This window comes from Nicotiana tabacum, chromosome 1 (genome assembly GCF_000715075.1).
Source record: "Nicotiana tabacum cultivar K326 chromosome 1, ASM71507v2, whole genome shotgun sequence".
NCBI classification, from domain to species: domain Eukaryota; kingdom Viridiplantae; phylum Streptophyta; class Magnoliopsida; order Solanales; family Solanaceae; genus Nicotiana; species Nicotiana tabacum.
This window is the reverse complement of record NC_134080.1, coordinates 39,224,289-39,296,377: the sequence shown is the minus strand read 5'-3', so window position 1 is coordinate 39,296,377 and position 72,089 is coordinate 39,224,289. Positions and strand designations below refer to the sequence as shown.

General features: G+C 35.5%; 1 protein-coding gene across 1 annotated transcript; it reads right to left on the bottom strand.

Moving 5' to 3' along the window:
- Positions 1-39,762: 39,762 nt before the first annotated feature.
- On the bottom strand, positions 39,763-61,732 carry LOC107826465 (uncharacterized). The gene is made up of 31 exons (XM_016653450.2): positions 61,366-61,732; positions 59,928-60,050; positions 59,023-59,180; positions 58,189-58,233; positions 57,527-57,605; positions 57,355-57,428; positions 57,073-57,179; positions 55,362-55,544; positions 54,786-54,989; positions 54,497-54,713; positions 54,338-54,412; positions 53,860-54,191; positions 53,335-53,533; positions 52,990-53,242; positions 52,581-52,920; positions 52,232-52,412; positions 51,985-52,125; positions 51,608-51,869; positions 51,076-51,489; positions 50,032-50,495; positions 48,262-48,398; positions 47,981-48,162; positions 47,541-47,897; positions 47,134-47,259; positions 46,052-46,117; positions 44,157-45,964; positions 43,792-44,071; positions 43,269-43,502; positions 41,038-41,550; positions 40,711-40,873; positions 39,763-40,301 (listed from the first exon to the last, which is right to left on the bottom strand). The coding sequence occupies exons 1-31, from the start codon at positions 61,432-61,434 to the stop codon at positions 40,048-40,050; spliced, it is 8,040 nt and encodes a 2,679-aa protein (XP_016508936.2). The 5' UTR covers positions 61,435-61,732; the 3' UTR covers positions 39,763-40,047.
- Between the last annotated feature and the right edge of the window lie 10,357 nt (positions 61,733-72,089).

The following is a 72,089-nucleotide window of genomic DNA, read 5'->3' as shown; positions in this document are numbered from 1 at the left end:
TATCACAAAAAATTGTGATACCTTTTTGTTCAACACCAAGCTCCTTTAGCAATCCTTGAAGCCAAATTGCCTCTTTCACAGCCTCTGTAATAGCCATGTACTCTACCTCTGTTGTAGACAAAGCAACTGTTGACTGCAAAGTAGACTTCCAACTAACTGGTGTCTTTGCAAAAGTAAACACATAACCAGTAGTTGATCTTCGTTTTTCCAGATCACCCGCAAAATCTGAGTCACAATATCCAACTACAGACTGATTGTCTTCCTGCTCAAAAACTAACCCGACATCTACAGTATTATGAATATACCGTAGAATCCACTTCACAGCTTGCCAATGCTCCTTCCCTGGATTGTGCATATATCTGCTAATAACTCCAACAGCTTGTGAAATGTCAGGCCTTGTGCAAACCATTGCATACATCAAGCTACCAACAGCATTTGCGTCTTTGACATATACTCTCGTTCAGCTTCATCCATTGGTGACATAATAGTACTTAGCTTAAAATGAGATGCAAGTGGAGTACTAACTGGCTTAGTCTTGTCATCTATGCCAAAACGTTGAAGTACTCTCTTCAAATATTCCTTTTGAGATAAACAGAGTTTTTTTGAACGTCTATCTCTAATTATCTCCATGCCAAGAATTTTCTTTGCCTCACCCAAATCCTTCATCTCGAACTCCTTCTTCAGTTGAATCTTCAACTTATCAATTTCTTCCGAATTCTTGGAAGCTATCAACATATCATAACATATAGGAGAAGATATACAAAGGAACCATCTTTAAGCTTGCGCAAATACACACAATGATCGTATTTGCTTCTCTTGTACCCTTGCCGCAACATAAACTCGTCAAATCGCTTGTACCATTGTCTAGAAGATTGTTTCAATCCGTAAAATGATTTTTCAAGTTTGCACACCATATTTTCTTTTCCAGCAACTTTGAATCCTTCTGGCTGAGTCATGTAGATTTCCTCCTCCAAGTTTCCATGTAAAAACGCAGTTTTTACATCCATCTGAACTAGTTCCAAATCCAATTGTGCTACCAAAGCCAACATAATTCTAATAGAGGAATGTTTTACAACTGGAGAAAAAGTTTCATTGTAATCAATTCCCTCCTTTTGAGCATATCCTTTGGCCACCAATCTTGCTTTGTAGCGAACATCTACTTGGTTAGGAAATCCTTCCTTCTTTGCAAATACCCATTTGCACCCAATTGCTTTCTTTCCCTTCGGGAGATTGGCCAATCTCCATGTATGATTCTGATGAAGGGACTGTATTTCATCATTCATGGCAATCCTCCACTTATCTTCTTCTGAACTTTGGACTGCGTCTTTATAAGTGGTAGGAACATCATCAGCTACAATTGAGGTTGCACAAGCAACTGTCTCTATGAGACGAACAGGTTTTGTTATTGTTCTTTTTGGCCTGCTGGTTGCTATTGATTCAAGTTGTTATTGAGGTTCCTGAGTTGGAATCTCCTCTACTGGCTCTCCTTCCAGAGGGTAATCTTCATTTGTTTCCTCCTCTGCTTCTTGTGTAGGAAAAATAAATTTTCCCTCAAACTCCACCTGCTTAGAAGCACCTTTATTTTGTTTGGTATCTTCTGTTACCTTATTTACCATAGCAGATTCATCAAAGGTAACATCCCTGCTGAATATTACTTTCTTTGTCATAGGACACCATAAGCGATATCCTTTGACTCCAGAAGTAATTCCCATAAAAATAGCCTTCTTTGCCCTTGGATCCAATTTTGACTCTGTCACATGATAATATGCAGTTGAGCCAAACACGTGCAAAGAGTCATAATCTACAGCAGGCTTTCCATACCATTTTTCAAATGGTGTCTTGCCATCAATAGCAGCAGATGGTAGACGATTAATGAGGTGGCATGCATATGTAATTGCCTCAGCCCAAAATTCTTTGCCCAAGCCAGCATTGGACAACATACACCGTACCTTCTCCAGCAAGGTCCGGTTCATACGTTCTGCCACTCCATTCTGTTGTGGTGTATGTCTAACAGTGAAGTGTTGAACGATACCATCATTTTCACAGACCTTATTGAAATGATCATTTTTGTATTCATCTCCATTGTCTGTGCGAATACACTTGATCCTCCTGCCTGTTTGATTCTCCACCGTCGTCTTCCATTTGAGAAAAATTCCCAGCACTTCATCTTTGTTTTTCATTGTATACACCCACACTCTTCGAGAAAAATCATCAACAAAGGTTACAAAATAGTGCTTCCCATCCAATGAAGGTGTTTTGGAAGGACCCCAAACATCAGAGTGTACATAATCCAAAATGCCTTTAGTATTATGGATCGCTGTACCAAATTTAACCCTTGTCTATTTCCCTTTGACACAATGCTCATAAAACTCCAAGTTGCAAGCCTTTATTCCTTTTAACAATCCTTGATCTGATAGAGTTTTCAAGGATTTTCCTCCAGCATGTCCCAAGCGCATGTGCCATAGCTTGGTTGCTTGTGCCTCTTTGTCGTCACTGGATGTCACTGTCGTTGTCCCAATAACTGTACTGCCACGATAGCGGTACATATTATTATTCTTCCGATTAGCCTTCATTACCACTAGTGCACCGGAGCATACTCTCATCACTCCATTTTCTGCAATGATTTTGAACCCTTTTGATTCTAGGGCTCCCACAGAGATGAGATTCTTCTTCAAATCTGGTACATATCGAACATCTGTTAATGTTCTGATCATTCTATCATGGTTCCTTAATCATATCGAACCAATGCCATATGAGGTAAGAGGGTTGTTATCCGCTGTGTGGATGACTCCATATTCTCCTTCTTGAAATCCCACAAACCAGTCCCTGTTGGGACACATATGATGGCTACAAGCCGAGTCCATCAACCATATGTCTGATGATGTTGATGACTCTGTTGTAACTAATGAGAAGTCTGAATCATCACAATCAGCTACATTTGAATCCATAATGGCCTTTCCATTGTTATGTTTGGCCTTATTCTTCAACTTCGGACAGTCTTTCTTCCAGTGCCCTTTTTCTCGACAAAAGGCATATTCATCTTTGCTGGGTCTGGATCTTGACTTGGATCTTCCCTTCTTTGTCCTCGTTTGATTTTGAGGACGACCCCTCACAAATAGTGCTTCTCCTTCTCCGCCCTTCTGTTTTTCTCGCTTTCTTTGTTCATAGCTGTACAAAGCCGAACAAACTTCTCTGAGAGAAACTTCGTCATTTCCATGGAGTAGAGTAGTTTCAAGGTGCTCGTACTCATCAGGAAGTGACGCCAACAACATCAAGGTCAAGTCACCATCATCATAAGTTGTATCCATATTTTGCAAATCTGTGACCAACTTATTGAAACTGGTGATATGTTCATTCATCGTGGTACCAGGAACATAGGTGAAGTGAAACAGTCTCTTCTTCATGTACAATTTATTTTGACTGTTTTTCTTCAAAAATTTATCCTCCAGTGCTTTCCATAATTTACTTGCAGAAGTTTCCTTTGTGTATGGATATTTCTGCTCTCTAGTAAGGTAGGATCGAATGGTACCGCAAGCAACACGGTTGAGAATCTTCCAATCTTCTTCTCCAATAACATCTGGTTTCTTTTCTTCAATGGCCAGATCTAGCCCTTGTTGAAAAAGGACATCTAGAACCTCGCCTTGCCACATCCCAAAATGCCCGGACCCGTCAAAAATTTCTACCGCAAATTTCGCATTTGACACAATTCTTGTCATAAGCAAAGATGCCAATGATGACGTATTGTTGACACTTGATGTAGATTCTTCTTGTTTATTGTCTCCCATATTTGACACAAATATTATTTAATAGATGACGACACAAATCAAGATTATTTCCTTTCTGATGTAGAAGATCAGACTAAGCTGCAACCACAGAGCATACTCAGACAGAACCTTGACTCAATTACCAAGATAAATCTTTTCTGATGTGGAAGATCAGACTATGCTGCAACCACAGAGCATACTTAGACAGTACCTTGGCTCTGATACCAATTGTTACGGAAGCCAAATGTATATAGTGTGAATAAGTCACAACTACTATACCAAAAATTATGACAGCCACCAAATAATAAATAAGACAATAAAACAACAATAAAGGAAACACCAGAATTTACGAGGTTCGGCTAATTTTGCCTACTCCTCGGACACAACCAATATTTTATTCCACTCCAAAAATACAAGTGAAATAATACTAAAGAGAGAAGATACAAATGCCTTAAACAGATGAGAAGGCAAATGAGAGGTGTGTTTAAATCCTAAACATTAAGCCTTCTTTTATAGGGGGAAAATCTCCCCAACCCTTCTTTTCCCACCGATGTGGGACAAAAGATTTGCCAAATTCAAAAAATCTCCACCTTGGCAAAATTCCACATCTTCAATTTTCTCTCAATAACAAATTTTGACCACGTCAAGGCTTTGTTATTTCTAAGCATGCCTTTAAACCCACTATATTGATTTCTCACATACGTTAGGAGTGACGTTGTTCAACAACTACCTAAATATGTACTCTCTCTCGAGCATTACACACTAAATAGGCACAGTCAATTGGTGGTCATTCAATCAACAACAACAAACAAGTAGTTGAACAAGTAGAGAAATCCAACGGCTCAATTATATAAAAACATAACAAGAATTTATCCTACAAAAGGTTCTATCAAAACCATAGATAACACATAAGCTATTCATAATAGTATGTAAAACTACAATACTAAAAGTCATAACCACAATGAAAAAATAGGAAGAGGAAAGAAAAACTCGTAGAAGAATTCTCCGCCTTGCTCCTATTGTGTCTCTGCCTCCTTAGGTGGAATCTGTATCAAAAATTGGACTCCTCCCCTCCTTAGGTCTAAATTATGTCAAAAGTATGTCTCCTCCCTCAAAAATACCGTTTTTTCATGTATATATACCAAGTAGGGTCGGACCCAAACAATTATACCTTCTCCTACGCGAAAAAAAACAAGTTTTCAGGCCTGGATGGTCGCGGCCGCGGTCGGGGCGCGGCACGGATGCGGTATTTGGCAAGTATACTGCCTCAGCCCGCCTCAGGTCCGCAGTCGCGGTTCCGACCACGTTTTTCACCCTGTTCCGTTCAGAATTTGGAAAAACATAAAACCCGAAAGTTATAGCCCTTTTAATTATCTTTCCAACTATATTTTGTGGAGCCCAAATGGAATTCGGAGCAAAAGGATATGTTCATTTTAATAGACAATGCGCAATATGCCTACTCGATTCTTCGTTTTGTTGCTCTATCATCTGTCGATCCCCGAATACGATTCCGGCTTAATTCCTTGGGCTTTTACTCAGACTTCAAAGTTCCAAAATCACTTAAATTCATTCCATAACATCTACATAGCTCGGAATCACTCCTACAAGGCATAAAATACACAATTAGTGCAAAACACTAACGATTAAAACGCAAACTCTACTAAAGTGCAGTAAATTTGAGTGTAATAAGCGACTAAAATGCGTAATTATAGACTATCATCAATACCCCAAACTTAAGCCATTGCTCGTCCTCGAGCAATCAAATTACACTTTTTATAGACACGACCTTTTTAAACAATTCTCCTAACTCATCAAACCAAGAGTATTTAAAATAGACTAAGAACAAAAGCGTAACATCTTCACCTCAAGATTTGAATCACAAGTACTTTAACAAATCACTCCTAACTCATCACACCAAGAGTATTTATTCACAACTCACTCACTTACTTTAACATAGAGGTCACTTACAATACCTTTCCTTCATGAATCAAGTGCCCTCTCACAACAAAAGAGAGTAGTTCCACACAATAAAATTTAAGAACACTTAGGAACTCAAGATAGAAAGAATTCACTCACTCTCAGAAATAACATTCATATGCCACAAAAGTTGACCATAAGCTTGCCCGTAATGTACTACTCTACTAATCGAGCTCACGCGGTCTAGGATCAAGTAGGACTTTATTTGGTTGTAATGTAGGCTGCGGGACGGGTAGGATATATTTGGATATAAGAGTGACTACACCTCCCTAAGCACTTTAATACATATATTTTAATATTCAAACCCCATACTTATGTCAAACCAAACTCCACATTCACATCAATGTATATTACCTCATTCTTCTTTAAGCACACTTACATCAAGAGCCACCACTTACCAAGGAATTATTTTTTTCCACAACAATACAACTATTTTTTTTTCCAATTCAAGTGGCTCTTATTTTTTCGAAATAGTGCACCTTTCTCCTTATTTAATTAGTTCCACTCAAAAGCCAAATCAACCACCCCACATTTTAACCTTTACAAAGTTCATAAACAATTCAAGTGCTCATGAGAGGTTACAATGGTTCAAATAGATGGTTAATTCAAACAAATGGGTAAGGCTTGTAATGTGGTTGTCAAAGAAACAATATTACAGGCTCAAAGGGGTTAACTATGATACATACAATTATGTAGGTAAAATATACATATCTGGCTCAACAAAGAAACGCCTATATCACTTCCAAGACTGAACAAAGTTACTATTTCGCTTTGTAAACACACAGGGCAAGTTCTAGGCATCAAATGTAATGCACAGAATAACGCAAAACCTTACACGCATGGCACATAACTCACTCAGGATTGGATTCATAGACACTCTAGTCAAAGCAGTTAAGCAAAGTTAAGATCATAAAATTTAAGGTACTTCTACAAGAGTCAAAAATTGAGCCTAAGCGTCACAACCAAAGTACTCACTATTCTCAAGTCATAACAAAGTCAAGAGATATTGCTTCATTTCAATACACAACACAATGGCTCATATTCCTAAAAAAACTAACTACACCCGGTTCAAATAAAACCCTTGGAAAAGAACTGCGACACAAAGAAAAACCAATGGGGAATTGCTACATTACCTAACAAAAGAAACTCTTTTTTATTTTATTTTTTATTTAGACTTAAATCCCTCAAGAAAATTGTCTAATAGATCTATCGTCGGAAAAAGTCCAACCTTTTCTATTTAAAAAAATATTCAATTAAACTAACACAACTAAAATAGCATAGAAAGTCACCCAGACAATCTCCTCACCCCACACTTAAAATTGTGCATTGTCCCCAATGCACACCATAACTAATAAAAGAGTAAAAGAGACTCCCTGGTAGGCCAAAGGCCGAAGCACTAACAGCTCATGGGGTACTCAGACTTCTCCCAAGCTTGGTCCTTCGTGCGGCTACCTCACACTTAGTTCCAACCATTTAGTTTGATGTTGCATCCTCCAATACCTTTGCTTTCCATGCTCCTAGAACATAAAAATTGATACTACAAAAATAATACAGTTAAAAATATATATAAATAAAAGAAAGCAATAAAGCTGGGTTGCCTCCCAACAAGCGCTTGATTTAACGTCGCGGCACGACGCGAATCACTTTTTGCCTCCACCTCGAGCTTATGAATTGAACCCCCAATTTGGCATCAAGTTTTCGGCTATGCTCCAGGGGTGGAGGAATAAATCTAATTGGCCCAAGGCAACCATTGTACTATTCTACACTTCTTGGCTTTTAGATGAGGTATGTATTTCTATCTTTCTGGCAAGAAAAATTTCAGAATGTAGGCACCTTATTCCTCATTACTTGACTTCTCAATCGGCTCGGATGACTCTATTTCCATATCGTCATTCAAGCACAATGTAGAAAAATGTTTGGAGTGAGGACCAATGCGCTCACACACATGAACTTCAGGACTTTCAGCATCCTCAACATCAATGATACTAGAGTCAACAAAATTTGTATCCTCGATGTCTTTGGCTGACTCTAATCTCACATCTTCAACATTGACATCCTCAAATTATATTTGGCTAGATTGTTGATGTTCTACTCTAACCTCCCCAGTTAACACCTCAAATTCATGCTCTTCTTGGCTACTATCCTCAATATTGGCTTGTTGAGCATTAAAAACTCCAACCACTTGACTCAATTGAGCCTCCAACTTGCGATAGTTTCCTCTTGCCTTTCTATCTGCAATTGTTTTTCATTATTTTGTTTCAGAAGGCACTTTAACATATCATTGATCTCCTTTAGGTCTGCATCCCCAGGTTTTTTATTCCTGTTAATTTCACAAGAAAAGGTATAACCATCATAGTAAGGGGTTGGGGGAAGATAAGAAATATAAGCACAACCATAAAACTGACCATTTTTACCACCACACACATCACACACATTCCACAAATAAGATTGCATTGGTGCATATAACTCGCTCTTAGGAACGTTTTGAAAATTTTGCCACGGGTGGTTTCCTTCACAATATGTATGGAGATCAATAATAGAATTATCTACACCTAAATTCCCATAATTCCAAGATGTCATATTTCGCAAATCAACAGTTAAAAAAAATACAAAAAAAAACAAAAAAAAATTCAAACTTGAACTCTAGCAATATATACAGCTACAACTATATCGTTAGTTACCCGGCAACGGCGCCAAAATTTGATCAAGCCCAAATCTAGTCCTAAAAAGGATAAGCGGTCGCTGCAAATATAATCCGGTCTAAAAGTCCGGAGTCGAATCCCACAGAGAACTAAGGCTTAGCTATATCTGTTTAATATCATTAAAAAGACAAGTTTGAACAATTTTCTAAATTATAAAGATTGAGATTTATATTTCTAACCAATTAACTAGCAAATACTAGAAAACGGTAAAATTATCAACTAACGAGACAAATGGTTGGAAACTAAATTAAGGAGGTTTAGAGTTATGATTTCTGCAATTGTCTGAATCCTTCTATCTATGTTCCCTATAATTTGTCCAATGTATTCTCTACTGATCGTGAGCACTTTAGGTGTCGTAATTCTCTCTCGAGCAACTACAACAATTTACTAGACATATTCTCTCGAACTACGCTAGTTGGCTTTATCTAACCGCTCATTATGACCACGTCAAGGCTTTGTTATTTCTAAACCTGCCTTTAAACCCACTGTATTGATTTCTCACATATGTTAGGAGTGACGTTGTTCAACAACTACCTAAATATGTACTCTCTCACGAGCACTACACACTAAATAGGCACAGTTAATTGATGGTCATTCAATCAACAACAACAAACACGTAGCTGAACAAGTAGAGAAATCTAACGGCTCAATTATATAAAAACATAACAAGAATTTATCCTACAAAAGGTTCTATCAAAACTCTAGATAACACATTAGCTATTCATAATAGTATGTAAAACTACAATACTAAAAGTCATAACCACAATGAAAAAATAGGAAGAGTAAGGAAAAACTCGCAGAAGAATTCTCCACCTTGCTCCTATTGTGTCTCTGCCTCCTTAGGTCGAACTTGTGTTAAAAATTGGTCTCCTCCCCTCCTTAGGTCTAAATTATGTCAAAAGTATGTTTCCTCCCTCAAAAATACTATTTTTCTATGTATATATACCAAGTAGGGTCGAGCTCAAACAATTATACCTTTCTCCTACGCGAAAAAAGACAAGTTTTCAGGCCTAGATGGCCGCGGTCGAGGCGCGGCATGGACGCGGTATTTGGCAAGTATACTGCCTCAACCCGCCTCAGGTCCGCGGTCGCGGTTTCGACCGTATTTGTCACCCTGTTCCATTTGGAATTTGGAAAAACGTAAAACATAAAAATTGTAGCCCTTTGAGTTAGCTTTCCAACCATATATTGTGGAACCAAATGGAGTTCTGAGAAAAAAGTTATGTTCATTTTACTAGACAATGCGCAATATGCCTACTCGATTCTTCGTTTTGTTGCTCTATCATCTGTCGATTCCCGAATACGATTCTGACTTAATTCCTTGGGCTTTTACTCAGACTTCAAAGCTCCAAATCACTTGAATTCATTCTATAATATCTATATAGCTCGGAATCACTCCTACAAGGCATAAAACACACAATTAGTGCAAAACACTAACGATTAAAACGCAAACTCAACTAAAGTGCAGTAAATTTGAGTGTGATAAGCAACTAAAATACGTAATTATAGCATATCATCAACGACTAAGGCTATTTATTGTATATAAATATGATAATTAAAGTTACTTATTCCCGTTCTTCTATAAATTTCGACACCTCTTACAACAGTTCCTGCGTACATCCTATGTCGGACAATTATATTTGTTGTTGAATGTGTGTAGGACTCTTTGGAAAATGACTCTAACACAAGGATTTGAATGATATGACCCACAACCTCCACCCGCACTACGTGTTTAAAAATACTCCAGGCATGGGAGATTGTTCAACTGCAGAGGAGATGAAGCTATTACTATCAAAACATGGGATTTCTTTTGGCCATGTAAAAAAGCCTATGTTGATCATCCAACTAGACTTTGTGTATGTTAAGCATATTTGGTTTTGTTGGACTGATCAAATTTCTCTTTGATTTCTGAATTTGATTTAACATTTTTTGCTAAGCCATTTGAAATACATGAAGGATTGCGTATAGGTGTTCTTAACACGCAGCAGAAGACAATAATAATCCTAGGCAGATCTTTTAAATACGAAAAGATCTGCCTAGAATTGTTATTGTCTTCTGCTGTGTTTTAAGAACACTTATACGCAATCCTTCAATGGTATCATAGCTTAGTTAGTCCTCATGGATTTTTCATAGCTAATCCAATTCATAATTGGATTACTATTTTCCTATAAAAATTTAAATCCAAAAGGGTTGAAGTTGGCGAAGATGTCCTCGTGGACTTTCACGTTAGTTATCCAATTCAAAATTGGATTCTAACTCATAAACCTTTTATATTATTATTATTATTATTATTATTATTATTATTATTATTATTATTATATGTATACATATATATATATACTCATATATAAATAGATATTAAAATATATCACATATATATTTAAACCAAGAGATATAATTTAATTTTCTATTTCAAATAGAAAACTTCAATTTATTCACAATATTAATTATATCCGTTGTGCTAGCAAAGAATATAATAATATTTCATTTGGACTAATAACTAAATATATTTGACTAATTAAATTCCTTAATTTAATTATCAAATAATAAGTTAATTAATCTTTTAGCAAAGATCAGAACACTCGTTAGTGTGCAACCCCATAGGTTCAATACTAAACCGGTAGTAAATTGACCACATCAATATACTAATCAAGGGTGGCGTCTAGCAACACTCCTTAACGACCGGATAGCATGAAGTATACAATTTACTCTCAAGAACCAGTAGAAGAATAATGTAGTAATTCCTTCTGTCCTTATAGCTCTGGATCACCCTAGGATATGGTTCAACTGTCAAATCCTAATAGGCGACCAACTATGTGTTCATGTCAAATATAATCAACCATTGAATGACCTAAGAAACTCATTTCTTCTTTCATTCAATTGCCCTGGCCAAGGTCTTAGTTTGGTCATTTATAATTCATGACAACATGAAATTTAAACTCATTACCAAGAGTTGACAGATTCCATCTTGATCAATCACTAATTCTACAAGTATTTAATCGTACCCAATATCCTTTCAACTATCGCCCTAGGACCATAGGTGTCTAGTATCAAAGCACAATAAATAACTTGTCAATTACTATGACGATCTCAGGTCAAAGGAAACTTTTACATCACATTCTTCAAGAGAATATCCTATTGACAGTTATGGTAATTCTAACCATTAGGAATTATCCAATGAGTCGGTTCAATGATCATATCTCTATATGCATCATCTATCTATGTGATTTAGTTAATGAGATCAACTAATCTTTATCCAATAAAGACGATCACATAAATATTGATCTAACCGGATTACTAATGTTCAAATTAATAATCCTACGATCAAGAACAAATTTAGATTAAATTATAAGAGACGTTGCTCTCATTATCATGATCTCTATCACGATGACAAATCTCAAAATTTAATCAAAGACCTTATCAAATTAATCAAACAATTAATAATAACTATGATAAAAGAATGCCATATGTTTTTATATCAAATAATGTTCACAAAAATATGTTCAAATCATCAAATATGAGATTGGATCTAGGGCATATCTACTATATCTCTAACAATACATTTGCAGAGTGAAGTTGAAATACTGACCGATGAAAACCGGCATCCATGTTTGATGAAGTTAAAGGGGTTCTATTTTCAATATAAATTTGCAGTTGTTTATGATGAAAAACCAGATAATTATTTGTCGGACGTGCTTCGTTCTGGTATTTGATCAGCTATTTGAAGAAATCCTTCACCTGCTATAGTTTGATGGCTACTAAATTTAGTAACTTTGTGTGTTTTGATTTTGACTTGTCAATTGTTTTTTGGGTAGGCAAAGACTTTGGATGGGATGATAGAATGAAGGTAGCAACTCAACTTGCAAGCCTCTTCACATGGTTGCATGAGAGACAATTTGCATTTAATTTGGTGGTATGGAACCTTCGAGCATAATGATTGACAAGGTAACAACTAATCAGAAGCGGATCCAGGATTTAAAGTTTATGAATTCCTACAGAGACCTCATGTTAATATGCAATAATAATTATGTTTACTATTAGATATTACAGATATTTAGTCAACTTTTTAATACAAATACAGAATTTGAGCAAAAGGTAATAAGTTTACGTGAACCCATAACTTATAAGCTAGGTCCACCCTTGCAGTTGAACCCTATAGACGACCTTCTCATTGATGTTTTACAAGTTACTATTTCATTGACTTGTAGGGGCGTAGGTAGGTGGATGCAAGGGGTTCGATTGAATCCTCTTCGCCTGAAAATTATACTGTGAAGTATGTTAAAATGAAAATTTTCTGTATAATGATAAAAATTGTTACTTCCCCTGGCATTACAAAAGCTTATGGTGTTGCGCCACGGGGGTTTTAAAATTGTTTTAGGTTGCAAGATCAAATCATAGGTGTGACATTCTAGTACTTTTTGAATCCCCTTATATGAATTCCTAGCTCCGGTACTATTTGCAGGACTTCAACATAAAAGTATTGGACTTTGGTTTTCTAGTTCGTGTAAAGGATGAGGATAACGGAGTACTTACCATTCCTTATTTGAATCTCCCTGATGCTCCAGAGGCTTATGAGGGTACTCGAACTTTAAAATCTGATGTTTACGTATTTGGTGTGGGGTTGGTTGCCAATAACAAAAACGTCTATACAGCATATTATTGTTGGATTGTGGACGAGCTCCAACGTGGTAAAAGATGATAGTGGATGAATTACTTCTGCGACGTGATTATAATGGCTATCTCGCTTGTAGAATCACGAAACTAGTAGCAGAATGTCTGAAAGTGGATCCAAATGCACGACCAGATATGATGGATGTCTTTGCCAACTTATCCAGTATGGTAAGAAAACAACTCGAATTAAGGAAGAACGAAATTATTTACCTTTTTAAGCAATTGTGAGACTTTATATGCTCAAAATTAATAGCAGCCCGGTGTAGTAAGCTCCTGCTATGCACGGGCTCCAGGGAAGGGCCGGACCACAAGGGTCGCAGCCTTACCCTGCATTTCTGCAAGAGCTTGTTTCCACGGCTCGAACCCGTGAACTCCTGGTCATATGGTAACAACTTTATAAGTTACGCTTAGCTTCTATGCTCAAACAGTTGCTTAATATGAATATACTAAGTCTTTGGGGTTGTCTTAGACCCCCCAAAGAGTGCTGGTTATAAAGACCAAAGGAGATCTCTTGATGTTTCTGTGTACATTGAATTTTTTTGCCTGAATTATGTATCTGCACTTATTAGTTGTTCTCTGACAATTCTTTTTGGATACAGATATCTGATATTCCACGCGGACAGCGTCAAGTTATGCATCATTCGGACAATATTCGCAATGTTCTTGGAATACCTCTCATCTTAACATTAGTAGTTGGTGGCCTGGGAATCCTTTTGTTTAAGAGCCTGCAACACTGAAACTGATTCTTTATCCAAACATTTTCTGTGTAGAGATTGTTCAATTTGTTTGTATGTATATGATTAAGTGCGTATTATCTTCGCATGATTATTAGTTTGTAATGTATTACTTATTGATGGCAGGGGCGTACGCAGAATTTTTTGTAAGTGGTGTCGAAATTTAGAGAGGCGTACAAATGAAGAGATTACTTTAATAAAATCACTAGTATTAGTGTCCACGCAGATGTCAATAACTTAGTCCACGCAGATGTCAAATATTTAAGTTATTTGGATTGTATGTAAATAATCTTAAAATTTACACTTTCTCAGTAAATATAGATAATCATTGGACGTTAACTCCATGAAAACAATTAACCATTTCTTCTATTTTTCTTTTTTGATACCATTCTTGCCGGTGTCATTGGATCCTAAAAATAGTCAGGAAGTAAAATAATAACTCATATTTATAGCAAAACAATCAAATGTTGAGACAATGAATGACTCTTTAGATAAGACTTAATTCTTTTACTACTATTTGAACTCTTATTTGGTGTGTTGATATCTCTTAAAAATATTTCTTTCTTAAAATTTCAGTTTCTAAAACATTATTGTTATAATAATGTATTTGAAATTTTTTTTTTTTAATTCAAAACTCATTTTAGTTGGCTATCTAAAAATATAAAAAAATCTTTAGCTAATGAATTTTTTTTTTACTCTATTTTGATATTTGATATTAACCATGTTAAATATCTGAGTTATTTGAATTATATGTAAATAACATTAACATTTAAACCTTCTAAATAATTATAGATAATTGTCAGATATTAATTAAGAAACACTACATGGAAAAAGACTAACATTTTTTCAATTCTCGTACTGATACTTTTATTTTTGTACTATTCTTATAGGTGTCATTGGAACCTAAAAATAGCCACAAAGTGAAATAATAATTCATATGTATGGCAAAGCACAAAGGTTGACACGATACAAACGATTCTTTGATTACGACGTGGCTCTTATACTACGACTTGAACTCTTACTTGGTATGATTTTATCTTTCAAAAAATATTTCTATTTTGAAATTTCAATTTCTAAAACTTTATATATATTATTATTATTATTATTTTTATAATGATGCAAGTGAAGATATTATCCCTAATTTAAAATTCACTTTAATTGGCTATCTAAAAATTTAAATGATTCTTTGCCGGATTTATTTCAGTATGACTCCACTTTAAGTTTATCGATATCTCTAGCCCCAGAATTTGAATTTTTAATACCCTATATATACAAAATTTTGTTCTTTGAATCATTAAATGTTAAATTAGTTGATTATTATTATAAAACATTGCATATATTGCATTAAAATTGTCAAGCAGTTTATTTTTTGACATCATACTTGGCTTAACCTCAATGCAAACTACTCAAATTGCATACCAATTCAAATTCGAATATCATATCAATTTGTTAGTAATAGTGATTTTTTAAAAACGACCCATAATGTAAATTAAAAAAAATATTCTAAGATATCCTTATTTTATAATCTATGTATTTGAGTTGAAAAAATATATATTTGAAATCGATGAGATTAACTTTCAAACTTTTTATACTCAACAAAAATGAAACATAAGAAGAAATTTGTTGTCATCTTTTATTTCTTGTTTTTAGATTTTTCTAACATTTTTTCAATATATATTTTTTTTTATCTTATTTTTTATGTCATTATTTCTTTTGTTACAAAAAAATAATTTATTTTACTATAAAAGGATGAGTTTTAATAAAAATTGTCTACATATGAACTTTAATTATATTTTTAGTCTTTGGTTGAAATTATTTCATATTTTTCTTTTGGCCTTATCTAATCAGCCTAAATAGGTGCTCACCCGACTACTTAAATTAAAAAATTGAATGATGTATCATTTATATATAATCCATATATAATATATGTATAATCGTGTGTTATCGGTATATCATCTATTTATATTAGATATAAAAAGTAAATAATAAATATGACTGGATATTATGTAAATATTCCATAAGATTTTGGTTTTTTGAGTTTATCCATTATATAATTTTTATTATAAAAATTTAAAAACTCTCTACTAATGTTCAAAAAGTATCTTATCTTTTTATTATCTTTGAATTAAAAGAAATAAAGAATTTTTTCGAAAAAATTTCTTTACATTTTAAAAAAAAAATATTTCACGTCATTCCAATTTTTTCTTTATATATACTCTTTGTTACACTTAAAAGTTGCTATAGAAACTATCAAATAGAAAATCAATTTATCTCTTGTTGAGTTTGAAAAAAAAAACCTTTCACATAATCTAATGATTCAAAACTATTATTATTCAACGAAAAAAATATTATACCCTTGCAATATTGGCTTGACTACAGCTAAATGAAAGGTTTCCGCTTATACCCTTCAATTTCTTGAATGTGCTAAATTGAAATTAATGATAGCAATTGTATAGCCAAAGTTTTGTTATTTGTTTGATGTCCATTTATGCAAATTGACTCTTCAAACAAATATTCTTCTAGAAGAAAAAAGAAATAATTTTTTTTTAATATTGACTGATTTTGTGATGTTTTTTCTCTAACATGTATGTTTACTTTATTATATATGTAAGTAAACTTTTATTTGATTTTGTAAACTCTTTTTTGTTATTTAGATAAACATAGACGTGTAGGCTATATATTACATTTATTTTAAAAGAATTTTATTTTATTCAATTCTAGCTATAGTGTTTCAAAGAACTATACTTATTGGATTTTAAATGTGAAAGAGTTTTATAGTTATATGGAGTAGTTTTTTTTTAGAGGCGAAGTAGTATTTAAATAATTAGAAAAAATAACAAAAGTTCCTAACATGATTGTATATGATCATTAACCAAATTAAGTATGATAACATGATAAAAAAGATAAATTTTATTTGTAATTTAAATTTGAATTTTAGAACTTTATCTACAAATTCAAAATTATCTTTTAATTTATATTTCGTATATATATATAAAATATTTGTATTTAACTAAAATAGTCAAATATAGAATAAAGTTACCATATACTATTGACATTTATTAGCTTGCCACTTGGCTTAAATTCAAATTATCTATAAATTCGCTTTAATATATATAGATAGATACTTTAGAAAAACACAATTCAAGTATAGTAGTACAGTTCTCCCCCACAAACTTTTATTTTTATTAGTTTTAGTATACGTGCCTCGCACGTGCTGCCTAGCGGTTATTGTAAAATTTATATTTAAAATTAATAAAATTAAAATAAGATTAAATACCATAAATGTAAAATTAATCTGAATAATTTATTTCTTAAATATAAGAGTGAACAACAAGAATATTATCATAATTCTATCTTAGAGTGAGTCGAACTAATCTTTTTATTTGACCTCTAACATAAAAAGTCGGAACAACAAAAAAATAGTATTTAACTTGTAAATGCAGCAAAAAAATTCCTATAATTGAAAATCTTACTAATACAATTTAGTGTCTAAAATATATCATTAATGTTGTCCATTTAGATCAAAGTTTATTGGAGAAAAGAAGAAGAAACTTAAATAATATGTTGAAGGAGTAAATAGAGATTGAAGTTAGAGTATACTTAAGCATTGATAATTGTAAAAATTCCTCACACTCAAATCTAAAAAAAAAAAACTTAAAAAAAATAGTTGTTCCTTAAGGAAAATCGAACATGGCATACTATTGGCTTATTCATGCAACAAATAGTTATTTATTCTTTGCATCAGAATTAATATGGACTAAATTATAGTTTGGAAAGGCATGATAAAATTGTAAAGTAGCTTCTTTTTTGTCCAATTGAATATAAATAGATACATTATGTTCATTGAAAATATAAACCTCCAATCTACTTGATTATTGTAACTCAAAGATTAAAGAATTACCTTTAGAAAAGAGTTAATCGGCCTAAATGTTCTATTGACAATGGTGACAATCATATTTGCAAATAATATTTATATAATCAATAAACTCTATTAAAGTACAAAAATTCTTAGCGAAATGTTGTTTGCCTTTTTACCGTTTAAAAATAAAGTCACATTAAACAAAAATGTAATTTAGGTTACTTTCCTAAAAATGTGTATAGCTCAAATAAAAACAGAAAAGGACTACCGACTTTATTTCTATGGTTTTCTATGTATTCTCTTTCAATTAATTCTTTTACATAACAAATTAATGGTTATATTTGGATAAAAACTTCTAAACGTAATGGAATTCTAAATGTATGAAATTTTGTTTCCTACTTTGATTTTCCAATTGTTGCGTCACTCTTTTAATATTATATAATTCTATGTCAAAGGTAAAGATTTCTAAACCTAAAAGAACTATAGACGCATATTCCAACTTTAGTTTTTCCTTTTTTGGTGTTAATTACTTTTTTAAATAAGGAAGAAGTTATGAATACCCAAAATTTAATTGATTGCAAATTCCTAAATATAAGGAAAATAACTTAAATTACAATTGTATCTGATCACGCCCAACTATGCCTTATAAAAAGGACAATGCGAACGTTGCAAATATAATCTGAGTATTCTGCCCAGAGTCGAACCCACAGAGAATTAACCTATCAATCACTATCTTTAGAACTACTAAACTCTTGAGAACCAATTTCCCCAAACGTTTGAATCACAATTGATAGTGTCTTCAATAACTAAAATTGCACGTATAAACAACTGTAAACTAAGGATGCTAAAGTTGTAAACAATAATGAGATGACGCTAAGGTAATGACTTCCCCTATTGATGGAATCCCTTCTGTTTATGCTTCATAAAAAATTTCCCAACACATCTCTATCAATCATGAACACTTTTCTTACCGTAAATCTCTCCCGAGTAATCACAGTAATATACTATTGCACTACTCTCCCGAGATACAGTAGCTAGCTTTAATTAACACAGTTCACTTAAGATTGCACCCAAAGCTTCGTTATCCCTAATCCCGCCTTTAAACCCGCAGTTATAGATCTCTCTTATACTTTGAGAGTGGTGTTGTTCAATAATAACCTAAATATGCACTCTCTCCCGAGTTATGCACACTAAATAGGCACAGCTAATTGAGGATCCTGTCAATTAACTACAACATACACAAAGTTGAACAAATAAAGATTGAGACTAGCAATTTGTATTCACATAAACAAGAAGTTCATCCCCAAATAGGTTTCATCAAAACCTTAGACAAAAGATTTAGCTACTCATAACTATGGGTAAATAAACTAAAATAATATTCATCATAAAACTTGCAAGAAACATAAAGAGAAGAAGAAACCAAGATGTTTTGGGTGATCTCTCACACTTGTTCTTCTTCCAAAACTACTCTCCAAAACAATACATCCCTCTATTGGGCGGAGTCTAGTGTTTAAAATAGGGTTTTGGGCTAAAAATCCCGTATTTTGCACTTTAGTCCCTGAAATTTCCGCCTCCTGCCGCGATTCTACCGCGGTCGCGGTCAAACCGCGGCCAAACATGGCCTCTGATTCTTCAATTGTCTGTGTCTGCACTCTGCCGCGGTTCTGCTGCGGTCGCGCCAAAACTGCGATTTTTCATCCTGTTCTGTTTGGAATTTGGAAATACTAAAAACATGAAAGTTGTAGTCCTTTGAGTTATCTTTCCAACCATATATGATGGAGCTAACATGGAGTTCCTAATAAAAAGATATGTTCATTTTACTAGACAGTGCGCAATATGCCTCATCGAGTCTTCGTTTGTTCTCAACTATCAAATTTGACCCCCGAACACGATCCCGGCTTAATTCCTTGAGCTTTTACTCAGACTTCAAAGTTTCAAATCACTTAAATTCATTCCATAACATCTATATAGCTCGGAATCACACCTACAAGTCATAAAACACATAATTAGTGCAAAACACTAGCGATTAAAGCGCAAACTCAACTAAAGTGCAGTAAATTAGAGTGTAATAATCAACTAAAACACGTAATTATAACCTATCATCAACACCCTACACTTAAACCATTGCTCGTCCTCGAGTAATCAAACTACACTTTATATAGACACGACCTTTTTAAAGCAATTTTCCTAACTCATCACACCAAGAATATTTAAAATAGACTAAGCACAAAAGCGTAACATCTTCACCTCAAGTTTTGACTCACAAGTACCACGCATTATTCACAACTCACCCACTTACTCTAATATAGAGGTCACTGACATTACCTTTCCTTCATGAATCAAGTGCCCTTACACAAAAAAAAAGTGGTTCCACACAATAAAATTTAAGAACACTTAGGAACTCAAGATAGAAAGAATTCACTCACTCTCAGAAATAATATTCATATGCCACAAAAGATGCACCATAAGCTTACCCATAGTGTACTACTACACTAATCGAGCTCATTCAATCTAGGATCAATTTGGACTTTATTTGGTTGTAATGTAGGCTACGGGACGGGTAGGATACATTTAGATATAAGAGTGACTACACCTCCCTAAGCACTTTAATACATATAATTTAACATTTTAAACCCCATACTTATGTCAAACCAAACTCCACCTTCACATCAATATACATCAACTCCCAAATTATTTAAGCACAATTATATCAAGAGTCACCACTATCAAAGAATATTTTTTTTTCTTTTCCTTTTTTTTTCCAATTCAAGTGGCTCTTGCTTTTTTAAATCAGTGCACCTTTCTCCTTATTTCATTGGTTCCACTCAAAAGCCAAACCAACCACCCCACACTTTAACTTTTAGAAAGTTCCTAACAATTCAAGTGCTCATGAGAGGTTACAATGGTTCAAATAGATGGTTAATTCAAACAAATGGGTAAGGCTTGTAATGTGGTTGCCAAAGAAACTAGATTACAGGCTCAAAGGGGTTAACTACGATACATAACAATTAGGCGGGTAAAATATACATATCTGGCTCAACAAAGAAACGCCTATATCACTTCCAAGACTGAACAAAACTACTATTTCGCTTTGCAAACACACAGGGCAAGTTCTAGACATCAAATGCAATGCATAGAATACAACAAACCTCACACACGCATGGCACATAACTCACTCAGGATTGGATTCATCAAGACACTCTAGTCAAAGCAGTTGAGCAAAGTTAAGATAATACAATTTAAGGTACTCTACAAGAGTCAAAAACTGAGCCTAAGCGTCACAAACAAAGTACTCACTATTCTCAAGGCATAACAAAGTCAAGAGATATTGCTTCACTTCAAAACACAACACAATGGCTCTTACTCCAAAAAAAACTAACTACACCCGGTTCAAATAGAACCCTTGGAAAAGAACCGTGGTTTAAAGAAAAACCAAGGGGGAATTACTACACTACCTAGAAAAGAATAATAAAATAAAATAAAAAGAAGCTACATGGACTACTTCCCTTAAGAGTACTGTCCAAGTGGTCCGTCCTCAAGAAGAGTCTTGTACCTTTGTTTGTTTTTAGATCCGACTTTGACCCTCAAGAGACCCGTCGACAAGCGTCTGTCGTTGGGCCAAGTCAGTTACTCCTAATGTGAGTACAGTCAACTATACGCAACAACACATATACAATATTACAACATGTTCCATGTCTATGTACACTACAATACAGTATCAAGGCAAGTCTCCCACCCCACACTTAAAATTATGCATTATCCCCAATGCACACCATACTAATAAGAGGGTAAAAGAAACTCCCTGGTAGGCCAAAGGCCGAAGCACTAGCAGCTCATGGGGTACTCAGACTTCTCCCAATCTTGGTCCTTCGTGCGGGTACCTCACACTTAGTTCCAACCAATGGTTTGTTGTTACATCCTTCCAATGGCTTTGTGTTCCATGTTCCTAAAAATAAAAAATCTACACTACAAGAATAATACAATAATAAATAAAAATAAAATACAATAAAATAAAATAGGGTTGCCTCCCAACAAGCGCTTGATTTAAAGTCGCGGCACGACGCAAATAATTTTACCACTTTTCTCGCCACTTGGACGATATGAACTATGCACCTATCTTGGAATCAAGCTTGTGACCACGAGCGATAGGGGGTGGTAAGTTGATTATCGAGCCGAGCCTTAAATTCTTCATTTTGCACTTCTTGGCTCTCATGTGAGGAATGTCATTTTGGTTTTTTGTTTCCTCAAATTGTATAATGTATGGTTGTTGCCTTTCCTCCTCGCAATCCCTCACGGACTCATGTAGTTCAATTTTTATATCACTACACAATTCTAATGTTGAAAAATGCTTGGAATGTGACTTCAAACCTTCATTTTGCAATTTTTCTATTCTGACATCATCTTCTTCCCCCGGACTAGAGTCATTCTAAACCAGATTTTTATTTACACCGGTTGATTCTAAGTCCATATTTTTCTCGGCATAATTGGTACTCATGGGGTCGGTTGGCGAAGGTTCAATTCTTGACTCTTCAAATTTTAGCTCACATTCTTCCTCATTTTCAAGAATGGTTTCCAACATGAGCATTATTTTCTCATTTTGAGCATTTGAGAGTTCTTGGTTTTGATTAAGTGCCAAGGAATTTTGGAGACTATTTTCCAAAAGCTCCTCCAAGGTACTTTGTTCTTTGTGTCCTCCTTCAAGTAAGCACTCCAACATGAGCTTGAACTCTCCCTTTCGGCCATGCTCAACTTCTTCCAATTCGTTAGCCCTATCATTTTCATCAAAAACAATAGAATCATCATAGCGGGGGCTTGGGGAAGGGAAGGACCAATCAACACAATCATCCCAATGACCATTTTGAAAACCACACTTATCACGAATACTCCACTCATGGGTTTGAGATTGTGCGCACAATCCACTCCCGGGAAAATTTAAATAATTTTGCCACGAGTGTGGTCCTCCACAATAAAGACAAGGGTCATCACAGTATGAACAACTACCATCCCACCAATTTTTATTATATGATGCCATTTTTCAAAACTAAGAAAATAAACAAGACCCAAACAATAAAAATAGACTAAGGTAAGAAAAATTAATTACACAAATATTCACAAGTTGGGTATAGAGAAAACTGACCACACTAAGAATTTTTGTATTTCTATCAATGGTAATTGATAATTCCGTTAACTCCCCGACAACGGCGCCAAATGATCACGCCCAACTATGCCTTATAAAAAGGACAATGCGGACGTTGCAAATATAACCTGAGTATTCTGCCCAGAGTCGAATCCACAGAGAATTAACCTATCAATCATTATCTTTAGAACTACTAAACTCTTGAGAACCAATTTCCCCAAACGTTTGAATCACAGTTGATGGTGTCTTCAATAACTAAAATTGCACGTAAATAAACAACTGTAAACTAAGGATGCTAGGGTTGTAAACAATAATGAGAGGACGCTAAGGTAATGACTTCCCCTATTGATGGAATCCCTTCTGTTTATGCTTCATACAAATTTCCCAACACACCTCTATCAATCATGAACAATTTTCTTACCGTAAATCTCTCCCGAGTAATCACAGTAATATACTATTGCACTCTCCCGAGATACACTAGCTAGCTTTAATTAACACAGTCCACTTAAGATTGCACCCAAGGCTTCGTTATCCCTAATCTCGCCTTTAAACCCGCAGTTATAGATCCCTCTTATACTTTGGGAGTGGTGTTGTTCAACAATAACCTAAATATGCACTCTCTCCCGAGTTATGCACACTAAATAGGCACAGCTAATTGAGGATCCTGTCAATTGACTACAACATACACAAAGTTGAACAAATAAAGATTGAGACTAGCAATTTGTATTCACATAAACAAGAAGTTCATCCCCAAATAGGTTCCATCAAAACCTTAGACAAAAGATTTAGCTACTCATAACTATGGGTAGATAAACTAAAACAATATTCATCATAAAACTTGCAAGAAACATAAAGAGAAGAAGAAACCAAGATGTTTTGGGTGATCTCTCACACTTGTTCTTCTTCCAAAACTACTCTCCAAAACAATACATGCCTCTCTTAGGCGGAGTCTAGTGTTTAAAATAGGGTTTTGGGCTAAAAATCCCGTATTTTGCACTTTAGTCCCTGAAATTTCCACCTCCTGCCGCGGTTCTACCGCGGTCGCGATCAAACCGCGGCCAAACATGGCCTCTGATTCTTCAATTGTCTGTGTCTGCACTCTGCCGCGGTTCTGCCGCGGTCGCGGTGAAACCGCGGTTTTTCATCCTGTTCCGTTTGGAATTTGGAATAACGCAAAACATCAAAGTTGTATCCCTTTGAGTTATCTTTCCAACCATATATTATGGAGCCAAAATGGAGTTCTGAGTAAAAGGTTATGTGCATTTTACTAGACAGTGCGCAATATGCCTCATCGAGTCTTCGTTTGTTCTCAACTATCAAATTTGACCCCCGAACACGATCCCGGCTTAATTCCTTAAGCTTTTAATCAGACTTCAAAGCTTCAAATCACTTAAATTCATTCCATAACATCTATATAGCTCGGAATCATACTTACAATGCATAAAACACATAATTAGTGCAAAACACTAGCGATTAAAGCGCAAACTCAACTAAAGTGCAGTAAATTAGAGTGTAATAATCAACTAAAACACGTAATTATAGCCTATCATCAGTATCCAATGTAAAATATATTTTTAAAGGGTAAAAAAGACAACATTTTGCTAAGGGCCTTCGTGCTTTTAATATAATATAGATAGATAAAATGTACTCATAATAGACTCAGTACAAATATTACCAAAAAAAAATCTATATAAGGCAGCAAACATTTACTCAATAGCTCATTATCCATTCAAATCCATAGGACGCTGCTTCATTCAAAATATTTCCAAAAGAATATTAAAATATTAAGAAAAGAGTTGTTACCACCGTGGGGAGTCGAACGCTTGACCACAAGCAGAAAATGGATCGCTTCACCAACGGGTCAATATAGTTGTTAACGTTAAGTTGTGTCATTTATCATATTTAGACTATATTTCCTTTTGCAAATTATTTACATACATATTAATAAATAAAAATTTCCGGCCAAGCGATGACACCGCTTAGCTCAACGTGCCTCCGCCCCTGATTGATGGTGAAACAGAGAAGTGGTAGTTTTTTGTATGTTGTTAGCCCCTTAAATGGTGTACAGTAGTATGTAGTTGGAGCAATATTATGTGTTTGTGCAGTCTATGGGAACACTACAGCTAAGAACGATAACAAAGAAAGGAAGGAAGAAAAAAAGTGGTGGAGATTTGACAACAGAAATTAAGACTAGAAATTCTCCCAACCATGATAATATCAAAAATAACAACACAATAACAACAAACCCAGTATGATCTCAACAGGTGGGGGTCTGGGGAGGGTCGTCTGTACGCAGACCTTACCCCTACCTAATGCAAGTAGAGAGGCTGTTTCCAATAGACTCTCGGCTCAGGAATGAAAAATATCGGTACGGATACCAATACTATTCGCATCTTAAACCCAGACTAATAAGGTCTAAGACCTCAGTAACCAGGCTCTAATTACATAATCTGTAAACAAAAGAAAGACATTTCCTAGCTCTTCTACCTTCTCACAACATTTTTACCCTCTCCCTAATCTCATTATGTAGTTGTTGTATCACACAATTTCTATTAACATTGATATTTTTATACAATTTCCGTTCCTACCTATCCAAGTATGGTATGTCAGTGCTCCTACTACAACTGCCATAGTCTCCTTTTTTTAATCTTCTCTGGTGCTTTCTCCTTACCTGTTGCAGCCATTGGTTTGGGTGTGTTAGCTGAAATTCTTGCGCTATCCAAGCTCTGATCTCCTCTCCCAATGCGTTGGCCCAATCGCATTCAAAGAATAGATGATCCCTGCTTTCTTCACATCCTTGTTGTTCTGCATTCTCTAGTCTTGCTCTAGGCCCCTTCATTGCTAAGTAGCTACTTGTTATTTAGTATTTGCATTGGTTGTCAGTATATATCAACTGCCGTCAGAGGGTGGTGAATGAGACTAAACATCAACGTTTTTCTTCATATACACTCCAGGAACACACTTCACCAATAGCACGTCATTTTTCCTCACATAAGAGCCAAAATAGTCCCTACTCAAGCCAAATTCCATGATCCACAATCTTTTATGTTTAGACCCTCAAATGTTTTTGGTAGGCATACCCTTTTCAAGGACACTAGTGCTATTTTCCTCCTGTCTTTTGTACTTCCCTGCAAATAGTCCCTACACCTTCTATCCACAACTTTGAGTATGCAGCATGAATACAGCTCCCCAAAAATTATGTAAAGAGAACCAAATAGAGTTTATCACCTGCACTCTCCCTGCATAGGACAAGTATACAGCAGTGATCTTTTCTGTAATTTTTCTTATTAGTAGGTGACAGTCCATTTTGTTCCATTTTTTTGTGAGAGGGGAAGCCTCAAGTATCTCATAGGAAACAAGCCAATAGAGAAGCATGTTATCCTAGGTAATTCAGCTTTAGTATTCTCATCCATCCCTGCAAATGTAGATATTTGATTTTTCTAAGTTTGCTATCAAAATTGTTGTTTCACTTAAGTGTTGTAATGCTTCCATTACCCTGGCTATATTTCCCTTACAAAATATCATTAAATCATCTGCAAAGATAAGAAGAGTTAGTTTCAATTCCTTGCACATAGGATGGAACCTATAGTCAGGCAATTGAGACATCTTATTTAGCACTCAGTTCAGATACTCCATGACTATTACAAATATGAGGGGAGATATTGGATCTCCCTGCCTAAAACCCCTCCTGCTGTCAAATTAGCCATACCCTACTCCATTAACTTTCACATAAAACTTTGTTGATTTGATACTTACCATAACCAACTTCGTAAATTTCCTGGGAAAGCAATACTCATTCAATAAAATCCTATCTCACCCTGTCATATGCTTTCCTCTAATCTATTTTCATCACATATCTTGGGATTGTCTTCCTGTTGTAGTGTCTTAGAAGGTCATGGCACGACAGAACATTATAATGCTGGTAGTATCTCTTTTAGTTTCTTACTCAGTATGAGCACCTAATTTTTGACAATATTTAATTTTTTGTCACTTCTTCTATGTAAATATTTTAGGGGTTTTAACCTATAATTTTTAGCTTTGTTACACTTTTTATTATAGGGTAAAAATACAAATTTTAAAAGGTGAATTATTACTATTACTATTATTTTATTTTTTATTTTTATTTTTAAAATAATAAAAAAAAATCCGAAAAATATTTTAAAAAAAATTTAAATTTCCGGGTGAGATATAAAAAATAAGAAAAAGGGAAGTATGGAATAAAAAAAAAAGTAAAAGTGGGTGGAATTCTCTTTTAAAATATAAAAGAAAGTGAAAAATTAAAAGTAAAGTTTTGTGAAAATTTTAAAAAAATAAAAAGTAAAGAAAGTTGGAATTAAAAAATAAATATAAAGGTAGCTGAAAATTAAAAAAATTAAAGTAAAAAAAAGTAGAATTTTTATAAGAAAAGCAAAAGAAAGTGGATTGTTTTTTTTTAAGAAAAGTAAAATAAGTGGAATCCTCTTTTAAAAGTAAAAAAAAAGTGAGATTTTAAATAAGATAAAAGTAATTAAAGTTGGAATTTAAAAAATAAAAGTAAATAAAGGTGGGATTTCTTTTTATAAAAAAGAAAAGTAAATTGTAAGTGGGATTTCTTTTAATTAAAAAATAATAAAATATTTTTAAAACAAAATCTGAAAAATTTCTAAAATTTTGCTATAAATAGAAGAGAAAATCTGAGAAGAAAAGAAAGAAAGGAGAGAAAAGAGAGGGGAGAATTGAGAGAAACAAATTTTTTTTCTTCTACGCTACGACAATTTCTACTCATGTTATTCTTTCTTCCTCTTTCTTTCGAAAATTTCCAGCAATTCAACACCCCAAAACCCAATAAAAAATACTTCAAAACATCCCCTTTTACATGTCAAAGAGTGGTGTTAACAGTCGAGGTCGAGGATTCCGTTGGAGCTCTGTTCACCGGCTTTGATGATCATCTTTGCTTATGCTTGTTCGGCGTTCGTCTGAGTTATTGTACATATTCTTGGAGACTCATTTAATTGGAAATCTTGCATTAAAAGGTTTATTCTTCCCTCTCTTTTTTTATCTTATTTTATGTGATTTTATTTATTTATTTTTAAACTTTATAAATAATAATGTAAATCAATCCTTAAATGTTATATGTTTAATCATGTTTCTGAAAATATAGTATTTAAACTTGCTAAAAGTTTGGAAGATTTGGACACTAATAAGTTTAGGCTTCAATTGTTGGGATGTAGGGTATTGGTATATGATAATTTATTTATTCAAATATCTAAAATCATACACTTTTTCCACAAACAATTCCATAACTTTTGGCCTTACAATAATCTTAAATTAGTTTAGGAAAATACTTCAAGTGCGCTAGTTTATTTAGGTGCGCTTTAAATAATTAAATATCATGGCTATGTGTATGGTCTCCGTGGCATAATTGTGATATGTAACAAAATAAGTATTAGAACGCGTAACTTATTTCAAGATAACTTCTTTTTTCATAATTTTAATCAAGCAATAAAGCGGACATAGGTAAAAGATGAGAACCAATAAAACACAAGTTATCCAAAAAAATAGTATAAGCCAAATATAGTCAATAAAGCGACCGTGCTAGAACTACGGGACTCGGGGAATGCCTTACACCTTCTCCCCGGTTAACAGAATTCCTTACCCGGACTTTGTTTTCGCAGATCAATAATAAAAGAGTCAAATTTTCCTTTGAATAGGGATCAAATAAAAGGTGACTTGGAACACCCAAAAATCAATTCTAAGTGGCGACTCTAAATAACAAAATAATCCCTATTTCAAATTTGTCACTTTAATTGGAAAAAACTCTTTAACCCACAATTCATAACACACATTATCTTTTAGAGGGGTAGAAAAGGGGTGTGACACTAAGTATCTTCGAAATGCACTTGTATATAACAAGAAATTGGTCTGAACTGCCCAAATCAGGGAAACACTAATGATAATTTTAAATAAAATATTACAACAAAAAGGGTAGCTTTGTACAAGAATAAAGTTCAGAAAGAAAATTAAATGATTTGAGGCAATTAGCCAGTTTACAATGCAGTTGCGCGTAGAAAAACAAGGAAATTTCATGGTTGCCACTTTACAGTCTTGGTTTCTCTGAATTGTGCACTAACTGCTTCTGCTTAAACACGACTTGCTGGAAAAAAAACATTTTTGACAAATAAAAAAAAAACACTTTTGGCCGAGAAGATGCTTGGCCAAATAGGCTATTAATACAATATCTTTTACGTGTAAAGTAATGCATCTGAAAATCATTACTTTCTCTTCATCTTTTACAGTAAATATTGTGGCATGGGAGGTTAACCCATCTTTATAGCCAAATCAAATGCTTGACCTATGTAAATGGGTAATAAATAGAGGGCTTAAAAAATGGAGGGCTTAATTGCCACTGAATATAGGCAACTCCTATCATCTCTACTTGGAGGGTGTCGCTCGCAGGTATTATCCAACGGCTTGCCATTAGAAATTTGACCCCTATAGACTCACTTTGCATACCTCCGACATTAAAACTAATTGATTATTATATGCAGCGGAAGCAATCCCCTTATCAAAATCACATGTAATTTAGACAACTAGCATAAACGGGATTTCACGGGTTACTTCTTGAAGCGTAAACATATCTCTTCTACCACGTGAGCCTTCAGTTCCATAACTTCTCAATGGAATCTCCATCACCCGCACAATCGTGATCCTCGAACGTTCCACGATCTTCTACTGTGTTACCCAAATAATACCCGAAAATAGCAATTTCGTGTGGGCGAAATTTCTAGGAAAACTTGGCTGAAAATTTCAGCCACCATCTACTCATCCCTCTAGGTGGAAAACCTCATGTATTTATAGCACAAGTTTTAAGGGTTAAGACCCTTTTCCAAAACCTGTTAGGTTTTCTTTTCCACCAGAAAAAGGATTCCTTTATTTCCTATTATTTAGGCACAATAGGGACCACAGAATTTAATTAACAAGGCTTCCAATTATGGAATTAATTTGTAATTTTCGAAATTAATATCCACCATAATTAATTACGAATTATTCCACTAAAAATTCGTAATTACACTCCTTATTCAATTTCGAAATTCATCCATTAAATCTTATTTAACTCCTCATGTTAAGATTCAGATACGAATCAATTAAATTAAATTACTGACGATTTAATTTATTGATTATTTTCTTTAGACTTTCGCTTAACTTATTTCATGTGTCGGATACAAAATCCACCGGCCGGGTTTACACATGAAAATTTATAAGCTTTCATAAAGGTATATCATCAATCTCTAAACCGACACATGGATTCCATCAACTAACTATTACTTCGCCAATGTATATTATTATTATCCAATTTACCAGGCATATTGACCCACGAAAGAATCTCGCCTTTTAATAAATCAAAACAATAATAATATACACAGCTAATAATAATTATATCAAGATTAAGAGTATAAGTACATTTAATGGCTAGAAAGTTTATTTTATTAAGTCAGTATAAAATACTTATCTCTACCTGATCCGTTCAATACATACAAAATGTACTAGCACAAGAAGTTGGAATTAAACCATTCTCATAATCAAGATTAATTATATTTAATCTTGTGCTACAATCATTCCTGATGGTTTGTCCAATTCCATCATTAGATTGTGAACTCAAACTTTATACTTATAAGAACCGATGATTTAATCTTCCGTGTATAAGCTAAACTCTATACACTAAATCATCTACTATATAAGCAAAGGACACAGACTATTATATGATCTATTTAAAACTTTATTAAAACTGAATAAACAATTATTTCATAATAAATACTATATCTAAACCAAACTCATGGTTAATAGTATATATCCCAACAATCTCCCACTTAGACTTTTAACCATGATAATTATTAGAATATACTATATCCAAATGCATGGTTAATAGTATATGCCCCAACAATCTCCCACTTAGACTCATAACCATGCATCTACAACTTTCTCAGGCATTCTTTTACATGACTATTAAAAGTCTTCACCAAATAAGGTTTTGTTAAAGAATCTTGCCAAGTTATATCTGATGCAATATTTGTCCAGTAGTACTTTGTCGTAATTATCTAGTTTGGTATTAAACTCTTCAGAGATCCTGTTACCGAAACTATCCCAAGAATGAACACCGAACTATAATTTTCTTTAGCTTTCTCCCACTAAGACGAAGTACCACTAATATTACCTTTGTTACCTCACGACATTGAAATATTAGTGACTTCTTACTATAGTGTTCAATGTTCAAACATCACTCTCACTCGATAAAGGCATATTATGTCTATTAATGTTCTCCCACTACTTAAATGCAATGGAACGTCAATTCTGACGTGTGGGTTTTGATGTTCTTGAACATCTAGTTATTTCTTTGCCCAGTTCCTGTAAAAATAGTTTACTTCTAGGAACATGTTTTATTAAACAGTCCTTATCTAGAAAAATGCATTTGTTTTAACAATTGCCTTATTTTCTTTAGGACAATAAAATAAAGCTTCATTCGTTTTCTTGGATATTCGATAAACATGCACCTATCCATCCTTAGTTCCAACTTACATATCTGCTTTCCCTTTCAGCACATATGCGGGATAATCCTATATCTGAACATGCCACAGACCAAGCTTACATTCAGTCCACAGTTCTATAGATGTCCCAGGTACTAGCTTAGAAGGAACTAAATTCAGAATGTAATTTGAAGTTTCCAGGAAATATTCCAAAAATAAATAAGGCAAATCTGAATAACACGTCATTAGTCTATCCATATCCAAAAGAGACTTATTTCTTCTTTCTATTACACGACTCTATTATGGAGTTTACGGTATAGTCAATTGAGATGTAATCTCTATTCTGATATGTAACTAAAAAACTCTTTAGAGAGATGCTCGCCACTACAATCAAATTGTAGTAACTTAATATATTTCTTTGGTGCTTCTCTATTTCAAGTCTTAAAAATCTTGAATTACTTAATTCATTAAGACTTACAGTGCATCAAATAAATATATTAATATTTTGAGTAATCATTTATGAACGTCATAAAATACTCAAAATCTATCTCTTACGAGTATGTTCATTTAACCATACAAATCAGAAAGGATTCATTCTAGCTTATCACTAGTTTTATTTCCTTTTAAAGGGAAACATCTTTTAGTCAAATTTCCTTCCAAACAGGATCCACAAGTTGGTAGTGCCTCTACTTTCAATGAACCTTAAGGTCCATACTTGACCAACTTGAAATCTTATCCAGATTAATATGACTTAGATAAAAGTGCACAGATAAGTTTTACTCAATTTTGAAGAACATATTCTCTTATGAGGTAGACTAATATTGTTCTGTTCAGGAGAGACATCAATATATAATAACAACGTCATGCATTCATGTACCACAAGAGATAAAGTGTTTATTAAATAAAACAAATATCCATCTCTTATTTTGCCCAGAAACCGGAATTAAATTCCTTCTAACAAAAGTACATATATTGCATCCTTAAAATTAATGCCTTATCACTAAAAGAAAATTTTAACAAGTAATACGACAAATTGCATAAAATCATTGTGGAGTTGAGATAAAAATATTAAATAGATCATAATAAGCCAAAACACTGAATAGTAAAATTCAGACTGCATTCAATATTTATATACATACATGCATCTGGAATAATAAATTTCGATGGGAAAAGAATTATTCATGCAAAGTATATTATATAATGCAAGAATTATACAATCCAAAAATAAATAGAACCAACTCAGATGGAGAGCATACTATTATTTTCAGTCAATTGTATATAACTTTTTAATACAAAAATTTTAAAACACACTACACATATATGTCATGCATCTTGAATAGCAATTTCGATGGGAAAGAACTACTCATGCAACATACATATGCAATGCCAGATTATTCACTCCAATAATTAAACAGACCCAATTCAGATGGAGAGTATACTGTTAATTTAAGTCAAGTGAACATCATTTTTAATAGCTCTAGTTTCATTGATCCAACATGTATACTCAGATGGAGAGTAAGTACACGATATCAATTACTAGTATTTCACCTAGTGAGCTTACAATAAATTTATCCGATATGGAGGAAGACCTAAAGTCAACGCATAAATTTATTACTCACTTGAAATTAATAGTGGAAGACCATAGAAATATATTTCTATCACCACTTAATCATGATTGTATTGTAGTTACAAAATTGATTCAACCCTTTAAGCTCAGATGGAGAGTTAATACTGGTTATCAATAACTAGTAACTATAGCCAGTGAGTTCATAATAAATTTATCCGATATGGAGGAAGACCTAATGTCAACGCATAAATTTATTATCTCACTATAAATAAAAAAAATGAAGATCATAGGGGTTTATTCTCATCACCACTTTATCACAACCACGAACTTTTCTCTGAGAATTAAGTTCCATATTTAAAAAAAATGCTCAATACCCATTTAAACATTCTTAAAATACTAAAATTAATATTTCACACTGTATAGTGGTGATTATTGTTGACTGGACTATTTCTGATAAATCTACCAAATTTCATATCAATCAAAAATTGCGACCAAATTTGGAAAATTATCATTTTAAGCATTTTTTTTAAGAATTTAAAATATGACCTACATTTTTTTTATCATATATCAATTCATGACAAATCAACATGTGTTATCATGTTCCAGATTAGACATATAAAATGATAGAAAGAATGACTTTTCGTATGTAAATCATATTTTAATCCGTCAAACCTCCAAAAAACTCACATAAACAATCCCAAATCGTCAAAATACGATGTGATTCACTGCATAGCAGTGAGTTCTTCTTAAATGATTGTTTCCAATGATCCTACCGAATTTCAGGTCATTCGGAGATCGTGAAATTCATGATCGCCAAAAACTAGACCAAATTCGAATAAATTATTTTTTTTGGCGTAGTCAGGATTAAATCCATGTGATTTGCATTCTTGCTATATATCATATCAAGTTAAATCATCATGTTTCAGATTTAACACAAATATAGCCGATATATAAAGAATAATTTTTCATATTTATAACAAATTCAATTTAATAAACTGCTTGAAAACCCATCTAAACGACCTCAAAATGCCAAAAAACAACATGATTCACTGCATAGCAAGGAGTTTTTTTTTTCACTAGATCGTTTTCGATGAACCCACCAAGTTTCAGGTTAATCGGAGTCCGTCAAATTCATGACCACTAGCCTGTAACCAAACTGGGAGAATAACCGTTTTAAGTAGTTTCATGAATTAAAATAAATATGATATTGATTTTCATTCTCCTTATAATTACACTATGAGCTCAAGGCATATATTATTTTCTTCCTATTTCTAGGATATATAATATCTCCTTTTGCAATAAATTATCTTTTTATTAAATACATAAGAACCTGAGATATTATATTTTCTCCCGTTCAGTGAAAACCCCAATATCTCTTCTCATGGGTGGAGTTAGTTTCACTAGTACCCAAAGATAAATACTCTTTTTCTAGTTATGAACCTCCACCATTAATGTAGATTTCTCAAGGATAATTTTCACATGGTATATTAAACATATTTCAATGACTCAAATAAATAGACCATTTTGTGGATCCTACTTATTAATCATAATGCTCAATCCATGAATAGATATAATTTCACATGTACAAATTTACTAAGAATTTTTCATGAGTTCAAATAAACAAACCACTTCAGTGGTAACTATTTATTACTCATAAAATTCTCAATTTACAAGTGAATATATATTTAGCTCATAAAATTATTTTATGGTAGACCATAGCTTAAAAGTCATACCAACATTATAAAACTCATACAACATACCGTCATATTTCACTTAATTAGAACCTCCAATCAGAGAACAAAATTCTTCATCGAAAATCCAAACTAGTAATCACGTAGGGCATGAAAATATAAACTTAAATTTGAGAAATTTTTTATGCACAAACATGCCAAACGCTCCAATCATTAGTCATCCAGGATATCAAATAGAGAATTTTACTTTCTTACAAAATAATTATATCATTACACAATATGAATTATACCTTGTAAGACCTAGTCAATACAATCTTACACCTCTATTATTGAATTTAATACAACAACACGTTTATTTGCTAATAGTCAATGTGTAAACCTATTATATGACTAGTATTTAATCATGGGGACCATGGGGAGTCATCCCCAACACCATTGAATTAAAAAAGAATTAAAATTATTAAGAAATAATTTCCAGAAAATAGAAAAACGTCCAAAACACAGTCCAAACGACCTCAAAACGCCGACAAATACCATGATTAACTACTAAAGTAGTGAGTTTTTCTCACCACGGCGTTTCCGATGGATCCACCAAATTTCAGCTCAATCGGAGTCCGTCAAGTTCGATGACCTCCGAAAATTCCGGCTATTCGGTCAAAAACAGGTTTTGCGTTTTTCTAGGATTTACCCCAAAAAATTTAGATAATCTCAATCAAATATCAATAAGAAAACATATATCTCATGATTATAAGAATAATCCATAAATTATGCACAGTTAATTCACAAAACAGCAGTGCAGTTTTTCAGAAAACCACAAATATATGTAATTCAAAAAATGCACATAAATACCATATTCTTGTTTCATGAAAAACTTAGTTATCTAATTAGATGTGAGTGAGCTCTGATACCAATTGATGGATTATTATATGCAGTGGAAGCAATCCCAGTATCAAAATCACATGTAATTTAGACAACTAGCATAAACGGGATTTCACGGGTTACCTCTTGAAGCGTGAACATATCTCTTCTACCACGTGAGCCTTCAGTTCCATAACTTCTCAATGGAATCTCCATCACCCGCACAATCGTGATCCTCGAACGTTCCACGATCTTCTACTGTGTTACCCAAATAATACCCGAAAATAGCAATTTCGTGTGGGCGAAATTTCTAGGAAAACTTGGCTGAAAATTTCAGCCACCATCTACTCATCCCTCTAGGTGGAAAACCTCATGTATTTATAGCACAAGTTTTAAGGGTTAAGACCCTTTTCCAAAACCTGTTAGGTTTTCTTTTCCACCAGAAAAAGGATTCCTTTATTTCCTATTATTTAGGCACAATAGGGACCACAGAATTTAATTAACAAGGCTTCCAATTATGGAATTAATTTGTAATTTTCGAAATTAATATCCACCATAATTAATTACGAATTATTCCACTAAAAATTCGTAATTACACTCCTTATTCAATTTCGAAATTCATCCATTAAATCTTATTTAACTCCCCATGTTAAGATTCAGATACGAATCAATTAAATTAAATTACTGACGATTTAATTTATTGATTATTTTCTTTAGACTTTCGCTTAACTTATTTCATGTGTCGGATACAAAATCCACCGGCCGGGTTTACACATGAAAATTTATAAGCTTTCATAAAGGTATATCATCAATCTCTAAACCGACACATGGATTCCATCAACTAACTATTACTTCGCCAATGTATATTATTATTATCCAATTTACCAGGCATATTGACCCACGAAAGAATCTCGCCTTTTAATAAATCAAAACAATAATAATATACACAGCTAATAATAATTATATCAAGATTAAGAGTATAAGTACATTTAATGGCTAGAAAGTTTATTTTATTAAGTCAGTATAAAATACTTATCTCTACCTGATCCGTTCAATACATACAAAATGTACTAGCACAAGAAGTTGGAATTAAACCATTCTCATAATCAAGATTAATTATATTTAATCTTGTGCTACAATCATTCCTGATGGTTTGTCCAATTCCATCATTAGATTGTGAACTCAAACTTTATACTTATAAGAACCGATGATTTAATCTTCCGTGTATAAGCTAAACTCTATACACTAAATCATCTACTATATAAGCAAAGGACACAGACTATTATATGATCTATTTAAAACTTTATTAAAACTGAATAAACAATTATTTCATAATAAATACTATATCTAAACCAAACTCATGGTTAATAGTATATATCCCAACAATCTCCCACTTAGACTTTTAACCATGATAATTATTAGAATATACTATATCCAAATGCATGGTTAATAGTATATGCCCCAACAAAAACCACATTCCATTAAAAAGAGTAACCATGCACGCAGCACGTTGTTGTTCAGAAAGTCTGCCTTTCACTTCAACAAGCTTTGCTTCACCTCTGTAGTCGTCACAGACAGCAACAAGTCAGGCATTCCACTAGACCAGCTCCTGTAATCTTGAGCCAAATTTAGACAGACTGGCGCAAGACAAGGACCACCAATGCATGTAACGTACAGCTGCTCGCAGCTCAGACAGAGAATGCTTGTCCTAGTTGACTCCCCTACAGGCATGTGATTCCCATGACATGATAAGTAACTCTTCCGCCATGCCATGCCATGCTCAATCTTTTCTAGAAGAGCTTCTATCAGACCCCTTCTGACTTCATAAAAGCTTTCAGTTTCCAGATCCAAAGGTGCAGTCAGTACAAATAAAGGAAGACACTATGGGTTGATCAAAAAGCTGATCGAATAGCAAACCATGAATAACAAACAGAAAAATGAGTAATGAAAACTTTAACTATTCAGAAATTTTCTTTTCCAAATAGTTTGAACAGTGATTATAGATCCAAAATATTATTTTACCTTACATTGTTACCTTCTAAGTGCCCCTCCCCAGGAAAATTATTTATTAAAGAAAAGAAAGTAAACAACCACCATCACTCGATAAAACAAGAAAATTAATGTCAACTGGGAACAAGTTGGATCCTAGTTTTAAAATGCTATCATCACAGATTGAGCAAGGAACCTAGTATAAGTACAACATACAGTAGGATGACCAAAATGAAAGAAACCTATGATAGGTAGTGTGATAGAAAACCTAATACTATGTAAAATAGAGTTGTAATTAGGAGAGATTTGTAATTTCAAATATTTTACTCCATTTTCTACTCATTCCATTCTTTTCCATACAGTACCAAACTTCCCAATCTTGCATCTCATTAATATGTGTCGAACAAATAGCCAAAATGTTTTCTCCCTCAGTTAATATATAGAGCTGGATTTTTCATCATTATATCCTCATCTGAAAATAATATTTCTTCAAATTTTTCACTTTCCAAACACAGACATTGAATAATGCTCTTCTCGTGGGCATTCTCAACCATAATCATATAAACAAATCCATTATCTACAACCATATTTCCACTAAAGTAATGGCACCGAGATAGGGGTGATAATTTGAGCTCAAACCCATTTGACCCGCCTAACCCGCTCAAGGTTGGGCTGGTTATTGACCCGACCATTTGTTGAACTTAGTCTATCTTGACCCAACTCATTTTAACCCATGAAAAGTTGGGCTAATTTTTAGCCCAGATTGATTTACGAGTAACTTTGCTATAATATTTTTAAAATATTTTTTTTTGTTTGATATGTTATATATTACTATAAAAAAAAATACGTTCTTTGATAATTAAACAATTCATAAGAAAATCATACATATTAATTAAAGTTTGGTAAGAATTGGGAGGGTTGGGCTATGACCCAAATTTTAGCCTAAATTGACCCAACACATCTCAACTCAAGCTATTATTGGGCGGGTCAATTGACTTAGCCCATTTTGACTCGCCCAAAATAAACTCAACCTGTCCATTTGACACCTCTAGTAGCAGGCAAGGAAACGCGAAGACTTACAATATAGAGTATGTGTTAATATGTATACAGAAAGTTGCAGAAATATTCAATCAATACTAGTACATCACAATTCCAAATTAGTCGAGATCCATTATTATTCAATCAACTCTGGATTTTTGTTCTATTCGAAAGTTTGAAGATTGTATCGTTTCGACCTCAAAAAAATCAAGAAAAGTATGATAAAAGAGTCATAACATTCTAAGCAGACACGCCAAGAGTCCTTAATGTAAAAAACTGTTATAGTACTTTAAGTAGGCGTTTGGACATAAGAATTATAAAATCCCGGGAAAAACTGGAGAAAAAAATCAAGTGACAATGGTATTTGAAAATTAAAGTTGTGTTTGGACATGAATACAATTTTGGGTTATTTTTGAATTTTTGTAAGTGATCTAAGTGAATTTTTTTTTTTTTGGAGTTTTTAAAATTTTCGAAAAATTCTGAAATTCATCTTCAAGTGAAAATTGAAAAATTATGACCAAACACTGATTTTGAAAAAAAAAAAATATGGCCAAACGGGCTCTTGAGAATCCTTTACTGGCATATTTTTATTCTCATGCTCCCTGTAAATTTCAGAATCCTTTCACTTTTTAACTCTCCTTGGCCCCAATACGGAAGAGGGGCATTAATTCAGAATCCTATCACTTTTTAACTCTCCTTGGCCCCATTACGGAAGAGGAGCATTAATTCATATAGCCTACCCCAATTCGCTTTGGACTGAATCGTAATTATATATTATTATTAGTGTTTATGTGGTTTATTATTATTAGTGTTTATGTGGTTTTTACTCAATTAAATCTGGTCAAAAGAAAAACTCTGCAAGTCCAAATTTCACATAACTCTTTAAAGAAATGAGGATTTCAAAACCTATCCAATTTTGAGATTGAATTTCCATTTACTTTACATAGACTTTGGCTCCATCAAATTCATGTTGCCAAGCTTGGATAAAATCATATACTCCCTCCGTTCACTTTTAGGTTTTCATTTTAAATTTTTCATACCCTTTAAGAAATAATAAATAAAATATATATTTTACAACTTTACTCATAATAATGATAACATTACCAAAAGTCTTGGGAAATGAATAGTTAATGACAAGGGTAAAACAGGAAAAAAAATAGTCTTTCTCTTGATTCAGTATAGTGGACAAGTAAAGATAAAAATATATTTTTAGTATAGTGGACAAGTAAAATTGAACGAAGGAAGTACAACATTTTTTCATTTGCACTCCAAAATAAGAAGAAAACTGCTACAAACTGATTCCCATACTTAAAACATTAAATTACACTGTTCAATCGCTTACAATGTTCTCTGGCATTGTTGGTTAATCAAAGGGCCACTATATTCACTATACAAGTTACATACTTTAACTAAGCTTAGTGCAAGCTACCAGCATTATACAATGAAAAAACTTGATCAAATAAGTTAAAACAAAATTTTCTATAGAAGCTACTGCAATTGAAGATACTCAATTCTTCACACCTAACAATGGCTTTGTACCTCTATAGTCCACAGTCTAACTACATCCATCTTCCCATCTTCATTGACATCATTTTCCTTTTCTTGTGTGCTTTATGCTTTTCGGCGATCCTCAGCTTTCTCTTGGCATTTCTCATTGGATTCACCACGGCAATGACCTTCTCTTCTTGTTTCCTCTTATCCCTCTTGGATTTGAGATTCTTCCTTATATGACTGTAGATTTGGACGAAACTCTGCACTCCTATAACATTGCTTATGCTTCCGCGCACTTCTTCAGCCCGTTGTTTCACGTCATCTGTGGAGTAGATGCAAATGTAATCAATATTTTCATCTTAGCCTTTTACTATTGCATTTTTAAAACCTGTTTTGAAAATGCTTTTCTTGAGGTAAAGTCTTAGCCTCAAACAACCTCTCTACCTCACACAGGGTAGGGGTAAAGTCTGCGTACACTCACCCTCCCCCACTGGGTATGTTGTTGTTTGTTGTTTGTTACCTCTCTTTCTTTTTTTCAAAAATGAAGTGTATCCTTTTTTTCCACATTTTTTTACTAAAATTGCTTTCAAGCCAACAAATCATGGGATATAATTGAACCAAATGAACAAAAGGTAACATCATAAACTTGTGCGACTAACCACTTTGCATAGTATGAACCGTTAAAACAATAAGCCTGCCAGAGACTGAATGGATCCACATGAGAGACATACCTGAAATAACTTTTCCAGCAAATCCTTCACACACTTTGTAGAGGGGCAACAGCATATGATATGCATAGCTTTGGGAATCAACCTCACCTTCAGGGGACAACAATCTACTCTGATCTATAAGCTTTGGTGAAATTGATTTGAAACAACTGAAGATAATTTTCATCTGCAAAAAAAATATGCACATTTGGCAGCATGAGACAGGCACTCCTTGTACTACGTATAGAAAATAAGGCCCAAAAACATATATTTTGAAAAAAATTGCAAAAGCTAAGAATTCTTTTGCAAGTCAAGCACATAGAAGTAACCTTAATACTTTTAACCACCCACCTGCATATCTTCCACCTGAAGGGAAATCTTTCCCATTGTCTTAAGCAAATAGGAAATGACCAAGTACCGCTCGTTTTCATCTTCTTGATCGCTAAGGTCAGACACAAGAGATAAGTAGATGTTTTTCCCTTTCCTTGAATCAAGCTGTTGAAAAGCCTTAAGTAGAAGACCCTGCTCATCATGTTCAATGGTGGACCAGAACTTGTTTTGACGCTTACATTCATTTTTTCCTAAGAATGAATGCAGAGCGCAAATTGAAAAGACAAGATTTTGAGTAATGAGATCACTAGCAGCATCATCAGTCTGCAGCACCTTCAGTTGACAGCAAAGAGAAGTAGCTATAAAGAAAAGTCTACTTGGCCTCATCAAAAAGTAAGTTCCTTGAGGCAGTTCAAGGTTTTCTTTACAAGCCTCGGTCATGGAGGCAAAGTAGCAAGCCACAAGACGGTTTGATATGTTGCGCAACCACAGATGCGGATGCAAAAGCAACTCGCAGATTGTTTCCCACAGATCCTATGAGATTTCAGTAAAAATAATAATTAGAAACCAAATATGAGACCAAATGAATTTGTCCACAAAACAATAAGATATTGGCAATCTGGAAATGGGAGTGTGGTCACTGTGGAAACGTAATTTCCCCAGTATACCTTCTTTCTTTTTTTTGAATGATAGACTTCCCAGTATACTTCTAAACATACTCTTAAAAGATTCAAGTGTTTGATTCTCGAATGCTGCCTGACTTCACACCTAGTTTTTAGTAGCAAACTACCTATTGAGCATTTCACCGAAGTGCTTTTAGCCACACACAGGGCTGTGCACGGATCGGATCGGATTTAGCACATTTCGGATTCGGATTTCGGATTCTAGAAAATGCAATCCGAATCCGATCCAAATTATATCGGATCGGATTATTATGCCTCATAGTTGCAAACTAATATGTATATATTTTCTTTGTAAAAGAGGCAATACATTAAGAAAAATTCATGGTTATGCAATTATGAGAGTACTATGGTGCCAATATAGCTAATTCCAGCAATTGTAAAGGTAATAACTTGGAAGAAGATGTAAAGGAAGTACTGACTATCCGAAATTAAAGTGTAGTATTTATACATTGACCAATAATTTCGGATTTCGGATCGTATTAAAATATACCAATCCGACCATTGAGCATTTCACCGAAGTGCTTTTAGCCACACACAGGGCTGTGCACGGATCGGATCGGATTTAGCACATTCCGGATTCGGATTTCCGATTCTAGAAAATGCAATCCGAATCCGATCCAAATTATATCGGATCGGATCGGATTTTAAAGTTTGGATCGGATCGGATTTCGGATCGTATTATTATGCCTCAAAGTTGCAAACTAATATGTATATATTTTCTTTGTAAAAGAGGCAATACATTAAGAAAATTCATGTTTATGCAATTATGAGAGTACTATGGTGCCAATATAGCTAATTCCAGCAATTGTAAAGGTAATAACTTGGAGGAAAATGTAAAGGAAGTACTGACTATCCGAAATTAAAGTGTAGTATTTATACATTGACCAATAATTTCGGATTTCAGATAAGAATAAAATATACCAATCCGAATCCGAAATTTTAATAAACACAATCCGAAATTGAATGGATCGGTTCGGATTTCGGATATCCGATCCGAATGAACAGCCCTAGTCACACACACACCAAAAAAAAAAAAAGTAATAATTTCTTAAATTGATCGCAAAGCAAAATGAGGCCCAGTGGTTTTCACATGGTCACCCCGTACATGTAATAAGTTGGACATATTATGGATGACTTGGTTTAGCTCTCCCACATTTTAGGACTATAGCTAAAATAACGAAGTACAACAGCAATAGTGCATCTGATACCCAATTAGTACACCAGCAACAGCAGCACTAATAAAGGATAGAGACGGAAAATATTGCATCTTTTTTCATTCTACAGAGACAAACATTCATTCTATAGAGGATAGATATAGAAGATACTGTATCTTTTTACATTCTACAGAGACAAACATCCAATGTGTTTTATAGAGTACCAAGAAAAAATTTCAAAACGCACTCAACCAGTTATGAATATCCATTAGCTCATGTAATTCCAATAGAATAGGTCCGGATGGCGGGCAAATTTTATGATCGCTCATATTTACAGAAATAATCAGTTAGTATAGTAACCAGTACAATAGTAACTTTAGTTTCAAATAGAAGATTAAAAGAAAAGGAAAAATACCTCAAGATCCTTTCTGAAGCACAACTTAGGAAATTGATTTAATATCTTCTCAAATAGAACCAGTGAATAATATGCTTCTTTCCAAGATGAAGCCGTTGCATCATTGGGTAGATCCACTTGCTTATTTGTAAGAACACTAACTGCAGATCGCAAGATGTTTCTCAAAACAGGCAAGAGACTATCAATATACTTTTGGAAACCATCCTTCACCACTTCAATGAGTAACCCCAAAATCTGTAGAAGAAATGATGAAGCCTTGAAACATTATTTTTCTATTTTTGATGAGGAAGAAGTTATATCTCAGAATCATGAAAACAAAAAAAAATAGAGGTCAACTCGTCCGTCTTCCTCTCGTCTAATTCAATGTTCATAGATAAATGAAAATGAAAAAAGTGAAAGGCATATGGAACTTCTATTCTTCAGTATTCCCAACTTGCTCATCTATGATAACACACCCCAATCAAGCTGATCCAACATAATGTACTTGAAATAAAACAACAGTTTGGGACTTTCACCCCTTTACCTGTGCTGCAGCACTCCACAAATGTGGTTTATCGCCCAGGTACCAGGACCGACTAAACTCAAGAATTGACTGGAGTGAATGGGAACTGACTCGTCCAATAAGTAACTTTATGACAGTACCAGTCATCGAACGGACTCTGTTGTCACGATCATTCGCCAGACAAACCACCAAATGCAGAAAAAACATCTGAGATTGTTCATCTATGATGCTAACTGGGAATTTCATTATGATAGCATGAAGCATTTCAAGAATGGCTTCTCTCCCAGCCGAATGCTCATATCTGCAAAATCAAAACCATCGTTACAGAGATGAGACCATCTATAAAATTTACCAAATGAAAGAATTGTTTGTGCAGATGTTCTTGCCTTAAATTCGAAAGTAAGAAATCAAGATGCTGCTGCAGACGTTTCTCGGAGATGTGGTAGTCCAGTAAAAACTGCAGCAAAATTTGGCTGCATTTCTTACGAATTGATTCAACTTGACTAGTCACCATCAACTCTGCAACACGTTTAACTATATCATAGATTTCCGCAACTACCAACTTCCTACTCACTATTGCTTTCAACAGTGAGAGAGCAACAAAAGAGGGATTTCTTTCAAGATCAACAAAAAGCGGAAACTGGATTAGCATATGCAGTTGATCCGTAGAAAGTGTGATCTTATTGCTACGCAAAAGCACTGTTAGCAACTTAACACATGACTCCATCAATGGATTACTGGAGGCTACTGAACCTTGAGCAATATTCAGTAACGAATTCTTTATCTTCTCCGCCTGAGATTCAAGTGATGGCAAAGGAAGCCTCACCATAGGAGACAAGCACCTAAGTGAAGCAGACATGATATTCTCATATTTTGAGTTCAAGCATTCACCCAATAATCTTACAAATGGATCAAGCATTGATAACAACTGCTCATCTTTCTTGTCTAATTTCATGTTCTTCATGTAATTCTGAAGCACTCCAAGAGCAAATTCGGTAATAAGGTGAGAATATCGTGAATCAATGCTGACCAACTTATCTGATTTAGCAATCTGGCTGTTTACTCCATCTTTCTTTTGCTTACTTTCCATTGAAATCGATGTCTCTGCATGCCCAGGAGATTCATCTGTTACCCCATCTTTAATTAGACCATATCCAAAGATAAAGAGTTCCGTCTGGTTTACAGAAGGATTACACTGTATTCCAGCAGCTATATGAGACAACATGTTCTCTAATTTTGATTTTACTTTTGGAGTCAGCTGCTTCTGTAGATGCTTAATAATTGGCGCAAGCAGCTTCAGAGCATGTGTTTTGAATGTGATACTTTGTGCAATCAATTTAAGGGTATCGTATGACTTTTGCTTCCTAGTCTCTTTCATCTTTGAAGCAATCTTCTCAACCTCTTTCTCCTCCGAAACATCACTGAGTATATCATTTACTGCAACCGAGAGAAGATCCTCTAAACAATAATCCAACCTCCCACTACTGGGATTTATAAGAAATTTTGATAGTAGAAAATTGAGAGTGAACCCCAAAACGTGCAATTCGAATCCTCTCCTCAGAGTGCCTCTCAAGACTTTGACAACAAATTGCAAGTACTCCAGCCCTAGTTCTTTTAAACAAGCAGCCAAAGCAGCTCTGGCTTCATCACGAACACTTTCCAAACGATTCTTAAGGAAATTCGCTACACGATGGATTATAGATGGAAGATGCACTTCCATAATGTCTCCAGGGAGTAGCTTAAGCAACTTAAGCAGAATTAGACTGATGTTTACATTGACATTATCAGTATCAGCAATCAACATTTTTTGTACCCTGGGAAGCATATCCTTTTGGAGGCACATTTGTATCTCCGCAAGTTCAGAAACGCCAGTGACTTTGCCTGACTCTATCAAACAAGTAGTTTGAATATCTTGCACAGAATCTGCAGTGTCATGATCAGAAGGAGTGTCTGAAAAATGGAACTGGTCCAAAATGGAGCTTATTAACCGCAATAACACCTTTTGTTTATCTGGTTTCAGTGTCATCTCCCGAAAGCATCTATTGAGTAACGCATAATACAATCGCCACTCCATACATCTAGTAATTGATGCAACAGCTTCCAAACATGCACTTCTAATATTTTCACCCTTTCCAACTTGTCCATCAAGCAACATTTTGAAAAGAAGCGGCATAAATACTTTATTTATGAGAACCTGCACCAGAATTATTCCCAACTATTAGTACCACTTAGCAACATGGAGCACATAATTGATGCTTAAAAGAAAAAGGCAAGTAACCACCTTAGAGAAATTTCCAGAACTGATGACATTCCTAAATCGTAACAAAGCCCTTGCTCTCCTGTGTCTCTGAATAAACAAATGTAATGGCATAGGTGAGAAAGCATGGACAGAACTAGCTTTTGGACCATGTGCTATACTCTTTCAAAAAAAGAGAGAATAGATAGAGCAACATGAGAAGGTCCAAGGACTGAAAAATCTTTCCTTTAAAACATAAACTAATACTACTAATGCTACTAATGGAGAAGCATAAATAAAATAGAGCAGTAAGTTATTTAAGAGTAAATTGTGGAGCTAAGTTGCTCCGACATGGCAGTTTATGTGCCGCACCCGTGTCGACATGATACTGGTGTGGGTGTGGGTATGGGATTTGTACGGTCAAATGATTTTGGGTACTTTGACCATGGAAAGTTTTGAGATGAGATACAATTTGATTCCCGAAATCAGAACAAAAACTAAAGTAAATTTGAGGAAAATGGCATATACCTTATTTAGGAATCAATTCTTTACTTTCTGCTTCTCCTCTTGATCGAGGAGAAAGAGCAGCAGAGAGCGTCAATTGAGAATGGGGAAGACGGGCGTTCGAGAATTTGGGGAAGTGCAAGACCTTTGACTTTATTTAGATATTATTATATTTATTATATTGTACCCTTTGTAATGAAAGCTTGACACACACTAAGTCTGATTTTTATAATAATAATTAGAGATATAATCTAAATTAAAATTAATATTTAATTACAAATGAAAGATAACTATAAAAAAGTTAGCTTGTAGGAGAATCCCAGAATGGAAGAAATTCAAGAAATCGTGCCTACAACTTGAGAATTAAAAAGAAATCCACACTTCACAAGCTATAGGTAAGTATTCCACAAAATTTCTCATAATTTAGAGATATTTTTATTTTTTTGAATTATTTTTAGCCAAATCCCCGCACCCATATCCATACTAGGATCCGTATCCCCAAATCTTAGAATTTACATCTCGAAGGATTCGACCTCTAGATCCACACCCGCATCCGAGCAACTTAGTTGTGGAGTACATATAGCATAGACCAAAATTTATATGGCAATATGGGAATAACTTACTTGCAAATGCACAATATTGTTAAAAAAGTCCTGCTCTGGATCTTCACTGAAAAGAACTGCATATGATTTGAAGTCTTCCAGCATTGGAAGCTTCAGGACCATATCCCGAAGTAGATCGATCCATACCTAAATTAAAAAACCAGTTTTAGAAGAACTTCCGATCCTTGAGAAAATATATTCTCTGCCCACTACAATGTCCCTCCCTCCACTCCCGGGTCAGTCCTCTACTGACCAACAGGAGCGAGGAACCTTGAGACATATAGATGAAAAAATATGTTACGTAAATAACCACTAGTAAGTCAAATAACTGCTTCAAGTATTGATGGCTGGGAAACACAAAAAGGAAGTAAAAGAGAGGAAAGTAGCCAGATAAGTAGAGCATTCTTTTCAGTTCTCGTATTTCATACCTTCTGAATTGAATCTTCTTTGTTCATGGCAGTACCCATGTGCTTCAAAAAGAAGTTGCTTAGGATGTGCCTAACCCAGGCTCCAGAAGATTCTTGTTCAGATTTCAACTTTCTAACGAGCACTTGACTAGAAAACTCGACAAACGAAAGCAATAATCTATATGCACTCTGTCTCAAAATAAGATCCTCAGACGACATATCATGTATAGCATGTGACAGAATAATCAACGCATGTTCTTCCGGGACAGTGTGGAAAAAGTCTGCACTTATCTTTTCATAAGCTGCAATTATAGTATCATAATCAAGATCTCCCAACTCCACGATAGACGTGGCATTCAATTCGCGAAGAAGTTTTGCCTGTATGAAATTAAAAGGTGCATTTACGTCAACAAACACCTAACAGAACAGGTGTAAAAGAAAATTAGACGGGCTAGCACTACCGCAGGATGTATAGAAGAATCGTTCGCTGCGACAGCATCAAGAACGTCACAAATAGAAGTGCGAACATCCAAGCCAGCAGAAATTACGAGCGGAGAAACTGATTTGACGATCTTTTTACTGCTCTCACTACCCAATGGCTCTACAATATGCTTAATAATCTGTAAAGTGCCTACACAAATCTCTGCAAGCAGAAAGCAAAGTAATCTTACAAAAAGAGCCAAGGGAATGAGACCAAACAGGTCCAACTAAACTGTGAGATAAAACTAAGAGAGACTCAGACCAGGGTCATTGGATCTCTTTGACAGAAGCGGAAGCAAGATATCAAGAAACTTCCTTGCAGCCAACGGTTCCTTTATCTGCTTTGATAACAGCTTGAAAACATTGAACTCTTTTTCCCCAGGATATCTGACAAGCTTCCTGGAAAAAGTGAACAGTTCAGTTAATAGGAGAACTGATGCCTGTGCATATCATATGATACTTAGTTACATAAACAGCATGCTAAGTCCACTTAGCCATATATGGTGGATGACATGCAGTCTCGCTCTCTCTCGTGGTTATAAGGTGGAAGAATTATGGAAGATAAAGCTAGAATTACAAGAAAAGGAGGGGAAGCATGCAGATGCTCTTATAAATAGGGAGCATGTTACCAAGATAAGCTTACTTCTCCATGCGGGCACATAAGTCAGAATAGGACCTTATGATATATGATAAAACCATCAAAATCTCAATCTTACTATCCCTACCTCCCTCCATCCCTCCTGCTCATCTAAGTTGCTATGACATGACAGTTTAGGTGCCGTAGCCGTGTCGACACGACACTATAGTATGGGTGTGGGTATGGGATCCGTACCGGATCTGGTTAAACAGTTTTGGATACTTTGACCATGGGACGGAAAAATTTGAGACAAGATACAATTTGATTCCCGAAATCAGAACCAAAACTAGGGTATTTGACGAAAATAGCATATCTTATCTAGAAAATTACTCCTTACTTATCTACAACTTGAGAATAAAAAAAATCCACAAAATTTCTCATAATTTCGAGATAATTTTTATTTTTTTGAATTATTTTTAGCCGGATCCCCGCCCCGTATCCGTACTAGGATCCGTATTCCCGAATCGTAGAATTTACATCTCGAAGGATCCGACCTCTAGATCCACACCTTGTGTCCGAGCAACTTAGAGGCTCATATACAAATCTCAGTACAGGATAAGCAAAGAACTAAGGAGACTGGTCTTGGGGGGAGAGTACAGGATAAGCAAAGAATTAAGGAGACTGGTCTTGGGGGAGAAATGATTCACTAATCCCCCTCAATTTAAGAAACGAATAAAAAAAGAAAAGCCGATATGAGGAATCGAGTTGGTAGCTCCAAATAGCAGCAAAGAAAATCCATAGTGATAAAGGACAGGAAGCTGAGGAAGCATTAAAAATTAATGTATGAGGTGCAAAGTAAGATACATTCATAAAACAAAGAACGCCCAGACACAAACTGAGAATTTTTTCTTGAAGCTCTTTTTTCCTTCATTGACCTGGATAGTTGTTTAAGAGTGCCACAACATTCTTTAAGCTGATATCTAAGTCCTATGTGAAAACTTATCAATGCAAGTAAAACTGTGGTCAAAAGAAATAGTTCGAGAACATAACTTCCATAGTTCAACTGTGTGGAGGCTACAGACGATACTTCAGCATTATGCACATTATTACATTACCCATCCACATTTGATGTGCAGATAACACTCTTCTGGTAGGCTCTCAAGTTTAAACATCATAAAACATAACAAAACATCACATTTTTTAGGTGACTGTCAAAATTTGTAATATCAGCTAAAGAACAGTTTTGAGGCCGGTAAGCCACAACCCAAAATTTACACAGAGTAGTTGTTTATTATTGCACATCAATAAGTTGTGCAATAAGCTATACTAAGCAAAGAAATTGTTTTCAGCATATGGGACAATTTTGAGCATAGTACCCATGGTGAAGTCTATAAATTGACACAATCACTGAAGAGGGGAAAAATAAAGTAATGAATTTATTTCACATCGCCATACCTCTTTTGCGCACCATCATGTACAAAAAGACGATGCAAACTGCATACAAGTACATCAACATGAGGAAGCAGTAATCTCCTAAGAGGGTTGTCTTCATTACCCAGCTCAATATCAAGATCCAACAGATTCTCAACGAACTTAAGAACAGAGGAAATGATGGCATCCGATGCTGTTGAGACTGCTAGCATCGAGAATATATCAGGTACAAGATTCTTTTCTCTGGACAACAGAGGCACAAGTTTGGAACTTCTACTCATAGCCAGAAAACAAGAAAATAACGAGCTTGGCTTCTCGCTACTAGCACCTTCCTGTTTGAAACTAGCAACTAAAGGTTTTACTGACATAAAGAACAAATCCCAAAATTCAGAACTGAAATCATGATCTTCGTATTTGCTAAGAATAAAAGAGATGATCTTCAGGCATAAAGATCTCAAATCCTTGGACTGCTTTGCAACTATGTTTGTCTGCATTAAAAAAAGACATTGGTTAATAAGCATTTTTTTGATATAGCATTTTCAAACATTGGTTAAAAAGTATTACTTAATTCAATTTACAATGTACCATAAACACAGAACCATCTTTATTTTTTTTCAAAAGATATATAGAGGAAAAACCACGTTTATTCAGCAGCTAAAAATTCCTGGAATTCCTTTCGAGATCAAACGTGAATACATATGAAAAGAAAGGGTGCACTATACAGATTGTTCCTGTAGCCTTTTTTTTTTTTAAAGGACAACTGCTCTGACGAAAAAAATGAGCAAATTAGTACCTTCCACTCCCTCCCAATTTTAAGCCATCAATCTTAGGAATTATTTGACCAAACCACCCTCGAACACCCACCTATTTTAGCTTATTGCTCAAGGGTGATCTGACCAAGAAAAAGAGGACTAACACTGTCAACCACCAAAAACCAAATCAAGGGATATACAAAATCATTTAATATTTTAGTGTTAACCAGTTAATACAATATTATGGGGCAACAGCATCAGTCATTTTCTTTTCTGAACTTAAGCCTGCTAGAATTACAGCAATTGATGACATTACCTCCACTTGGTGATCATGATCAGCTAGCCCCCCCTCATTTCTTGTGCCTTTAAGAGTTGATGTGCTGCTTTCCAAGAGGCGTACAATACATCCCATTAACAGATCAAGAAAAGGGCTAATATGCACTTCATCAAAAACAGCTACAATATCCTCGATTACATGCAGAAAACCATATCTCTTCTTCCATGAAATGGCATTGATGCAATCTCTGGAAAAATGCTCCAGGACACCAAATGAGTCAAACCCATGCTTTAGAGTTTCAGGTGTTGTCCAGAGCCGTGCACTCTTTGCTGCAGCACCTTGTGAAGCAGATATAAGTGGTTTTATCAGCAAGGCAAAGAAAAGAGGAAGCTCTTCAACATCTAGCTGCGTTAAGAAGCCAAGAATCGCCTTTCGATGATGGACACTTGCATGCTAAGACAAATAATGCATCAAGTTACTGTATTATACTGGAAGTGGTAGATAAAGAAGAAAACTGAAAGAATAGAAACCACAAGCTATGCTACTAGAGGCCAGAGGAATTAATAAATACCTTACGAGAAGCGAGCGCCTTTAACTTTCTGACTTTTGGAGCCAGTATTCTGATAACAACAGGCACAAGGAAAACTCTATGCCTTGTATCAACAAGATCTGATTCCCTGGATAAGCTCCATGTTGTGAGCTCCTCCCTCAGACTTTTTGAATTGATCAGATTTTTTAGATGCTGATCATACGGAATTAAAAAGTCATCTCTCCAATTTAACAGGCAATCAATGACCTTAATTTGCAAGTCAGCATCATCTTCCTCAAGAAGTCTGAACCACACCACCCCCAAAAAAAAACGAAGAAGAATGCAATACATAAGTAACCTCAAACAACATTCAATGAAGTATACTAATTTTGACTAAGGAGAATAATCAAAATGTAAACCTGTATAGTAAAACCTCCTTGAAGAATTGATTGAGATAAAAAGACCTAGGGTTTCGCATCAGTCTATATAAGGACAACCATTCTTGAAGAACGTCTTTCCACTCTTTCCCTTTACAACCCTCTGGATTGTATAATTCCACACTGCATTTCCAGGATGAGCAGATAAGTACGGGTCAATTAGAAAAGATAGAAGCAATAACACTTTCGCGAACCCTTAAAAAAACTATAGTTGAAAAATCAAATGCACCTCTCAAGATTTTCAATATTATAGCCTAGGAACTTCAAGAACAGAGGTATGATTTGTCGTGAACGCGATTCAGCAACAGATGGAATTTTCTGCAAACACTGAATCAATAAAGAAAAAATTGTTGCACGTGACGCAGTTTCAGACACCGGACAGACATAGGACCTGAAGCTTCCAGTCAAATCTGCAGATATATATCACAGTAATGAACATTAAAGTGAGAAACCATTGTGGATCAAAAAGAATAGCCGTTTTAGCAAAATAGCAAGCTTGGACTACATGAATTAAAAGAGAAGCTAGCCAACAGATCAAATTTATCTTTGATATCTGGGATAAAATAGATGGAACATACTATGAGCTGTCTCTAATGATTCCTCCTTGCTTTGAGCAGCTTCATCATGAGAACCAAGAAAAACAGACAGATAATGATCAAGGTACTCAATATATCTGTCCCACAGCAACCCAAAATATTGACTGAGGAGGACAGCTATGCAGTCCAATGTTGGGTTCCACAAATGGCTAAAACGGCTATGAAAGATTCCAATAATTCCATCAAGAACAGCAGGTATATACTCTTCAGCTATCTGTCCAGCAGATAGACTCATCTGTATTTTGGAAATCAGTCGAATGACCTTTCTACTGGTGGCAATAGAAAGAGGCGTTTCTTCAATCAAAAGTAGGAGATGCATCACCTGAAAATAACCAGGAAATTTTAGCGACTGAAGACATTATTAACAAAGGAGAAGGTATCACATTCATACATTATTGCCATGGTAGTCCACAAGAGTAGTCTCAGGATTATCCATTCTCATTTTCTTCTCAACGGGTTGTTCATTAATAGAGTTGACATCAGTCAAAGGTTCGTAGTGGCACAATATTCTTAAGGTCGAAAGACGCATATTCTTGTCGGGATGGCTCAAATTTGCAGCAAACGCGCCTAGGGCATCCACCATCTTACTCGCTACCAGCTCCGGGTGATATTTTTTAGTGCTTGCATCAGCTTGGATTATGGACCTTGAAGCATAATTTTAAAGTGTTACCAACTGAATGGAGGAGGAGCAAGAAGGGTTACCAAGACCTGATTTTCAAATAAAATACCAACATACCCACAAACTGAATCCAAAATATCAGCTACTGGAGACAACACTTGATAACATGTCTTGTGCTTCCTTGACAGATCTAAGAATCTGCTTATGATGGAATCATCAGATCTGGAATTTTGATTAGCCAGCGACTTATAATAAGAACCCAATGCAGCACCAACCAAGCTCTGCCAGGTAGTTCTAGGATGCCCAGCAATGTCAGCTAGGAAAAGCAACGCGTATAAAGGACAGTTAGAAAGAAAGGCATGTAACAAGTTTTAGTGACAAAAAAATCACGACACATGGGGAGGAAAAGGTCGCAACAACTCGGTCATCAAAGACTCACTTCTTTTAGAAACAGATTTCACCAGTTCTAGCATAAGGCAACTAAGGTCCATATCATGGAACTAAATTCCCCAACCAAAAGTTAGCATTTGTGTGCATGAAATATTTGTTATTTCTGGCCCCACAAATGCGAAAGGTGGTACAGACTTTAATAGCTAAATTTCTCCCTAAGGAATCGAACTCATCTCGGATAACATGCCTTACCAGATTCAGTACTCAAAAGCTCATCTAAAGCATTAACCAAGTCTATTAGCAATGACTCATTCGCTGAAGCACCTACTACATACGGATAACAGCCAATGACTCCCCACAGTATGGCTAACTCATTTTCTCCAATTTGGGTAGAATATGGTTCCTTCTGTATCCGCTGAATCCAACGAACGATGGCTTCTTGGAGAAAATTGTGAATTCTTGAAAGCTTCTCTTTTGGAACCTCATCCAAGAAGCTATGTCCTTGTGCTGGAAGCCTCTTAACAAAGATCTGCAGCAAATGTATAACCTCTTCCTCTGACATCTCTATCATATCATTTAATGCACTGAAAAGCCATTCAAAGATTAAAATCGGTTAGCAACCATTAATTATCACAAAGAAAGAAATATTAGACACCAGTAAGCAACCACAATTCATCCCATGAAGTGTGCTTTCACATGCAAAAACAAAGTCAGGGACAAGGAACATTACCTTATAATGCTAGCTCTGAAGAACTGGACAATGCAAGGGTCCTTAAATAGAAGATCTCCGATAAAAGACAACAAACTACAACAATAGGCAATTGTTAGGGAAACAAGCAAGAAATGTCTTTCTGGAAGACAAGCTCGCACTTGCAAAAGAAGGCAATACCTCTTATTCCTTAAATCAAACACAGGAGCCCATTGCATCGAAACAGAAGAGAGAGCAGAAATATTATTAGCTCTATATAGACCATCAAGAATGCAAAGCATTGACTGTAAAGCTTTTTCAACAATGATTGATGTTTGATCAATTGCCTTCACAATAGGATAAGGCAGAATGTAAGTCTGTACAATCAACTGGATCAATTGAAGCACCCCTTGGTAATCTGGGATAAGCAAAATATCTTAGAAAACTCATAATGTACTGAGGCAAAGCACATGGACAACACTTAACCTACCAGAAATTTTCCGAATGTAACTAGCTTGCAGGGTAGAAGCAAGAAGGGACAAAAGGCGACCAAGGTGCAATAGGTGGCCTTGAGATACACACTCAGTTATCTCCTCATATAAGCAAGCCCACATCAACTCCAACTCTGAAGCTTCTAACTCCGCACATAACCTCTGCAGTGCTAGAACAAGAACTTCAAGGATGGTCTCAGCACCTACACTTTGCAAAAAAAACACAAGCCAAATGGAAAAGTTAGACCCAACAATATACAGATTGTGGTTGTAGTCATCTCATTAAGGGTAAAAGGGGAATTTTAAATTTAAATGTTTCAAATATAGAAAACTGACATTCTTTTTGTAACAGACTAAAAAGGAAAGTATGCCATAGAAATTAGGACGGAGGGAGTAAAAAAATTTTAGACAGTTCTCCCTCCGGCTCACGGGTAAATCACAGTAAATTTTGTATATCGTACCACCCAGAAAATATAGAAGACAGAGAGATCAAAGCACAATTTTATGCGAAACTAGCAATTCCAATTTTCTGCAGGCAACAAAATATAAAGTACCGGAATGATAGAAGAGCTTACCCCCGGAGAACTGATCACCTATAACAAACAGAGACTTGTCAATCAGTAGGCGTAACACTTGTTCAGCCCTTGAGTGTAACCTTGAGGAGCTTCCTCTAACAACATACCACAACAATGAACTGACAGCGGATTTTCTTATTTCCAATGGTTTCTTCGCAACTTCAAACATAAGCTTCCTCACCCCTGTTGGTTTCAAGAAGTTAACAATGATGAGGAAAAGTTTAGCTGAAATATAACAGAATGCTTACCTTTCTCACCCATCATGAAAACAAAGAAATGTATGAACAGAGAGATATACAAAAGAGATCAGAACTGGAAGGAACTGCAAAGAAAAACCTCTTGAGTTGATTTCCAGAAAATCTGAATATCTAAGCAACAACTGCATTTTTATTCTATCTAGGCACAGGAAGAGCCACGATACGCCCGAACCACTTCTCTAGAACTATAGAGATGCTTGAGAAAGCTAGAGCTTTCATAGTGAATTTGGTGGTATTTAGCACTTTTTTCGAAGAATTTTTCTAATTTCAGCCTAGAATTATTACTCCTATTTTTCCAGGATGCTGGCATCTCAGAGAAAATTGCCAAAAGCGTTCAGCATCTCTTTACTGGGTTTGTTTCTGCAGATATCTTTGGTACACGCATGTTTATTAGTCAGTTCTTTATTACTTCTTGATTTAAAAACAAATATGGACTATGGTCATTGTCATATAAGTTCTTATCCATCGGATTTCATCAGGACACTTCTATAATTAATTCTTGATATGCACAATGGGATGTCAAACCCAGTTCCAATGCATAAGAAGCCGAGTCATAACAGGTATTTTGCTTCTTTCCTAGTCTTCTCAACTACCTCGCTGATCATTAGCTTTTAGCACCTAAAAGAGCAAAACCCATTTCACTTCATCAACATTTTGTCTCAAAACAACAGTTAACTTATTGCACAACATTTGACTGTTTGAAGTCTGATATTTCTACACTTCTCTGCCACAACCCTTTAAGAAAAATAATATTGAATTGACATAATACAGTCCTGCATCAGGCTGTATCATGAAAGTATCACTAAAGGTCTAAATAATGAGCAGGATAAGATCTACTAAGGCAAAATAAGAAGGCAAAAGCTGATGATGTTAACTCTCTGTTTCTTTTCTTCCATATCTTCATTGCCTATGTAACCATATGAATGCAGGAACAGCAGACAAGGACAAAAGAGCATGAAATAAATAGGACAGGGAGTAAGGAAGATAGCGATGACGGACATTAGATGAAATCTCCCAGCTTAGCCAACAGGGGGGTACAACCACACAAAAAAAAGTCTAACTATGATGAAAGGCATTAATATATAGTAGTGAATCAGACTCAAAAAAGGCAAACAAGAATCAGCCATATCAGATATACTTAAGGGACACCTAAAAAGTTCATCTAAAAAATTCTGGCCTTGAACACAAATTATGGCAGTTCCCCTGCATTTTATTTTCTTGGAGATGATGAAATTGTTGAACCCGGAAGCATTAACAGCTATAAAATAGAAAGTCATCACAGAAGGCTCATAAAGGAGTGATACTGATATAAGAAGCTAAGACAGAGAAATATTTGACTATTACATTCTGAAACTGATAGCTTAAAACAGGTCAAACATTCTTTTGCCATAACTAAATCTTTATAGATAGAATTTTCTCCGAGAACACAAATGAAAGACACACAGGTAGAATACCTTTTATAAGCTGCTTAACAGGAGCATTCCTCAATATGAATGATATTGAGTCAGCCATAAATTCGTGGACGTACTCCTTGGAATAGTATCTTAATTTTACTGTTACCCTGTGGAGAGAGACAGAGCGACAGAGAGATGGATAAGCTACTTACTAACAACCAAACAGGTGGAAACTCCAATTATTTATATTTACAGGGAACAACTTTAAGTATGATCTGCTGAAATAGGGGAGAATCATAGTCATATCTGCAAAGTGAAGCTTTGGTGGCAGGGTAAACTTACTTCAGAACATCAACAACATCTTTAACAAGATATTTCTGCAGGTACATCATAATAAAAGACCACGATTTGAAAATCTGCAAAAAAATAAAAAATAAAAAGTTGAAGTCAGATCTGATATGAAGATAATCTTGAAGCTGGTATACTAAAGATTACTTTCCGGAAAACCCAGTACCTGCTCAATTATATCTGGTTCTCTATCAGCACCACTTTTGAGAAGACACGCTAAAGAGTCAGCAATCCTCTGGAGAAAGCTGGCAACAAAATATGAGTAGAAGTTTTAAAGCAACAATTAAAAACTGTTCTGCCTGCACAAACTTACTAAAGTACAAGAACATAGTGGAGTAAGCTGGCATAAAGACATGGGTAAAACTGTTGAAAGGTGTTCTTTATGCCCAAACTTGTAGAAGTCCTAGGACAGAGTTGATCAGCAAACTCCACCAGATACTTGACGTCTTCAAGCTCATAAGGAAGAACTTTTATCGTTCCCGACATCATGGAATTAGACAGATGAAGCACAGGGAAACATAAAAAAACTAATGAAAAACATTCTAATTAAAATGGACATAATGACGAACAGAAGCCAATGAAATGTATCAATTTACATCAGAAGAAAATGACCCGCGAAAGGATAAGGATAAAAATGAAAAGACAACCAAACAAGATAAGAAAGAAAAGTCGATAGCAGAGGTTACAATATCAAGGAATTGTTCCCAAAAATGACGATACTATTTCCAAATTTTACTATTTCCACACTATAAGCAAGGTGCTAAAGAATCCCCCGACGATGTTGATATGCGTGAAGGAAGAAGAAAACCAGATAGAAGCAGCACTCACGGTAAGAAGTCCTCCAGGAGATCTCTAGATAGGGCTGCAATTAACCTACAGAAAACTATAATTAGTCAATAAAGGGACTTAACAATGAAGAGGAAAAAGAAACAGCAAAGCAGTTCATCTCCGGCGCTCTACAGAAAAAATGATGGAAACAATACATGTAGCAAACAAATAGCAAGAACCATAAGAGCAAAAAGTTTTCACTCCACCATTTTTATTCTAAAGCTAGCAAAAGTCAAATACTCATCGTCTGCCGCAAAAGAACATGTTTAGCAGTTAGCTTCTGGAGATTGATGAATGAAAAATTTACAGTTCTAGGAACTTTTTATGAGCTTTGAGAGCCTAACATAATTCTTAAACAAATAACAAAATAACATTTCCGCTTCCAAAACAGGCAAAGGGGCTATATTTTCTTTTCTTTTCTTATTTATTTTGGATAACCGAGAAATCTCTAAGGGTCAGTGGCGCATAGTTCGAAACTCGTGCCTGACCCTATACTCTTCAGTCTTCTCCACTTAAATACCATACTTTTGTATGTGTCAGGGTTCGAGTCCACAACGTGCGCCTAACCCACGCATCATGTGTTGTGCTCTTATCACTAGCAAAGGGGTTATATTCAGATGGGAACAAATCAAGGAACCTGAATAAGTCTTTCCCAGTTATAAAAGCTCTTAATTTGGTTAATCAGAATCTGGTTTTAGTTTTTTGAATCTTCTTCAGATATAAAAGGTGGTGAAATTCCAAACTAGATAGAATAAGGTGTACTGCTCATAAGAGGAAATAAAAACAAAAACAAGTGAATCATCCTTAAAAGAACCCAGTAAGTTCGCAGAATACCTGAGGATTGGCTCAAGGGATAGTCTCCCTTTCATGTCCAACCTTGAAAGAAGTTTTGCGACTATCTGTTCTTTGTGCAGTATAATTTGTGGTAGCGTCTGTACCAAGGGAAATATTTCCTCGTAAAATGAAATAAAATCCTCGGCAGTGTTTAATTCCTGTTATTTTGTCCAAGAAAGAAAAAGAGAATTAGGGAAATCAAAAAAAGAAAAAAAAACATCCTTAAAAAGTAGGAATAGCACAACCAGTAGTAGCAAAAACCAACTACAAATTCAAATGGCAAAGCAGTCAAAAGCTATATTGCATAACTCTTCATTTTCTTAGGCATATCTGTTTTGAACGGGGTGTGATGCCTATGGGTACTTCTTGCATGTCCTTAGAACTAAACTAAAACTTGTCTAACAGTTGAATGTACTTGAACTGGATGCCTATACACGCTGAAACCATAACCAAATCCACGTACACGGTCCAAAACTTTTGGACAAAGGAGAAACTTATAAACTCTAAACCAACCATTTTCGTGTTTTTGTTTAACAGCCTGATAGGGAAAAGAAATCGTGCTTGTACCCTTATGAATTGTTTGAATTTTCTTATACAAAACGTACACATTATCAACTGACCAAAAATATGTAAACACTATCCAAAACAAAATTCTCTACGTAAACTTTCTGAAAAGACAACCTCTTCCCGTTTCTCAACAGAATTGTTCCGCTAACATTTTCTGACAAACATCAAATTCAAGCCCCTACTAAGAATCTTCAAACAAAAGATATGTAAATGTCACCCTCACAAAACCAAAAAAGGGAAATTATTTTAACAAAGAAACTTTCCCAAAACCACAAGTTAACCAAAAGTTCAACACTCTTTACAAAATGGTATACAAAAGTATCATATAAAATACATACTCTCCATTCCACAAGGCAATCCCGGAAGAAGGAGGAACCTTCAGACGGCTCAGCTTTTAAAGGGTCAAGACTTCTGTACACATCAACTTCAACATCTTCAATCCGCTCCGAAAATGTCTTGAACTGCACCATACATAAAACTCAATAAATTCAATTCCCACAAAAGAGAAACAGCAAGGCGCAACAAAGATGAGTACGAAGGGTTCATATAAAAAATTTAGACAAAGCAAGATGCTTAATGGTTATTCATACTTTTTGCATCATAGATAAGCAAGAACGCAATCAGTAATTGCACATTTAGTAGGCTCGAATACAAGTGACAGTGCAAAATATAGCTAGTATTGGTATAGAGACAGATTCTTAAGATTGAAGAAGAAGAAGAAGCAAATAAGTTGAGATGTTCAACTAGTTAACTAGAAAAACAACTACTGGAACTGTTTGCTATTATGAGGTAAATGGTTTAACATACATGACAGCCAGTGTTCTTTAGAAGCGAAAAGCGCAAAACAACGACAAGGTTCATGAGGTTTGAAGCAAAAAAGCGTGAAGCACACACTTTGAAGCGAAGCCCATGATGAAGCGCACAATTTCTGAAAATTAAAAATTACCAAACCTATATAAAATTTGGTTCTACAATAACAAAATTGCAACTAGTATCATTAATTTCAGCATCCAATATACAATAATCTCGATATTGGTCCAACTCCTCAAAGTTGAGATTCAAAGAACCGATCTCTTCTCATCTAGACCAATCTGCGCGTCATTATTTGAAATGCACACTTGTCCTGAAGCGCATCCCCTCATCTATGAAGCGATAACCCTTCTCTTTACATTACTATGGCTTTTAATAACACTGATTTTTGCCCCCAAAAGGTGGGCTTGGATCTGGAGTAACAACCTCGGAAACTAAAATTCCAATCTTTTCCTAAGAGTAAGTACTCAGTGAACTAGTTAAGGTGCGGCCAAGCTGGCTGGAAAATCACATTACCCGGAAATAAGTAGTCTAGAGTTTATTCTTATGAAGCTCAGCCCTTTGCTTCGCTTGTTTCCTCGTGTCGGTTTCAATAACACTGTTTTTTTTTTGCCCCAAAAGAGCGGCCAGGAGCTGGAGTAACAACCTCAGAAACTAAAGTTCCAATAGAGGTGAACTAGGTAAATTCTTCTCATGTACCTGATAAGTAAACTTCCAATCTTTCCCAAAGAGTAAGTACTCATATGTAGTTTAAAGCTTATTCATATGTACAAAATGGTAGTACTATATATTTTACTTATTATGCATACTACATTTAGCAAACAGTAGCTCTCCAAAGGGCCCATTAACAAAAAATTACTACTAATCACTAAAACTATAATTACGAAACTAAAGAGTATTCATATTAAAGAGGTTTAACACTAGAATAATTTCACGAGCATCAAGAAAATACAAAATTGAGCTTACAGTAAAGCGGCGGCGACCAGGGGATTTGTTGAGAGATTTAACAGCGTAGGCATCTGAAGCAGTTGCCATTTTTGTGCTGAATAATTAACAAATTGAACTCCTCTGGGCTGGCAGCTGCAGAGGGAGGAGAAGGAAGGAGTAAGGTTTAAGGTTGTGCTTTTCTTTTCTACTGGGGAGAAGAAAGGGTTTAAGATTAGTTAGCGGCTTAGCGCAGAGGCGGTTTAGAAGGGGTTAAAAACCGGATTCCTGTACCTCTAAAAAACGGTTCCTCTAATGGGTCGAGGACAGGGCGGATCTATGCGTACGCAAACTTTGTCAAACGTATATGGATCGAGCAAAGGCCGGCTCTAAAGTTATGAATAGTCTTACAGCTTGTTTGGATGGTTGTTATCCATTGTATTGTTATTGTTATCCCAAAATAATATTTATTTTAATTGTTTATTTAAAACTAGTTGTATCGTATTGTTAAATTCATTGTTCCGGAATAACCAAAAGCCTCATTTTATGAAATAACTGATTTGGTGTGGTTGTATAGGTCCAAATTTGGACGACCACGACCATTACTGAGTACGGCAAGGAACGAGATCCTTACGATGTAGCATCCTTTGGTCGTTTTAAAGGGTGGCGCCCGACAGTGGTAAGCGAACGTACGACGTCTGCAGTAATGTAAGCGTAGCAGGAGACAGTAGGAATATGTTTTTCGAATATTCTTTATGTTATATCTTTTTAGGGTTTAAAAGGGATTGTCCCTTATAAATAGGAGAGGAAAAAAATGAATACAAGGGGGAACAACTTTGCTTATTACAGTTATGAGATCCATACATCATCTTTTATCTTGGCTAATCGCATCCATTGCAATATGTTTCTACGTTCGAAGTTATCATAATCATTTGGTTTCGACATACGAGGAAGCATTATTCACCTTGTTCATCTCTTGCATCTTTTAATCTAGATTTTATTATACTTGGCTGAGATTTACCTCTTCATCTTCATTAATTGATTTAATCAAAAAGGTTTCAATATCTTTTGGTCAAACAATTTGGCGTCGTCTGCGGGGATTTCTTTAGCTAAGATTTTAGTCTCATCTAGACCCTTGAAAGGGATAATCACCTTTTCCTAGCTTTGCACAAATTAACAATGGCAGGGAAAGGAGATGCAAGGCAAAAAGCAATAGCAGGCGTCACAACCAACCTCCTAAACACCATCCATGAAAACAGCAGGGAAGATAACGAAACGGGACACCGAACACCACACCCAGGGGAGACGATTCACCTCTCCCGTACGAAAGCGTAACTACTTCGCGCGAGAAGGAAGCAACCACATCTACAACAGGAGAGGAACCACCGGCAGTAAGAAGATTGCTGGAAGAATGGCTAACAAGTACTCTGAACAACATACTTGATAAACCTGCCCAAAGGGATAACATGAATGTTGCACATGCAGATGTCACAATAAACGTTGATGAGCAAGATGCCCCCCCCCCCGGTACATGTAACACTCATGTTGCTAACGATGCGGGTAATGATATGCTTGTAGCCGTTTTAAAGAAAATGGAGGAGATGGAAAATGAGAATAAGGCACTCCGTGACCAAATGAAGGAACACAAAGAGAGGGTTGACAAAATACCAGGTGCCCCAAAGTTGTTGCCAAAATGCGATGTTGGTCGATTCATCGAGCAACCATACAACGAAGAAGCGTCCCCATACGCCATTCCAAAGACCTTCAAAATGTCACCCTACCTAAACATATATGATGGTACTACCGATCCAGAAGATCATATCATCCACTACGTCACAGCCGTAAAAGGTAACAATCTTTCAAAAGAGCAGGTACCATCGGTACTGTTGAAAAAGTTTTGCGAAACCCTAACAGGGGGAGACCTGACATGGTACTCTCAACTACCAGCACGCTCGATAGCAACGTTCGAGGAAATGGCAGACAAATTTGTCACCGCCCAAGCAGGAGCCAAAAAGGCAGAAGCCAGGGTAAACGATATATTTGCCGTAAGACAGATGTACGGCGAGGGACTCAGGGACTTCTTAGCTCAGTTCAACAGGGTGAGAATGAGCTTGTCGAATGTGTCAGAGGGAATGACAGTAGCAGCCTTCCAGAATGGACTAAACAGGAACGGGTCGAGAGCAACCAGAAAATTGCTAAGCAGGCTCATGAAATACCCTCCAACCACTTGGGAAGAAATCCATAACGCCTACTGCGCCGAGGTAAGAGTCGATGAGGACGACCTCAACGGTCCGACCCAATGGTTGACGTCAGTTCAAACTGAAGCAAGGAAAGATCATCGCAACGACGGTCGAAGAGATCAGTCGGGGCCTCGTCTCGGCCAAGAAAGGCATTAGCCCTACGTCAGGAAGTCTATTCTGCCTCCACCGCGGCAAACGGATGCTCCTTCTTGACATACAGCACAATATCGACATGAGAAATGTATGCCTCCGCTCCTATCTGCTCATAATTTTTGTGTTTCTCCTTTAGAAATAGTGTATGCACTAGAGAAACTCGGTACAAATGTGCAATGACCGCAAAAGATGAGGTCAGGCCCCAACACTCGGAAGTCAAACGCTTTTTGCGAATTTCACCAAGAAAGGGGTCACAAAACCGAAGATTGCATAGGACTGCGACATGAGGTAGTGTGAATGCTAAATTAGCGACACTTGAAAAAATTATTAAGCGATCGAGGAGGGGCTAACTTCGCTCGCGGATGCGAACATCCCCAAGGACCTCCAAAATCACCTTCTCCCGCTTGCACTACACAGATGATCATCGACATGGGTGATAGCGCAGCAATCAATCATGTAAGTTCACCACCACACAAAAACTCAAACGATCGATCACCTATGAACGGTATGATGACCTCGAAGATAGTTTCATCTTCGATAAGTCAGATGCCGACGGTTTGTCTTTCCCTCACTATGATGCTCTTATTATCACTTTACGTATTACAGATACTGATGTAAAAAGAATAATGGTAGATGACGGGAGCGGCGCGTGTATTGTCCATCCTCGAGTCCTCATACAGATGAGACTCGAAGACAAAATAATATTGCGCTGCATAACGCTAACAGGTTTTAATAATGCAGTTGAGCGGACTTCTGGAGAGATTGTGCTACCCTTTCTAGTCGGAGGAGTCACCTTGGAAACGATGTTTCAAGTCATGAACCAAGAAACAGCCTATAACGCCATTATAGGGCGCTCGTGGATACATGCCATGTGAGCGGTCCCGTCCAGTCTCTATCAAGTGATCAAGTTTCCTACTCCATGGGTGGTATTCAACATCCAAGGCGAGCAACGCACCGCGCAAGAATGTTATCGCATCGCCCATGATTGTGCCCACACCCAGCAACTAAAAGGGGCAAATGCGGAAGCATAGCAATCAGAGATGTCGGGAGCCAAACTTAATATACAGACAGACGTTATCAAGGACCCCAACATCGTGGAAGCATCTGAGTCAACGATAGAGGATCTTGATCCCGACCCATTAGACAGCAACGGCAGCACAAAAAGGTTTATATTGGGCACAACCTCTTGGAATCAGGTAAGTTTCATAAATTCTTGACTGATAATGCCGATATGTTTGCCTTCTCCCATGTAGATATGCCAGGCATCCCAAAAGACATCGCCACACACAATTAAATGTCGACCCCTTATACCCGCCAGTAAGATTAATAAGAAGAAAGTTCAATGGCACAATCAACGAAGCTGTTAGCGAAGAAATCGATAAGTTGCTTGCCAATGGCTCCGTCCGAGAGTCAAAATATCCCAGTGGGTTGCCAATGTGGTGATGGTAAAGAAGAAAAACGTAAAGTGGCAGATGTGTGTGGATTTCAGAAACCTAAACAAGGCATGCCCAAAAGACTCCTTTCCATTGCCACACATCGACCAGCTCATCGATGCAATGGCAGGACATGAGTTGTTAAGCTTCTTAGATGCCTACTCGGGTTACAACCAGATCCTCATGGAAGAAGAAGACCAGGAGAAAACCACTTTCATGACTCACCGAGGAACGTATTGTTATAAGGTCATGCCGTTTGGACTAAAGAATGCAGGGGCAATGTACCAGAGGTTGGTCACCAAGATGTTCAAAGACCAAGTCGGTAAAAATATGAAAGTCTACATCGACAACACGCTGGTTAAGTCAAAAAGGAAATAAGATCATATCGATCATCTGAAGGAAGCCTTCGACATATTAAGATGGTACGACATGAAACTAAATCCCGAAAAATGTGCCTTCGACGTAACCTCGGGTAAGTTCCTTGGTTTCTTGGTATCACAAAGAGGCATCGAGGTCAACCTAGAACAAATTAAGGCCATCGAAGGAATACCCAAAATGTTGACCAGCAAAAAGCAAGTACAAAAATTGACAGGACGGATAGCCGCCCTATCGAGGTTCATCTTACGGTCATCAGATAGATGCCATAAATTCTTTAATGTATTAAGGAAGGACAATGGACTTCAGTGGAATTCAGAATGTATCGACGCCCTAAGGAAACTGAAAGCATACTTGTCCTCACCACCTTTACTCGCCAAAGAGGATCCAGGCGAGTGCTTCCTACTCTACCTAGCTGTCTCCAAAGTCGTGGTAAATGCAGTTCAATGCAGAAATATTACCTAAAGTTGAGCAAGAAGCGCTTCGCACTTCACCTGAACGACCCGACCTCTGGGTCCTCTATACCGACGGCGCATCCAACGCGTCAGGATCTGGACTGGGACTCGTACTCGAAGCCCCAATGGGCGAAGTAATTCGCCAATCTATACGATGCCCTAAAATGACTAATAATGAGGCCGAGTATGAAGCTGTAATTGCGGGACTGAGGTTGGCCCTCAAGTATGGTGCTCGACGAGTGATCCTCCGTTGTGACTCTCAAATCGTCATAAACCAAGTTACTGGGACTTTCCAGGTTAAGGAGCAGAGGTTGCAAAAATACCAGACCGAAACCCACAAGCTGCTGCCAGAATTCGACGAATGTCTACTCGACCAAATACCGCGAGCACAAAACATCGAAGCGGACGGTCTCGCCAAGCTAGCAGCAGCAACTAAAAATATTACCAAGGAGAACGTGGTCACCCTCCTCCACTCATCAATAGACCAAGTCGAGGTACATTCTATAAATTTAACTTGGGACTAGCACAATCGCGTCATATCATATCTGTAGGAGGGAGCACTCCCACAAGATAAAAAAGAAGCCAAAAAGCTCTGCATACAAACTGCCAGGTACAGCCTCATAAACCACGACCTTTACAAAAAGGACGTTCGGTGGTCCTTTGGCCAAATACCTTGGACCAAATAAGATGAGGCGTGTGCTCGAAGAGGTACACGAAGGCCACTACGGTGCCCATACAGGCAACCGGGCCCTCGTCAAATATCTTATTCGTGCAGGATACTACTGGCCCACTATTAAAAAAAGAGGTCGCAGATTACGTCAAAAAATGTGAGCAATGCCAAAAATACGCCCCTATGATACATCAGGCAGGGGAACTCCTGCACTCCGTCACCTCTCCATGGCCATTCATAAAATGGTGGATGGATATCATCGGACCCCTCCCAACAAGGCGAGGTAAGATACGCTTCCTTTTGGTTTTAACTGATTACTTTTCCAAATGGGTAAAAGTAGGTGTGTTTGTAAGCACGTGATTTTTGCCCTATATGAGAATTACTCCCAAAAAATTCAAAAATAAAATGATTTTCCTTGATGTGCAATTTTGTGATATTTTTGAATAATTATTTGTATTTGTCTGTGCATGTTTATTTGTTAAATTAATAAAAATACAAAAATATGTCATATTTTGCATGTAGGATTTAATTATAAAATTGTTAGTAATTAAGTTTGTTTTACAAAAATTGAAAATTACAAAAAATAGGCATCTTCTGCATTTTTAGCATTTAATGTCCAAATATACAATTTTATGCTTAATTATTACTTAATTGTGCGTTAATTGTTATTGGGAGTTAATTTGCGCTTTTATAACTTAATTTAGTTCTTAATAATAATTTAAGTATTTTTATAATTTAGTTTTAGAAAAATAAAAGAAGAAAAGAGAGCAAAAATACAAAGAAAAATCGGATTGGACCACTTCTTCAATTGTAAGCCACAGGCCCAAAAAATTATCCAATCTTCCCAAACGACCCGGTCCATTTCAAATCGGGTCGACCCAGTCCATAACCCCAAAGACCAACACCCCTATTTCCCTATCTTTATTTAACAAAACCCTAAAATATTCACTGTTGAAAAAAAACCACCTGCCCCCTCTCTTGCTCTCCTTCTTCAAGCTTTCACAACCATGGCTGCCCTTTCCCCCTTGCCCAACGACCACCCCTCCAGCCCTTCCCCCTCACCCCATCACACTCACACACACACACGTCAACACACACACACACACATACACAGTAAAAAACGCACACACGCTGCAGCCTTTAATGGCTGCTGCTTCTTCTTCGTTCTTCATCCAAACGACCAAACGACCCTACTGTCATCGCGATGTTGTTGCTCCGTCCAGCCAGTCGCACACAGTCCGTCGCGTCTTCGACCACCTTCGATGTTTCTTCGTCTCCGAGCAGCCATGAACAAGCTCAAGCTCAAGCTTTCATGGCTGCCGACGTCGACCATGTCTTCGTCCAAACGAGCATCGTCGTCACTGCTGCTGCAACCACGCGACTGCTGCTGCAACCACGCGACTGCTGCTGCTATTTCTGCTCCTTCACCTGCTGCTCGCGACCGCTGCTGCTTCTTCGCCATGGCCAGCTGCTTCTGCTTCACGTTTCTGCTTCTGCTGTTGCTTCATCTTCTTCGTTTCGTCAAAGTTCGAGGGTCTTTCGTTGAGTCAAGGTCCGGTACGTCGAGTTTTCTGTTCGAGTTTTGGTTGGGGGTCGTCAAAACAGTCCCTACATAGTCCGAGGTCGTTGTTGGTTAGTCGTTGTTCGTCGTTTCGATCCGGTTAGTAGATTTTGAGTTTTATTTTTTTTTTCCGTATTTCGTTTTGATATTTCTCGAATCTAAAATCGGTAGATGTTTGATTTTTGTTTTGTTCATGTTCATTGTTTTGTTAATTTTTCAGTTGTTCATGTGAAATTGGTAGTTTAATATTTGTTAGATTCAAATTGAAATTTAATTAATTATTTCTTCAATTTGTTTCATGTATTTTATGTATTTTTCAGAAATTGTTAATATTGTTAGATTCAAGTTTAAGCTCATAATTGGTTCTTGTTCGATCTTGTTATTTGTCTAAAAAGAATTTAGTTGTAGTCGGGGAGTATGTTGGTTTAATCATGTGAATCCGTCATGTTTTGTTGTTTAAAATAGATTTAATTCATGTTCATCTTTGTTTGAAGTTCGTTTTTAATTCAGTGATTTAATGTGAGGTTATGTTTTAATTTTTTGGAATCATGTATCTTTGTTATAATTTTGTTGGATTTAATTTTAAAAGATCAATTGATTATTTGAAGTTTAGTGATTTGAATAAGTTTATTTATTTTGTTTAAGCTTAATACAAGTTTAATTCGAATTTGAATAAAACTTGCTTGTTATTGTTGTTGAATCTTTTCATTTATGTTCATACTTTGTTTGATTGTTCTTGAATCCGAAATTAGTATAAGTTTGATTTTTCTTGTTTATTGTTCATCATTTATGATTATTTTCTTGAGTTTGTCTCATAATCTTATTTAAATTTAATATAGGAATTGTTGGTTGTAATGTTGTTAGAGTTGATTTTAAGTTCAAATGATTATTGAATTTAGAAATCTGAATATACTTGTTTGTTGTTATTGTTGATTGAATCTGAAAGTAGGTTTGTTTGTTGCTAAAAATATTGTTCAATCAAAATTTTAGTTGTTCTTTGTTGTTCAATTTGTGTTCATGTGATATTGTTGTTGAATTGGTTCAGAAATCGTGTTCATGTGATTTGTTGTTTGAATTTGTGTAGAAATTGGTCATATTGGCTATATTTTGGTTGAGTTTGATTAATTGATTGGTTATAGCTGATGGGGGTAGTTTGGTAAATTACAGTACATTCAGGGGTAAAATGATAATTGCAATAAGGTCGGAGGGGTAGTTTAGGAATTGTACATTTTGTAATTCTTTATGTTAAACATGGGGGACAAGACATAATGTAGTGGAGGGAATATGGTAATTGTTTATAATAAGCATGGGGGACAAGATGTAATGGGGTGGGGTTGATATATTTGTTTAATTTAGTGGGATTAAAATGGGGATGAGTGAGAAGATAATGGGTTTGGTAGGAGAAAATAGTTGTTTTATTAATTAATTAAAGGGTTTGGGATGTGATATATAGAAGGCTTGATCAGATTTTAGGGGAGATAGATAGAGAGAGAGAGAGAGAAAAAAGCTGAATATTTAAGAGAGAAAGAAAAATCCGAAAAATATTAAAACTTTAAAGAAAGAAAAAGAAAAGAAAAAAAATACAAATAAAAAGAGCTGGAAATTAGAAGAGAGAGTAGTACACACCTGATAAATATTCTGATATACGGGTTTAGAAAAGAAGGGTTAAACATTAATTAGCCTTTCAAATCTGAAAATTCCCTTGGTTTCTGTCCGTTGTTTGTTGACAGTGTTTCTGGATTTTATATTGATTTTCAAATCTGTTACTGGGATTTCTGTTGACTGGATTGCTGGTTATTATTGTTGTTGCTGTGTTACGTACTACGTGGTTGACTTTCTTCTTCTTATATTGGCAATATCAGGTACACAACTGTAATTTTGGCATTTTGTAAGCTGAAATGAAGAATGGAATGTTAAATTTCTAATTTAGTTTAATTTTTTTTAATTGTATTTAGGTCATTTCATATATTATTATTCTGTAAATCGTCGTCGTTTGCATAATTAGGCATATTGTAGCGATGTATTAAATAATGTTTTGCTTTAACCTGATTATTAGGTAGTATATATTTAAGCATGTTCATTACTGATTAAACTGTCAAATAATAAAAATAGAAGAAAATAATGTAAAAATGGCTTTATTAAATCAGTTTGGCAAAATTGATTAAGTTCCTTATTCATAAGGGTTTTAGTATCGCCAACGTTAAGTTAATCGAAATCATGTAGCTAAATTCAGTTAAAACAGGAATTAATTTTGCGAATCAAGTATTAGGACATAATTTGAATTAAAACAAGGATAATTAAGGTTAAATTATTTAATTTTTAGAAATACGGTTTAGTAATCAAGATTATTTCTAATTTTCAGTATTTGTAAATAATTAATTTCAATAGCTCAAGTCATCTAACAATATGATTTTTAGTCCGATTATAGGATAATTAGTTTTGTTTAAAAAAAAAAATTATTTGACAATTCCATGTTGTATTTATAATTATAATTTTAGTAATATTACTTTCCATTAATATTTGTTTTAAACTAGTATCTGATATGTTATTTTAAGTATGTAGAGATTGATTTTATATTTATAGAAAAACTTAGTAATAATAAAATGTAGTCATTAAAGGATATTCATAAAATAAGGAAGGATTTCGCTAAAAATAAATAGATGTAAACAATACAAAAATTTGCAGGATTCTCCAATCTCATTTATTTATTTTTTTAAAAAAAAAATACTTAGATCCCGGGATGGGCCATTTAGTAAATTTCACGGTCCTACCTAAAAGTATAATAACGCGTAGTCTTTTGGCGCATATTTAATAAGGTTATTTTCTTAAATATGGGTGTGCATTTATGTAACCCAAATCCCGATCTTGACGGAGTCAAAATGCGTCAACAAATCACATGTACACTGGTTGTGACGTGGTTTGAAATGCATTTTCACGACGTTGCAATTCTTGTATAAAATAATAATAAGAATAATGATAAAAGCGGTTAAAAGTTAAATTTTTCACATAGGTTCAACATGTATTAAATCAGATAATCAAGCCAAATATGACAGTTGAGCGACCGTGCTAGAACCACGGAACTCGGGAATGCCTAACACCTTCTCTCGGGTTAACAGAATTCCTTATCCGGATTTCTGGTATGCAAACTGTAATATGGAGTCATTCTTTTCCTCGATTCGGGATTAAAATTGGTTACTTGGGACACCTTAAATCTCCCAAGTGGCGACTCTAAAATAAATAAACAAATCCCGTTTTGATTGTCCTTTAATTGGAAAAAACTCCTACGCCCCTCGCGGGGGCGGAAGAAGGAGGTGTGACAGCTCTGGCGACTCTGCTGGGGACTATACCCAGAACCACTGGTTCAGGGTTAGAAATTCGAGCTTAGATGAATTGTTATATTTGGCTTTATTTATTATCTGATCTTATTACATGTTTTGGCCTAAATGTGCAAAATGATGCTTTTTACTGCTTTGATATTATTTGAACTGTACATATAAACTGTGCCGAAACCTTCTCTTCTTATCTCCAGGGATGTGCTTATTGGTTAAGACTCCCTATTCTGTTAGTGTCATACCCTGAATAAAAGAAGCTCGGAAAGTTTCTAAGCCGGCTGGCCTTTTGGTTCCCGGAAAGGAGCTCCTTCCTCAGCTTGAGTTGTCTGCTCGGGTACACTGTCTAGAACGCCGACCCAGGTTTTGAACATAGAATAACGTGACTTCATGCCGGATCCCTAGTAGGAACGCTTATTTGCATCACGTTGCATTTGACTTAGGGGACTCAACACAGGGGTTGGGTCCGTCTAGGACTAGCAACCTGAAATAGAAAAAGACCATCCTGCTGCATCCTGTTTGATTTGCATATTTATTTGCTTCAGATCTG

Excerpts from the sequence above, each read along its gene's own strand:
- LOC107826465 (XM_016653450.2), bottom strand. The coding sequence starts at position 61,434 with ATGGCAACTGCTTCAGATGCCTACGCTGTTAAATCTCTCAACAAATCC. Across the intron at positions 58,234-59,022 it reads TCCCTTGAGCCAATCCTCAG|GTTAATTGCAGCCCTATCTA; the intron begins GTATTCTGCGAA and ends AGTTTTCTGTAG. Across the intron at positions 52,921-52,989 it reads TGGACTACCATGGCAATAAT|GTGATGCATCTCCTACTTTT; the intron begins GTATGAATGTGA and ends GGTTATTTTCAG.